General features: G+C 39.7%; 1 protein-coding gene and 1 long non-coding RNA gene across 4 annotated transcripts; one reads left to right on the top strand and one right to left on the bottom strand.

The window, feature by feature from the left end:
- Nucleotides 1–26,640: 26,640 nt before the first annotated feature.
- LOC108039520 lies at nucleotides 26,641–27,444 on the bottom strand. The gene is made up of 2 exons (XR_001769018.2): nucleotides 27,215–27,444; nucleotides 26,641–27,124 (listed from the first exon to the last, which is right to left on the bottom strand). It is a non-coding gene; the product is annotated as an uncharacterized LOC108039520 (long non-coding RNA).
- On the top strand, nucleotides 27,087–44,375 carry LOC108037264 (phenoloxidase-activating factor 2). Of its 3 annotated transcripts, none has more exons than XM_044457065.1 (2): nucleotides 27,087–27,103; nucleotides 43,048–44,375. In XM_044457065.1, the coding sequence occupies exon 2, from the start codon at nucleotides 43,054–43,056 to the stop codon at nucleotides 44,320–44,322; it is 1,269 nt and encodes a 422-aa protein (XP_044313000.1). In that variant the 5' UTR covers nucleotides 27,087–27,103; nucleotides 43,048–43,053; the 3' UTR covers nucleotides 44,323–44,375. The 3 variants fall into 3 exon arrangements, with proteins under 3 accessions (XP_044313000.1, XP_044312998.1, XP_044312999.1); XM_044457063.1 differs by lacking the exon at nucleotides 27,087–27,103 and adding an exon at nucleotides 27,482–27,612; XM_044457064.1 differs by lacking the exon at nucleotides 27,087–27,103 and adding an exon at nucleotides 27,482–27,616.
- The last annotated feature ends 27,714 nt before the right edge of the window (nucleotides 44,376–72,089 follow it).

Here is a 72,089-nt window from a genome sequence, read left to right as displayed (position 1 = left end):
TCTTTGTGAGCATGTTTACCCTCATCAGTGCCGACGTCCAGCACAGCGATCTTGGCTACGGGCCTTCGAAGCGTTCCCTTGGTAGTCCTTGCGGATACCTGCCTAACCTGGCCGTCCTTCGCCAAAGTTGTTTCTTCGATGATGCCTTTGGGCCAACTGTTTCGTGGCAGGTTCTCGTCCACGATAAGGACGACGTCACCGATGGTTATGGGTGGTCGCTTCATAAACCATTTCCCTCTTCGAGCTAGATCTGGGACGTATTCACGGACCCAGCGTCTCCAGAAACGGTCAGCAAATAGTTGGGTAGACTGCCACATATGCCGCACATTGTTTTTTCGATTCGAAGACTGGCTTGTGGCCACTCGCTGATCCCAGTAGGAGGTGATTCGGCGTTAAAGCATCGTCGTCTCTTGAATCGAGTGACACGAAGGTAAGTGGACGGGCGTTGACGATGAATTCCACCTCGCATAAGGCGCTTCGAAGTCCTTCATCCGTGAATTTCATCGTGGGGCAGATAGCGTGCAGCCCCTTTTTTAATGAGCGGACGAGCCGATCCCAAGCTCCCCCCATATGAGAGGCCGCTGGTGGGTTGAATTTCCATTGGATTTGATCAAACGCTACTCCCACTTCTTCGTAGTCGATTCTCAGGCTTTCTTCGCAGATGATTTTTTCGGCGGCCTTGAAGTTAGTCCCGTTGTCCCGTTAACCATAACACACGAGGCCGTATCAAGGAAATCTTCCAGCTCCAAATGGACTGCCCGAATGGTAAGGCAGGTGAAAATGACTCCCCAACGCTTCTCCCTGCGGCGTCCGACACTGACCAACATCGGGCCGAAATAGTCAATACCCACGTATGTGAACGGGCGTTGGAATGATTTGTGGAACATCTGGTCTGGCGCTCTCTAACCTGCACCGTTGGCAGGACTTGCGCACGTTCTTGTAGAGGACTCGCAATCGTGGAATATAGAAGGTGCCTCGGATTCGGTTTATGGTGTGGTGCATTTCATTGTGATGCCATATCACTATAAGGCGTGTTATAGGGTGTGCGCTCGTCCGCAAATCCGGAGTAGCTTGTGGTGATCTAGAAAAATGTTCAAACTTATTAGTTTGGACTTGCGGTGGATACATTTACCTCGATCCACGCATTGGATATCCGACCCAAACTCGGAAGCCTGTGCGTAGCGCCATAGGATGATTTGTGCCTGTTGCACTAGCTGGCAGGATACGCTTCTCGGCAGTGGTTCCTTGCGCACCTTTGCTCGTAGTCGCTCCATGTAAAGCAAGAAAACGGCTAGAGCACGATACAATCTACGCCAGTCTGAGAAGTAATCTTCGTTAAGGCGTATTGGCGTATTTCCTTTCGCGTTGTGCCGAGTTCGCAGGGGTTTGGCCACTGAGATGGCTGAAACAGCAGAAACTCCGGGCCGTTGAGCCATGTGTTGGCGTTCTTAAGACTGGTAGTTTTCGTTGCGAGATCCGCAGGGTTAACGTGGGTAGGTACACACCGCCATTGGTTCACGTTGGTATGTTCCAGGACTTCACCAACTCTATGCATAAAATTTCCGTGGGTCCATACGCAGCCAGCTTAGGACGGTTTTGGAGTCGGACCAGTACCAGCAAGATTTTATTTGAAGTCCTGAGCTGCTGAGGATCTGCTTGCTGAGTCTTGCTCCGATAACCGCGGCTTGAAGCTCCATCCTGGGAATCGATACTGGACTAAGAGGGGTTACTTTCGCCTTAGATGCCGCACTTGATTTGTGTTTTCCTACTTGATTTGTGTTTTGTATTGAATCCTGAAGGTGTGTTTCTGTCCAGAGTAGCACCACTCACGCAACCTGAAGATCCATATCACCCAACAATCGAACTTTCATTTGATACGGGTAGAGTTATAGAAGAAAAATCAGAAAAATCCAAACGAATACATTGTTTTCGCAAGGCAGACTTTCTGAGGCTTAATAATTTTATTTCTGGCTTTAATTGGTCTGATCTTTACTTATGCAATAATATGTCCGATGCAGTTAATGTTTTTTATACTGCAATAAACTCATTTTTTAATTCCTGTGTTCCGTGGTACTATCCGTCAACTTCCAATAAATCACCTTGGTTTAGCAAAGAGTTGACACACTTAAGAAATGTAAAGTCCAGACTTTTTAGGAAATATAAAAATACCGGTTCTCAATCTGTTTTTACTAGATATCTAAGTGCTCGGTCAAGATTTACCGTGCTTAATGCTCAGTGTTATAATAGTTACTTAAACCGTTGTAAGGTCCAGTTCTCTCAGGACCCGAAACAGTTTTATAATTTTGTTAACACCAAGCGTAAATCTAATTCTTTTCCTTCCTCGCTGTCGTTCGAAAACATGACGGGAACCACAGATCAGGCAATAGCCGATATATTTGCCCAATTTTTTCAAACGACTTACTCTACTTTAGATTATTCATCTCAGCCTTATTCTTACACCATGCCCAAGTCAAACCTCATATTCTGTCCCACTTTAACAGAAAGCTCTCTTCTTTTGGATCTTCTTCGTATTAAGCCTGTTTATTCGCCAGGGCCCGATGGTATTCCTGGGTGCGTGCTTAGGTATTGCGCTAAGGCCCTGTGCAAACCTCTTCACAAGTTGTTTACCTTATCTCTAGAAACGTCCCAATTCCCAAATATTTGGAAGGAATCATTTGTTATTCCTCTTTTCAAAAAAGGTAACAAGTTAGAAGCCAGTAACTACAGAGGTATTTCTAAGTTGTCAGCTATTCCTAAGCTTTTTGAAAAAATTATTACTCCTCATTTGCAGCACTTTTGCAGATCAATTATTTCTCCGTGTCAACACGGATTTATTAAACGTAGATCCACAATTACAAACCTTCTAGAGCTCACTACATTTGTGATAAAAGGCTTCAATAGTAGTTTTCAAACAGATGTCATTTACACTGACTTTAGTAAAGCATTTGACTCTGTAAATCACTTACTTCTTATTCATAAACTTGACCTTTTAGGTTTTCCAGTTGATCTGCTTAAATGGATTTCAAGTTATCTAAATGGCAGGTCTCAAAGGGTCCTTTTTAAAAATTCAATTTCTGAAATTCTCCGTGTTACCTCCGGTGTCCCACAAGGGAGCCATCTGGGTCCGTTACTTTTTACATTATTTATTAACGATCTTCCCTCAATTATAAGTCATTCTCGCGTACTTATGTACGCAGATGATGTTAAGTTGTGCCTGCAGTATAAGGACATTTCCTGCCATTTAGACTTGCAATCCGATCTAGATAATTTTCAAAACTGGTGCCGAGATAATTTACTAAATTTAAACGGCTCCAAGTGCAAGCTGATGACTTTTTATCGGGCCAATCCGATATACGCGACTTACACGTTAAGTGGCAGCTCTTTGGATAGAATAACTCTTGTAAACGATCTTGGCGTTCTCTTGGACCCTAAAATAAAATTTTCTAATCACATTTCGTCCATGGTTAATAAAGCCAGAGGAGTGCTTGGATTTATTAAAAGGTGGTCAAAAGAATTCGATGATCCTTATTTGACTAAAACTTTATTTATTTCGCTAGTCCGTCCGATTCTGGAGTATGGGTCTCCCGTCTGGAGTCCACAATACGGAATACATATTGGTCGTATTGAATCTGTACAAAAAAACTTCCTTCTTTTTGCTTTACGGCGCCTAAACTGGGATGCAAATCTTATCTTACCTTCTTATTCTAGTAGACTTCTTTTGATTAATTTACCATCCCTAGCCAACCGTAGAACGATGCTTGGTACTATCTTTATTTATAACCTTATACATGGTGATATTGACTGCCCCGACTTGTTAAGTCGGCTAAACTTTTCTGTGCCAAGTAGATTAACTAGAAATTATATTCCCCTAATTTTAAATCATTGTAGATCTAACTATGCCTTGCATGAGCCTTTCAGAGCATTATGTTCTGACTATAATAGACTTTTTCCTGTAATATCAAATCTTGACTCTCTGCCGCTCCTAAAACGATTAATACTTGCTTCATTGGCACAAGATTGATCTAACTATTACTTTTTTCCCCGGACCTTTACCTTTATTTTCCTATCTCGCGTCTATCCTATCGCGAATCGTGCCGTACGATACACGGCTGCGCCCCTCGGTCGGTTGGGCGGGTAAGTGGGCCGTGGGACTCCGCGACTCCGTAAAAAAAAAAAAAAAAAAAAAAAAAAAACTTAGGTAAGTTGACTCGCCGAGGCATATGCGCAGATAGCAGACCGCTGCGTAAGCCATTTCGCTGGCGTTGACAAATGTGTGCAGCTGCACATCGCTTACGTGGTCATCTGAATGGAAGTAGCATCTTGGAATTTGTATCGCTGCAATAATCGGCAACGAGCGTTTCCATTGTGCCCATTTGGGTACGAGCTCGAATGGTAGGCGTTCATCACAGTTGATCGAGCTTCGCCATACTTCTTGTAGCAAGATTTTTAGCGCGATTGTGTAGCACGAAATAAAACCCAATGGGTCGTAGATTGACATTAGTACCTGTAGTAACTCGCGCTTTTTTGGGGGCACGTCTTCTCCCAGTACATTGCGTTTCAGCAGAGCGAATTTCAATTTGAAAACGAACTTGTCAGTCTCGGGCATCCAGTACAGACCGAGCACTTTTTCCGTGGCTGAAATTTTCACCTGTAGCGGAGAGTTTGTAGTGGCGTCCAGCTTGCGGAGGACTTCTTCCGAGTTTGATGACCAGTTGCGAATCCGCCGCGTGGATTTCTTTCACTTGGGTGGAGATTGTGGCGACGGCTTCAACGCTGACGTCGCGTGATAATTTTCAATGGCATTCGAGGCCGTTGGGTAGATGCTCTGGAAGCGCTCTGCATTGGCGTCACGGATATAGTGCGCGATAAATGGCCGCAATTAATTCCGAATGTAAGGGCGCTCATAGAGTATATTGAAGGTTGTCCAGCTTTCTCGCCGTGGTCCCACCACAGGAATCTTTGTGCGTGTGCACCCGTGGGTCTGATGGAACATCTCTGATATATCGCCGCAGATTGCGACCTGGCCGACCCTGAACGAAACTAGTAGGTTGAAAAGTCGCAGCAGGTCAGGTCAGGGGAGCAAATAGTCGTTAAGGCATTTCCCGTTGGATTGGGCGGCAGCATCCCAAACTAGGCAAACTCTTCCCGGCTTGTTAGAGTTGATAGTTATAAAGGTGGGCAGATACCACGCCCGATCGTTTTGTTGCAGCTTTGTAGTGTCCATCCTAGCCTTGTTTTCGACGCTATGGGCTGACTCCATGCTCCTTCCCGTATCTTGAGGGGCACAGCCAAATGCCAGTTGTTGGCACCGATGAGAACAGTGGGGCGAGCATTTTGATATGATTCGATTGGGAGTCCTCTTAGATATTGGAATCTTTGGGCGAGCTCGTTCATATCGACTGATTGCGCGGGCAGATTAAGGCGCTCTACGCTGTGTACATCCCTCAGCTTAAGCTTAGATCCGGTGCGAGCGTTGGATATGTTGAGTGAGGCTCGTTCGGATGCGTGGTCGGTGTGCGTAGTATTGTTCGTCCACCTTAGGCAAAGGGATTGCCTGACGCCCTTCACGTTCAGTTGCTCGAAAACCTTTCTGTCGATAAGGGTGACGGAGGAGCCCTCATCTAGAAATGCAAAGGTATGTAGTAATTGTTGATTGTAATGAATATTAATTGGAACAATGCGGAAATTTGTGTTTTCCATATGCCGATGAGTGTGGAGAAGTCCGCTTTGGTGGTGAGGTGATGTCGGACGTTATAGCTGGCCGCAACGCGTCTGGTTGTTGCCTTGATGCCGCACACTTTTCTCAGAAAGCACTGTCGACGATGCCGGTTTAGGCAATTATGGCATAGTTTATTGACGCGTATAACGCGTAGCCTTTCCGCCAGGGCCATAGACTCGAACTCCGGGCAGTTATGGTCCGCGCCTTGGCAAGCTATGCACTTGGCTCTGCTATCTTCGTGATCCGTTTCCTCCGTATGGTAGTGCAGAGTGGCGTTCCTCGTGTTGTAGAACGGCGTCGTAACCTTGCTGGCATACATTGCCCACTGCAGCTTGAGTTGGGAGGGCAGCTTGTCCACGAGCTCTTGTACGAGCATCGGGTTGGTCATGTGGTCCTTAAGTTCGCACGCTTCCATTGTCGAGTAAACGTTATCTACGCCTACAGCGTACTCAATAAGCGGCTCTAGCTTGTCCCTGGGAGGCGGGAGTTGTTTGGCCTTGTTGAGCACAGAGCGGAGAATAAGTTCGGGTCGCCCAAAGCACATTTGCAGAGTTTTTATGATTTCTGGCACCATTGCCGGTAGCATTAACTTGCTCTGGACTACATTCCTGGCTTTTCCGCTTGAGTGTAGCCTGCGCTCTCGGTACTGGTTTGGTAGATACTGAAGAACAGTGTCCAGCTTTCGGGGTTGCCGTCGAAAGTGGGCAACTCTCTAGGGATCGCTTGGCGGGCAGCGATTTGTGCGGCGCTTGGTGCGTTCTGCGCGGAAGGGGTTTTATAAGTTTCAAGGAGGTTTGGAACACACTTGCCTGAACCCTGCCAGTCCCACATGGTCGGTGTGTTTGTCGCCCCGTGCGTCCGCGCGATTGAGGTTATGTTTGCAGACGGTTCTCGATTCTTGTTGAGGTTATACACATGTGTGGTGGCAGCCCCGGGTGGTGCAAGTTGTGTGTGGGGGGTTGCTGTATGGTTTTAAAGCCGTGTCGTTAATTGTAGGCCATTTCGTACATGTCGTGGGAGTCCACTTGCCAGCCATCGTAGTGGTGTTGTCAGGGTGGGAACCATTCCTTGGACTATGCTCACTGTTAAGGTTATGTAACCCAGGTCAACGAGTGAGTTTTGAGCCGCCGGTGACGAGGGCACTTGGCGTTTCGATCGAGGAGGAAGTCTGTTGTAGCTCTGGCAGCATTGTACCATTCGGTCATCATCCTCCAGTTTATATTTTCTGCAGTGAAACGTTCCGCTCGGCGTTTCGGTATCTGGCATCTTCACGTGGTGGTTATCTCACTTATATGTATGTATTATGTCACTAACGATTTTTTACATATAAGTGTTCCTTGGCTAGTAGGGACGTTTTAAAGAATGTTGAATTGCCTGGCTGCGAATACGCTTTTAACAGCGCCCAAATGAATACACGAGGTTAATGTTCAATGATTTACTTTATTTTCACTATTTGGTGCGCTTTAAAACGTTCGCTTTGCATGGCTGTTCGTCGCGGCCTCACATACACCAAAGCTCCGCAAGTAACGGTTCTGTTATGCAGCTGATATGGAGATGGAATACCCTTTAATCGGGCTTATTGGTTTGAGGCAAGATTTCGGCGGCAAAATTCTCCCCCCCGTAACTGCTCTCTTTGTGAGCATGTTTACCCTCATCAGTGCCGACGTCCAGCACAGCGATCTTGGCTACGGGCCTTCGAAGCGTTCCCTTGGTAGTCCTTGCGGATACCTGCCTAACCTGGCCGTCCTTCGCCAAAGTTGTTTCTTCGATGATGCCTTTGGGCCAACTGTTTCGTGGCAGGTTCTCGTCCACGATAAGGACGACGTCACCGATGGTTATGGGTGGTCGCTTCATAAACCATTTCCCTCTTCGAGCTAGATCTGGGACGTATTCACGGAACCAGCGTCTCCAGAAACGGTCAGCAAATAGTTGGGTAGACTGCCACATATGCCGCACATTGTTTTTTCGATTCGAAGACTGGCTTGTGGCCACTCGCTGATCCCAGTAGGAGGTGATTCGGCGTTTAAGCATCGTCGTCTCTTGAATCGAGTGACACGAAGGTAAGTGGACGAGCATTGACGATGAATTCCACCTCGCATAAGGCGCTTCGAAGTCCTTCATCCGTGAATTTCATCGTGGGGCAGATAGCGTGCAGCCCCTTTTATTAATGAGCGGACGAGCCGATCCCAAGCTCCCCCCATATGAGAGGCCGCTGGTGGGTTGAATTTCCATTGGATTTGATCAAACGCTACTCCCACTTCTTCGTAGTCGATTCTTAGGCTTTCTTCGCAGATGATTTTTTCGGCGGCCTTGAAGTTAGTCCCGTTGTCCCGTTAACCATAACACACGAGGCGGTATCAAGGAAATCTTCCAGCTCCAAATGGACTGCCCGAATGGTAAGGCAGGTGAAAATGACTCCCCAACGTTTCTCCCTGCGGCGTCCGACACTGACCAACATCGGGCCGAAATAGTCAATACCCACGTATGGGAACGGGCGTTGGAATGATTTGTGGAACATCTGGTCTGGCGCTCTCTAACCTGCACCGTTGGCAGGACTTGCGCACGTTCTTGTAGAGGACTCGCAATCGTGGAATATAGAAGGTGCCTCGGATTCGGTTTATGCACGCCTCGTGGGATGTGTGGTGCATTTCATTGTGATGCCATATCACTATAAGGCGTGTTATAGGGTGTGCGCTCGTCCGCAAATCCGGAGTAGCTTGTGGTGATCTAGAAAAATGTTCAAACTTATTAGTTTGGACTTGCGGTGGATACATTTACCTCGATCCACGCATTGGATATCCGACCCAAACTCGGAAGCCTGTGCGTAGCGCCATAGGATGATTTGTGCCTGTTGCACTAGCTGGCAGGATACGCTTCTCGGCAGTGGTTCCTTGCGCACCTTTGCTCGTAGTCGCTCCATGTAAAGCAAGAAAACGGCTAGAGCACGATACAATCTACGCCAGTCTGAGAAGTAATCTTCGTTAAGGCGTATTGGCGTATTTCCTTTTGCGTTGTGCCGAGTTCGCAGGGGTTTGGCCACTGAGATGGCTGAAACAGCAGAAACTCCGGGCCGTTGAGCCATGTGTTGGCGTTCTTAAGACTGGTAGTTTTCGTTGCGAGATCCGCAGGGTTAACGTGGGTAGGTACACACCGCCATTGGTTCACGTTGGTATGTTCCAGGACTTCACCAACTCTATGCATAAAATTTCCGTGGGTCCATACGCAGCCAGCTTAGGACGGTTTTGGAGTCGGACCAGTACCAGCAAGATTTTATTTGAAGTTCTGAGCTGCTGAGGATCTGCTTGCTGAGTCTTGCTCCGATAACCGCGGCTTGAAGCTCCATCCTGGGAATCGATACTGGACTAAGAGGGGTTACTTTCGCCTTAGATGCCGCAAAACTTAGGTAAGTTGACTCGCCGTGGCATATGCGCAGATAGCAGACCGCTGCGTAAGCCATTTCGCTGGCGTTGACAAATGTGTGCAGCTGCACATCGCTTACGTGGTCATCTGAATGGATGTAGCATCTTGGAATTTGTATCGCTGCAATAATCGGCAACGAGCGTTTCCATTGTGCCCATTTGGGTACGAGCTCGAATGGTAGGCGTTCATCACAGTTGATCGAGCTTCGCCATACTTCTTGTAGCAAGATTTTTAGCGCGATTGTGTAGCACGAAATAAATCCCAATGGGTCGTAGATTGACATTAGTACCTGTAGTAACTCGCGCTTTGTTGGGGCACGTCTTCTCCCAGTACATTGCGTTTCAGCAGAGCAAATTTCAAGTTGAAAACGAACTTGTCAGTCTCGGGCATCCAGTACAGACCGAGCACTTTTTCCGTGGCTGAAATTTTCACTTGTAGCGGAGAGTTTGTAGTGGCGTCCAGCTTGCGGAGGACTTCTTCCGAGTTTGATGACCAGTTGCGAGTCCGCCGCGTGGATTTCTTTAACTTGGGTGGAGATTGTGGCGACGGTTTCAACGCTGACGTCGCTGTATAGGAAATCGTCCACGTAGTGATAATTTTCAATGGCATTCGAGGCCGTTGGGTAGATGCTCTGGAAGCGCTCTGCATTGGCGTCACGGATATAGTGCGCGATAAATGGGCCGCAATTAATTCCGAATGTAAGGGCGCTCATAGAGTATATTGAAGGTTGTCCAGCTTTCTCGCCGTGGTCCCACCACAGGAATCTTTGTGCGTGTGCACCCGTGGGTCTGATGGAACATCTCTGATATATCGCCGCAGATAGCGACCTGGTATATTGAAGGTTGTCCAGCTTTCTCGCCGTGGTCCCACCACAGGAATCTTTGTGCGTGTGCACCCGTGGGTCTGATGGAACATCTCTGATATATCGCCGCAGATTGCGACCTGGCCGACCCTGAACGAAACTAGTAGGTTGAAAAGTGGTCGCAGCAGGTCAGGTCAGGGGAGCAAATAGTCGTTAAGGCATTTCCCGTTGGATTGGGCGGCGGCATCCCAAACTAGGCGAACTCTTCCCGGCTTTTTAGAGTTGATAGTTATAAAGGTGGGCAGATACCACGCCCGATCGTTTTGTTGCAGCTTTGTAGTGTCCATCCTAGCCTTGTTTTCGACGCTATGGGCTGACTCCATGCTCCTTCCCGTATCTTGAGGGGCACAGCCAAATGCCAGTTGTTGGCACCGATGAGAACAGTGGGGCGAGCATTTTGATATGATTCGATTGGGAGTCCTCTTAGATATTGGAATCTTTGGGCGAGCTCGCTCATATCGACTGATTGCGCGGGCAGATTAAGGCGCTCTACGCTGTGTACATCCCTCAGCTTAAGCTTAGATCCGGTGCGAGCGTAGGATAGGCTCGTTCGGATGCGTGGTCGGTGTGCGTTCGTCCACCTTAGGCAAAGGGATTGCCTGACGCCCTTCACGTTCAGTTGCTCGAAGACCTTTCTGTCGATAAGGGTGACGGAGGAGCCCTCATCTAGAAATGCAAAGGTATGTAGTAATTGTTGATTGTAATGAATATTAATTGGAACAATGCGGAAATTTGTGTTTTCCATATGCCGATGAGTGTGGAGAAGTCCGTTTTGGTGGTGAGGTGATGTCGGACGTTATAGCTGGCCGCAACGCGTCTGGTTGTAGCCTTGATGCCGCACACTTTTCTCAGGAAGCACTGTCGACGAAGCCGGCTTAGGCAATTATGGCATAGTTTATTGACGCGTATAACGCGTAGCCTTTCCTCCAGGGCCACAGACTCGAAGTCCGGGCAGTTATGGTCCGCGCTTTGGCAAGCTATGCACTTGGCTCTGCTATCTTCGTGATCCGTTTCCTCCGTATGGTAGTGCAGAGTGGCGTTCCTCGTGTTGTAGAACGGCGTCGTAACCTTGCTGGCATACATTGCCCACTGCAGCTTGAGTTGGGAGGGCAGCTTGTCCACGAGCTCTTGTACGAGCATCGGGTTGGTCATGTGGTCCTTAAGTTCGCACGCTTCCATTGTCGAGTAAGCGTTATCTACGCCTACAGCGTACTCAATAAGCGGCTCTAGCTTGTCCCTGGGAGGCGGGAGTTGTTTGGCCTTGTTGAGCACAGAGCGGAGAATAAGTTCGGGTCGCCCAAAGCACATTTGCAGAGTTTTTATGATTTCTGGCACCATTGCCGGTAGCATTAACTTGCTCTGGACTACATTCCTGGCTTTTCCGCTTGAGTGTAGCCTGCGCTCTCGGTACTGGTTTGGTAGATACTGAAGAACAGTGTCCAGCTTTCGGGGTTGCCGTCGAAAGTGGGCAACTCTCTAGGGATCGCTTGGCGGGCAGCGATTTGTGCGGCGCTTGGTGCGTTCTGCGCGGACGGGGTTTTATAAGTTTCAAGGAGGTTTGGAACACACTTGCCTGAACCCTGCCAGTCCCACATGGTCGGTGTGTTTGTCGCCCCGTGCGTCCGCGCGATTGAGGTTATGTTTGCAGACGGTTCTCGATTCGCACTCACTACACTTGTTGAGGTTATACACATGTGTGGTGGCAGCCCCGGGTGGTGCAAGTTGTGTGTGGGGGGTTGCTGTATGGTTTTAAAGCCGTGTCGTTAATTGGCCATTTCTTACATGTCGTGGGAGTCCACTTGCCAGCCATCGTAGTGGTGTTGTCAGGGTGGGAACCATTCCTTGGACTATGCTCACTGTTAAGGTTATGTAACGCAGGTCAACGAGTGAGTTTTGAGCCGCCGGTGACGAGGGCACTTGGGGTTTCGATCGAGGAGGAAGTCTGTTGTAGCTCTGGCAGATGTTGTATCATGCAGCTTGTTACTGCAATCGCAGCTCCAGCTAACGCCGGTGCCAGCGTTGTTTTCGCCGACGCACGCAAAATGATACCATGAGCTGCAGCGGCAGCATTGTACCATTCGGTCATCATCCTCCAGTTTATATTTTCTGCAGTGAAACGTTCCGCTCGGCGTTTCGGTATCTGGCATCTTCACGTGGTGGTTATCTCACTTATATGTATGTATTATGTCACTAACGATTTTTTACATATAAGTGTTCCTTGGCTAGTTGGGACGTTTTAAAGAATGTTGAATTGCCTGGCTGCGAATACGCTTTTAACAGCGCCCAAATGAATACACGAGGTTAATGTGCAATGATTTACTTTATTTTCACTATTTGGTGCGCTTTAAATCGTCGTCTCCGAATATCAGCAGCAAACTGTCGCTCGCTTTGCATGGCTGTACGTCGCGGCCTCACGTTCACCAAAGCTCCGCAAGTAACGGTTCTGTTATGCAGCTGATTTGGAGATGGAATACCCTTTAATCGGGCTTATTGGTTTGAGGCAAGATTCGGGCGGCAACAGGGGGCTTAGTACAACTCGCAAGCCCTTGCTACTTTTTAGTTGGTACGTGTAGTAGTTTTTCTTAGCTTCTTCCAGGTATTTAGTCACAGCTCGGAAATATTCTTCGGATTTGGTCTGAAGTTTGGTATCGTGATCGGAACAACATGAAAATCCATCCCCGACCAGCGCAACAATTTTGTTGACCAGGGCGATCGAGCTTTTCTCCCTAATGTAAATTGGTGGGGGCTTTGGTTTCGGTTTGGTCTCTTTAACCAGTTCTGGTTGAGTTTCTGCTAGGAGAGCAAATCTGTTGTTATTGGATCTCCCGGGTAATTCGTTGTCTCTTTGGACACGGTTTATTTTCGGCTTATTACCCACCGCGGTGTTAATTTGGATGTAGCTATCCATGCCGGTCTGTATGGCCGGTCCGGGACCGGCGGTCCCGCTTGTTGAATATTGTTTGGGTTTTTGTTTTGCTGTCATATTTTTTAGTAGATGTTGTATTCGTCAGTCGATTTCGCGATAAGAACCGTTGCTGCGGGAGTTGTTGGTTTTGCTGCCGTTGCTGTAGCTGTTGCTGTTACTTTTAGTGCGATTGCAGAAGTTTTACCGGCGCCAAGGGTCGATTCTGATGGGTCGATGAGAACTCCACGTTGGAGTGGGAGTAACAGTGAGAAGGGAGGCTGACAACGATCGTGCTCTTTGGGTATCGACTGACAGTAGAGCCGGGTGGGTCGTTGTAGACGTTTTTTGCACTTCGCTATCGCGCGTAGAGATATACGAGAACTACCTGTCTCTTCGGCTCACCGAGCTTATGCGCTCTTTATTTGGTTCGTCATTAAACTTTTAGCGTGGCACTATTAAAAAATAATTTGCACTTGATTTAATTATATCACTGATTTTTTTTGTTTTAGCGTCTTTTCGCCTATTTTTTAATACACCAATTTAGTTTTATAAATTTTATTTGGCTTTAATACATCCACTTCTTCAACTTTTCCCGGAGCTCGCGCGAAGAACGTCCGCTCTCTTCGGGGTTTATTTTTGACATATTTGTCAATTGTGTTAACTCAAAGTGCATATCGTCGAAAATATCGAGTGGCCACCGAGATCCCCCGATTAAACTCCTCCAGACTTCTTTCTGTGGGGTTATTTAAATAGCAAAGTTTATGCCTGTAATCCTCAAACCCTCGACGAGCTAAAGGACAGCATCCGTGCCAAAATGAGAGCCATACTGACCGATATGCTCGAGAGAGTGATGAAAAATGCGGCAAAAAGAGCAGAATTTGCCGTGGCTAATAAAGGTGGCAATTTAATTGATATTGTTTTTAAATTGGTCCAAATGAATTGTATCTATCGATATTCAATGATACTAACTCAAAAATTTATTCGTTTTGTTTTTCTTTTAGGTTATTCAATGTTTAAAACGGGCCATAAAATATGGCACACCCTGTATATTTTTATTGATTATATTATTGTGGATCCTGTGTTTATAATACATTTGTCTGTGCAATCTTTGTATGCTATTTCTATGTATTGCTGTTATCCGGGGCTGCTAACCGAAAATTTTCGTTTGGTTCTAAGCTATTTTGATTTCGTTCATCTTTATTTTGGATGGATTGTACCTGTTGTTGACCTTTATTAATCAAACCATGGTATTAATTGTGGTCATAATACTTATGTTCATAATAATTGGCTTGTAATTCTGCGTATTCGTGTGATTCTTGAGATCTCAATTCGTCAATAGACATTTTGGTTTGCACACTGTCTGATGGTCTTAATCGTTTGGTAACCGGCAAGTTAGTATTTTGTGTGGTTGTTGTAGTTGAGGGTAAATATGCGGTTTGAGGATATTGAATTTTATTGGAATGCTGTGGAAAAGGATATTTGTGAGTAATTGGTTGTGTGTTCATATATCGGTTGGGTCTGAAATGATTTGGTACGTGCCACATAGCTTGGTTGTTAGGCATCTGCCGAGTATATCGTTGAATGGTTGAGAATATTGTCTGTAAAGTGGTCGATATTGGGTTTGGGTATTTTTATTGAATTTGTATGATTTAGAATTCTGATTAAGGTTTGCGTTTTCATTAGAATTTTCTGTATTTTTATTCAATTCAAAATTAATATGTTCTTCATATATTTCATCATTTTGTGCGTTAGCAATAAAAGATTTTAAGTCTGTAATATCATGATGAACCAAAATAGGGAATAATTGTATTGGTAATATTCTGATCAGTATTTTAATGCAATCTTTAATCGCCTGAACATAAAAAAGAAAATCTGGTTGGTTACCTTCCAGGTGCAATTTCGAAATCAGCAGTCGACGTCGTCTTTCAGCTTCTTCGCAGAATGCTCTCAGATTTCCTTTGTTAGGTGTCTCACCGAAGTAGTTTGTAGTTCGGTATTTGGGGCTTAAATTCTGCAACTAGTCTCGATCTAAGGGTAGACCAATCTTCGATGTTCGGAAGGCCCAATGTTTATTTCGATGGCTCCAAGTAGAATCCTCAGTAGTCGCACATCATTATTAGTTTGGTAGAGTGAAATTACATAGTCCACTGTGCTGACGAATGAGTAACAATTTTCTGGATCACCCTTAAATGGCACATACGATTGGCACTCGTATTTTAGCTGCCGACGATTTGTGGTGCGGCGATAATTGGTTGCGCCATTATTATTGTAAAGTTGTAATTTTGCTGTTACAGTAAAAATAAAACTTTTGTTTTATTTTTATTTTGATTTTAACTTAATTTTCTTAAACATTTATGTGTTGTTTAACTGTTAGTTGCCTTTGGACTTATTGTTTTTATACCCGTTACTCGTAGAGTAAAAGGGTATATTGTATTCGTGCAAAAGTATGTAGCAGGTAGAAGGAAGCGTTTCCAACCCTATAAAGTATATATATTCTTGTTCAGGATCACTAACCGAGTCGATCTAGCCATGTCCGTCTGTCCGTCTGTCTGTCTGTCCGTATGAACGCTGAGATCTCGGAAACTATAAAAGCTAGAAGATTGGCATTTTGCATGTAGATTTTAGGAGTTCCTACGCAGCGCAAGTTTGTTTCAAAATGGTGCCACGCCCCCTCTGACGCCCACAAGCCACAAGCTGTGGCCACAGTTTTGATGCTATTATAAAAATTTTAATTGATATGTATTTGTTTCGTCAATACCTATCGATTGGCCTAATAAAAGTTAGCCACGCCCACTCTAACGCCCAAAAACCCATTAAACGCTTAAGCCTGGCTAGCGCCTACATTTACGCCCGTGGTACAATAGCGCCATCTAACGGATGAATTTGAAACAGCTGGCCAAGGTGCTAATTTGAGCGGCGAAAAACATACAAGAAGGCATATTTATATTAAGTTATTTAGCTGAGTAACGGGTATCTAATAGTCGAGGCACTCGACTATAGCGTTCTCTCTTGTTTTTTATTTATTCTTCCACTTTTTGTTGGATAACGAAATTAGAATTATAATCCAAGTTAAAGGTTTTGGAAATGTGTTGGGTAATTATTTATCGAGAACTGAATTATAAAATTTGATTTATTTTCCACAGGAGGTTTTTTTTTTTGTATCCTACCGACTGCGCCAGTGAATTATATGTATATGATTTATTAATTGAGTCGAACTAATGCCCCGTCAATTGACTAAGGGCAACGCCAAGGAGAATAAATAAACGTAGTTTTAGTTTTACGTCTTTACACGATTGATTTCAGCTTAAGACTTAATTATTGTGACAAAAATCTTACTTGTGCTGCTTTACTTGTGTTCGGGTGACCCAGCTTAAACATGTATTTGTTTCACGGCTTGCCCCAGACCTCTCATCACTGGATATTACGGCTTATATCCGTAACAAAATCCAAGTTGATGATTTGAATGTCGAACAATTTAAATTATCTTATGCTAGGAAAGTATCATCATTTAAGATTGGTATTCCTTGTGTTCTTTTTGCATCTGTGTGCTCCACCAGTTTCTGGCCCGAGGGCGTATTTGTAAAAGAGTACGAAGCTAAGAGGAAAAAGAATAGTTCAGGAGAAATGGAACCATCCCCAGCGCCCTTCACATCCTCTTCTATCCCAAAAAACTAGCCTTCTCTTTTCTTCTTTGCTATCAGAATACAAGAGGCTTACTTAGTAAGCTGACTAAATTGTACTCGGATAGTTTTTCATTCCCATTTAATATTATGGTATGTACAGAGACCTGGTTAAGGCCGAATATTCTTAGCTCCGAAATTCTCCAGGGTAAGTACACAATTTACAGGCTTAATCGTCAGTCCAGACGGGGAGGTGGAGTCCTGATTGCTGTCGACCCCACCTTTTCTTCTGAATTACTAACTTTCGAAGAATTTAATGACATCGAATTCCTCGGTATAAAATTATCGTTTCCCGGTAGTTTTGTATATATTACTTTCTTATATATCCCAGCATCATCTTAGTTCCCTATTTACGCAAAACACCTTTCCGTTATTCAGTCTATATCCAAAAAACTGTCAGATCGAGATCAGTAGTATTAGGTGATTTTAATATACCTAGTGCGACATGGTCCCCTGACGAAAACTCTAATATTTTACTTCCTTTAAAGCAGCATGACTTTATTGACGGCTTGCTTGACATTGCGCTATCCCATGTAAACCATGTTATAAACTCTTTAGGATGTTTACTGGACTTGTGTTTTGTTTCAAATTCAGAAGGCGTTTCTCTATTAAGAACATCACCACTTACACAACCGGAAGATCCTTATCATCCAATTTTAGAGCTAACTGTAGATGCAAGAACAGAGCTGAATAAAAAATCCGAAAAGTCGGTTAAACGAATCCGCTGCTTTCGTAAGGCAACTTTCATAAATACTTTTATATCCGGGCATGACTGGTCCGAATTTTATTCATGCACTAACATTGCTGAGGCCGTTAATATCTTTTATAAAGCATTGAATTTCTTCTTTTATCTGTGTGTTCCGTTATACTATCCGTCAATTTCAAATAAACCTCCGTGGTGTAATAAGGAGTTGTCAGGAGTTGTCAGCCTGTTACCCAGCATCGCTATCATTTGAAAATTCTACGGCAAATTCTGATCAGGCAATTGCCGATCTATCTGCCCAGTTTTTCCAGACAACATATTCTGTTTCATCCCGTCCAAATCCGTCTTATTCAAATGCTATATCCAAGTCGAACTTGATTTTTTGTCCGAGGTTAAGCGAAAGCTCCCTTCTTTTGGATCCCCCTAAATTTAAGCCAGTCTATTCACCGGGTCCGGACGGAGATCCAGGCTGCGTGCGTAAATACTGTGCTGAAACTCTGTGTAGACCTCTGTACAAATTGTTTACCTTTTCATTGAAAACATCTCATTTCCCACTTATTTGGAAGGAGTCATTTGTTATTCCCCTTCATAAGAAAGAAAATAAATGCAATACAAGTAATTACAGAGGCAAATCAAAATTATCCGCCATCCCAAAGCTTTTCGAAAAAAACTATTACACCCCATTTGCAACATCTTTGTAGATCGATTATATCTCCATGTCAACATGGATTTATAAGGCGAAGATCTACGACGACAAGCCTCTTGGAGCTAACGTCTTTTGTAATAATGGCTTTAGAAAGAACATGCAGACTGACGTAGTTTACACTGATTTTAGTAAAGCTTTTGATTCAGTAAATCACTCGCTTCTTGTATTAAATCTAGACTTATTGGGGTTTCCATGTGATCTTCTAACATGGATCTCAAGCTATCTGAGTGGTAGGACTCAACGAGTCCTCTTTAAAAACTCGATCTCTGATTTGATCCGAGTTACTAACTGCTTTTCAAACATGGTGTTGTGAAAATCTTTTGGATTTAAATAGCGCTAAGTGCAATGTAATGACATTTTTTCGGGTGAACCCACAATATGCAACGTATACGCTGGGTGGTTGTGCGTTGTCTAGAATTACGCATGTTGATGACCTTGGCGTCCTTCTTAACCCAAAACTTAAGTTTTGTGACCTTATTACTTCTATGGGGAATAAAGCCAGGGGAGTACTTGGATTTATTAAAAGGTGGTCAAAGGAATTCGATGATCCCTATGTTACAAAGACATTGTTCGTTTTACTAGTCGGTCCAATTCTGGAGTACTGTTCAGCAGTTTGGAGTCCTCAGTAAGGTGTACATATAGACCGCATGGAGTCTGTGCAAAAGAACTTTTTATTATTTGCTTTACGGGTCCTTAACTGGAATGCAAGCCTTATTTTACCATCCTACTCTAGTAGACTTCTCCTAATTAATCTACCATCTTTATTAAACCGTAGAACGATGCTTGGCACAACTTTTATTTATAAACTTATTCACGGGGATGTGGAGAGTCCCGAGTTACTGGGTCGCATAAGCTTCTCCGTGCCTAATAAAATAACCAGAAACTATGTACTGCTTACTTTAAATATTTGTAGATCTAACTACGATTTGCATAAACCGTTTAGAGTACTTTGTAACGACTATAATAGACTATACCATATTATTTCTACTACCGACTCTTTGCCAAGCCTAAAAGCATTAATTTGATCTTACTTAGCACAAAATTAATATTAGTATTAGTCTCGTACGTATTTCTAACATAGTCTGTCCGCTTCTATATTGTACTTCTCGCTATCTCGTTTTTACGCCTATTAGGCTCCGCGCGTAACAATCACTGCTCGGTGTCGTAAGCGCCACTTGCTTGCGCTGATCATAGTGCATCAACGTCTTAAGATTTCGATTCTTTTTCAAGGCGCTTTGTAACTAAGAAGATTTTACCAGCTTATACTGGCAAAGAGTTTTCAAGGTCATCCTGAGGTCAAATCATCCCTGAAACTTCTTGCTCTTCTCAAAATCAAGTACATACTGTTGTCATGCACATCAATGACATATTGGAGAATGTTGCTCCTCTTTTATTGATTTAATAAATTAAAAATGGGGTACGTGGTGCAAGTACACTTGGTCCCTTCTCTGACCTTCCTATAAACCCAGATTTTATTAGTCAAAATGTTGCGGTTTATGTTAAGCGTGGGGAATAGGAAGCTGACTATAAAAAATATATCTTCAGTGTTTCTAAGTTTGGCCCGATTTTTAAGCGATTTTGTGATGATGAATTTTAAGACGCTTTTCCTAATGAGCCTATGGACACTCTGGATTCATATCTGCTCGTAGCTATCTAAGACTTCGTAGAAAAATTATGTTGTTTTCCCTTGCGTCCTATTTGCTTTGTAATATTATAAAGGCCGCTACAACCAAGCTACGTTTACGACCCTCTAAAGTTTGGACATCTCCCGCTGTCTCCCTAACAAGAAAGTTTAAAATCTTGTACGGGCCAATAATATCCCGTTCCATTTTTGGCAATAAAAAACTGATCGATCTTTCAGCATGGATCCTGAAGTCTATAACATTACAATTTTGGACTATCGGTCAGTTAATATAATCTCTCCTGAACGCCGAGATGACGCCGTTACGTATTTTTATTGCTAAAATTCTGAATACACTAAAAACACATGACAGAAATTACCAAAAAGCGAACATAAAGTAAATTTGTACCTTGGGAACCAGCCATGTCCTCTCAGTATCTTGGTTCCAAATAGCAAACGACTAATACTGGCTTATCTGGATCATATGCATTTCAAGATAACCATTTTAATTTATCACAGCACACACCCCAGAGTCTTTAGCTTGGTCGTTAACATTTTAAAATAGTTGGCTTTACCTGTTTACAGACAGTCATCTGTCTGACCGTCAAGGAGGCGACGCTTGGCATTTTATTCTCGTCCCATCTTTAATATTCTTCCTACAGAGCAACCTCAAATGCGAAATTTCAGGCTGCTGCAATTATTTTAAGCATTGACCTATCCTCCATCGTTTTCTTGGTTTGCTCAGGACTTCAGGCAACTTTTCAGTAAATTTTCCAACCGATTTATCATAGCTGGTTATAGCAATGTTCACAATCAATTTTAGGTTTGGCACCGCGGTTTTAACTATGGAAATGCTTTTGCAGCATATTGTGGCTGCCTGTGCTTTCACTGGGCAAAAAGTTCAGAAGACACCATCGTCTTGGGGAATCCTTGATAAAACTAATTTAATCAAACCAAGACAAAAGTTTAGGACATGATAATCGCCTCTTACTATACACACAACTCCACTCTTTTCGAGATCGAAAATTAATCCTGTCTGCACATCTTTCACTAATATTGCCACACGTTACAAAACAAGTTTTTTCTCGTATTCAAACTAACTTGCCATGACACTCTTCTACAGATCTATAAAGAGAAGAACACAGAAAAGATTGTCCCTATCTGAATATTAGATTCTTGGACAGCCCGTAAGCTGGATACTCATTTCTGGCACAGACTCATTTTTTATACCCTTGCAGAGGGTATTATAATTTTGGTCAAAAGTGTGCAACGCAGTGAAGAAGACGTCTCCGACCCTATAAAGTATATATCAGGTTGTCAAATATCTCCCTTCCGATTTTTTTTTGGTTTTTGAATTTGGCGGCTTTGTGCAAAGCGCTACATATCGGTATCGGGCAATAATATATATCGATTGAAAGGTCTTGACATAACCTACAATACGACGCTATTCATAACAAGGTTATTGGTTTTTATACATGTGTAAACATGGAGTTCGCTAACGCCGAAATTCGCGCTGTTTTAAAGTATGCATTCATAAAAGGTAAATCCTCTAGAGAAACATTCCGTGAGATTAATGGTGTTTTAGGGTATGGTTCTCTATCACGTCGAACCGCGGAGGAATGTTTTCGACGATTCAGAGCCAGTGAAAACGACACCATGGATAAGCCAGCCGGCGGAAGAACTGTGACGACGAATACCGATCAAATCATGGAAAACATCGAGCTAGACCGGCATGTGACATCTCGTGACATCGCCGAGGAGATAGGAGTTAGTCACCAAACCGTTTTAAGCCATCTGCAGTAGGCTGGATACAAAAAAAAGCTGGATGTTTGGGTGCCGCATTTGACACAAAAAGACATGTTAGTCAGAATCAACGCCTGCGATATGCTGTTGAAACGGAATGAACTCGACCCATTTTTGAAGCGGATGGTAACTGGCGCGAAAAATGGATCACATATGACAATATCAAGCGGAAAAGTTTTGCTTTGTTTTTGGTGGGATTGGAGGGGAATCATACTCTATGAGCTGCTCCCATATGGCCAGACGCTTATTTCTACCATCTACTACGAAGAACTGGACCACTTGAAGCTGGCGATCGACCAGAAGCGACCAGAATTGGCCAACAGGAAGGGTGTAGTGATTCACCAGGAGATCGCCAGACCACACATTTCTTTGACGACTTGTCAGAAGCTACGGGAGCTCGGATGGGAGATTTTATCCCTTCCACCATATAGCCCGGACATAGCGCCAAGTGAGTACCACCTGTTCCTTTCCATGGCGAATGCCCTTACTGGTGTAAAGTTGGGCTCAAGAGAGGGTTGTGAAAAGTGGCTGTCAGAGTTTTTCGCAAACAAGGAGGGAAGTTTCTACGAGGGGGGTATTATGAAGTTGCCGTCTAAATGGGAACACATTATCGAACAAAACGGCAGATATTTTAGCTAAAGCTGTTCACTCTATCAATTTTTATAAAGCATTGAATAACAAGCAAAAGAGCGGAAGGGACTTATTTGACAACCTAGTATATTCTAGATCAGGATCGCGTCCTGAGTTGATATAAGCATGTCCGTCTGTCTGTCCGTCTGTCTGTTTCTACGCGATCTAGTCTCTCAGTTTTAAAGATATCGAATTGAAACTTTGCACACACCCTTCGTTCCTTTGCACGCAGTATATATGTCGGAACGGCCGGGATCGGCCGACTATATCCTATAGCCGCCATATAACTGATTGATCGGAAACGCCACAACTTTGATGTTTGTAAAGTTAGGATGTTAAGATTTTCTTTGGGTGTTATTTTTGGCCAATCATTCCGACCTAACAAATTTCATAAGGATCAGCTAACTATATGTTATAAATTGGTTTATAGCTGGCATATAACTAATTGATCGAAAATGCCATAGCTTTGGTGAAAGATGGGACTGGCTATATCATATAGCTGCTATATACATGAACGATCAGAAACGAGATAACTTTGGCGTGTTCTTCAGACTTAACTTTAAACCTAATTATACCCTTGCAGGGGGTATTATAATTTCAGTCAATGTTAAGCGAGGGGAATCGGAAGCTGACTATAAAAAATATATCTTGACTGATTCTAAGTTTGGGCCGATTTTTAAGCGATTTTGTGATGATGAATTTTAAGACGCTTTTTCTACTGAGCCTATGGACACTCTGTATTCATATCTGCTCGTAGCTACATATCTAAGACTTCGAAGACAAATTATTTTGTTTTCCCTTGCGTCCTTTTTGCTTTGTAATATTATAAAGGCAGCTACAACCAAGCTACGTTTACGACCCTCTAAAGTTTGGACATCTCCCGCTGTCTCCCTAACAAGAAAGTTTAAAATCTTTTATGGGCCAATAATATCCCGTTTCATTCTTGGCAATAAAAAACTGATCGATCTTTCAGCACGGATCCTGAAGTCTATAACACTACAACTTTGGACTATCAGTTAGTTAATATAGTGTCTCCTGAACGCCGAGATGACACCGATACGTATTTTTATACCCTTGCAGAGGGTATTATTATTTTGGTCAAAAGTGTGCAACGCAGTGAAGGAGACATCTCCGACCCTATAAAGTATATATATTCTTGATCAGGATCACCTCCTGAGTTGATATAGCCATGTCCGTCTGTCCGTCTGTCTGTTTCTACGCAAACTAGTCTCTCAGTTTTTAAGCTATCAAATTGAAACTTTGCACACATCCTTCTTTCCTTTGCACGCAGTATATAAGTCGGAACGGCCGGGATCGGCCGACTATATCCTATAGCTTGATCGAAACCGATTGATCGAAAATGCCATAACGTTGTTGTTTGTAAAGTTAGGAAGCTGGGATTTTCTATGGGTTTTATATTTGACCAATCAATCCGACCTACCAAATGTCATGAGGATCGCCCGACTATATCCTGTACCCGCCATATAACTGATTGATCGGAAATGCCATAACTTTGGTGTTTTCTGGCCAATCAATCCGAACTATCAAATTTCATACGGATCGGCCGACTATATCCTATAGCTGCCATATAACTGAACGATTGGAAATGGCATAACTTTGGTGTTTTTAAAGTTGGGAATATGAATAATTTTGGAGAATATAATTTACAGAGTATTCTGCAAGGGTATATCAACTTCGGCTCCGCCCGAATCTAGCTTTCCTTTCTTGTTATTGCTAAGATTCTGAATTAACTAAAAACACATGACTGAAATTACCAAAAAGTGAACATAAAGTAAATCAGCCATGTCCTCACAGTACCTTGGCTTGAAACAGCAAACGACTAATACTGGCTTCTCTGGATCATATGCATTTCAAGATAACCATTTTAATTTATCACAGCACACACTCCAGACTCTTTAGCCTGGTCGTTAACATTTTAAAATATAATAGTTGGCCTTACCTGTTTACAGACAGTCATCTGTCTGACCGTCAACGAGGCGACACTGCCAAATTTCATAAGGATCGTCCGACTATATCCTATAGCCATATAACTGAATGATTTTAAATGCCATAACTTTGCTGTTTTTAAAGTAAGGAAGCTGGGATTTTTTATGGGTTTTATTTTTGGCCAACCAATATAGTTTACAGAATATTCTGCAAGGGCGGATGTAATTTTCTGGTATTTTTTCGTCGTCCTGAGTACCGTGGTTCAGAAAAAGACTCTGACGAAAAGTGTTCGCCAGCTGTTTGATCTCGCTCCATAGCTGACGAACAGATTTCGTTATACTTTTTATAATTTTTTCCGATTGTTTCTATGGGAGCTATAAGATATAGACGTCCGATTCGGTTCGTTCCGACTTATATACTACCTGCAATAGAAAGACAACTTTTGGGAAGTTTCAAGAAGATAGCTTTGAAGTTAAAGGACTAGTTTGCGTAGAAACGGACAGACGGACGGACGGACAGACAGACGAACATGGCTAGATCGACACTCCTGGTGATGCTGATCAAGAATATACAGTGACAAACTTTATTATTGGCACAGCAAGCATGTTAAACTTTAAGGCTATTTTTCTTCTTCTAATATGCTGATATTAAAATATAACAAAATAATTTTAGATAGAATCATTAATTTATTGTTAAATACAAGTGACTTTATTAATTTATCTTTTATAAATAATTTATTTAAAATAAAAAACCAAAGAATGGCCCAATTTCCCTGAACAAAATTATTGGCACACTTGGGTTTTAATTAACTATTTTGTTAAAGCTTTATCGATTTGGCCACTTTTTTTAAATGATCATATTTGCCTCTATAATCTTAATGGTATAAAGATATATTTTATTGCTAAAATTGTTTTAGTGCCTTAAAATAAAGGAAAAGTTGTTTGACTTTACAAGGTAAAAATAAAATCAACCATATGTGTCCAAAAATTAAAATTTAATAAGCAGGATCAATGCAAATCCAATGCTAACATTTGGGAAAGGATGCCCAAAAGCCATTTTTCCCATTCGGAGTCCTTTGCGACATTTTAAAGGACTTACGCAGTTGCAAAATGCAGGGCACACTGGCAAATCCATGGCTTTGAGTGGCCAGGAAAGCGTAAGGATCGTATAAAAGGACAATGTCAACCCCCAGATCTCCTCAACACGTATCAAAGTTAATGATAAGAAGGACTTTGGTAAGGATATTCACCCAACAGCCTTTTTACAGGCCCTGCATAATGGTTTCTACAAACGAATTGAAGTATGTACAGCTGTGTTCACAGAAATAGCAGTGCGACAGAAGAACAACTATAAAACGGTTTTTTGGAATATTCCTTTTTGTTAGTTGATCTATTGCACATTGATTTTGTAAAATGGAACATAGAGATAAGAAATAGGCAAAAGTTTCGTTAGATTCGCTTTATTTTTGTGTTATTTTGATATTTTTTCAAACGTACCAATAGTTTTGGCTATTCACTGAAATAGCAGTTTTTGATTTTGTTTCGCGAAAAGTGCAGAAATTGTTTGTCATGTTGTGAAAAGGGAGTTTAATTGAGTTCATTATTATAGTTAATACGACAATATACTTTTACATTGCAAAAAATTTCACTTTAGTGGGTTAAGGACCTCAATGCTCCAAGCGAGAAAGGGAAAAGATCATTCGGCTTAGAAAGGAGGGCAGAACATATAAAATTATTCTAAGCCTATTGAAATGTTTTGCCAAGATGTTGTCCGATGCCATAAAATATGAACCGAAACCAAAAAAACGAGGTGGGATTCGCAAAATCACAATTGGAGAGGACCGACGCATAGTACGCTTCAGCAAAGCTAATCCTTTTGCTTCCTCTAGGGATATAAAAGCGAATATTGGCTTGGGGATCAGTGATGTGACCATTCGCCGGCGACTTCTTGAGAAAAATTTGAATGAGCGAAGTTCACGGAAGGTGCCATTACTTGGTAAAAGGCATATAAAAGCCAGGTTGGAGTTCGCCAAAAGCCACTTGAACTGACCACTATCCAAATGGCGTATTATTTTTTGGACAGATGAGCCCAAACTGGTTTTATTTGGTGGAAAAGGATCAAGACAATATTATCGTCGACCTCCAAATACAGAGAACCACCCAAACCATACACTGAAGACAGTAGAGCACGGTGACCTTAAAATCATGGTATGGGCATGCTTTTCATACAACGGTGTAGGTCCCATACATATGATCGATGGGATCATGGAGTAATATACATATGCACAAATACTTAAAACTGTCATGCAGTCGTATGCTGAGAAAGATTTGCCTTTAATTTGGACATTTCAGCAAGACAATGATCCTAAACATACCAGTAAGGTGGCCAGGGAGTGGTTTATTAAAGAAAAAGTTTATGAAATGCAATGGCCAGCACAGTCCCCGGATTTAAATCCTATTGAAAACTTGTTGGGTGACATCGAGCGCTACGCATCGAAGAAGTCCCCGACTTCTAAGCTGCAGCTTTGGCAATTTGTGCAGGAGGCATGGAGATAGATTCCCCTCAAGCGTTGTCAAGGATTGGTGGACTCCGTGCCACGTAGGTTTGAGGCTGTGATAGCTAGTAAAGGCTATTCAACAAAATATTAGATCATAGACAAATTGTATTTCAGTAGGATTAGGTTATTTATAAGATATTTTGAAGTTGATTACATTTTTGTTAATTGTTTACTTTGACTGCTATTTCAATGAACAGCATAATATATACTTTTTTTTGTTGTTATTAGCTATATCTTCTAAAGTGTTTAAGTTACCCAAATGAAATAATTGTTTTATTATTAATAATTAAATACAATAAGACTTTATGAAAAATCTTGTTAACAAAGTAGTGTTTGTAATAGTATTTTTTAATCTTAAACGTGCAGGTCGTAAGCACTGCTATTTCGGTGAACACAGCTGTACATACATATGTATGTATATACTTTATTAGGTCGGAAATGTCTCCTTCACTGCGTTGCAATCTCTTGGCTGAAATTAGAATACCCTCTGCAAGAGTATACATAAAAACAATCCCGAAAACAAAGAAAGACTTCTGAGGCACAATAGAAGGTCATTATTTTGTTTTCATAGCTATTTTGTTAAAAATGAAAAATTAAATTAATTTATACATGTATGTACATATGTAAGTATGTAAATACTTAAAAATATGTAAATACATACCAAAATAACCAGTTTGTCAAGAAATACATTTTCTTGTATACCTAACACTATATTTGTTATTTGCAATTAACTTTCTTCATATACATTTTTGAGTTATGTCGCTAAAATTAGCTATGAACTCCATTTTCAAGTTCTTATCACTAAACGCTTCATGCCTAAAATACGTTTTGAACTTAGTGACATTGGATGAAAGCTTTGAGCTCGTCTTTTCATATGTATGCATGGGCACATCAAAACACATATGTACATGTATGTAATTATTTCATTTGCTTTGCGCTCTCGTTAACAAAAGTCACGAAGCTTTTTCCGTGTTCAGATCAACTGAAAAGGAACGATCCACATTTATTGAACAATAATTAGTAATAATCTGATTTAATTTCTCCGTAAATAAGAAGTCGGTAGGTAAATTAAAAAAAAAATTAATTAATTTTAATTTTTAACGAGTCAAAAAAAGCCAACCAAACGTTTCTACAAGAACCATTATAGTTAAAAGTTAAATGAAAGGAGATATTTATAAAGTAACCATCGGGTTAACAAGTGTTATTTATAAAATTAGTGTAATATTATTTTAAAGTTTTTTTTTAATATTACCATATATATTAATTACCAGTTTTTCATTGACCTTTTCAACGGCGCATATGTACATACATACATATATGTATTCATATAATGTGCATATGTACACATATTAAACTTTAAAAATGACATGCGTGTATTCCGAGCCCCTCAAAATACATACATTTGTATGTTTGCTAGTATATACATACATATATAACTAAATGAAGAAATTCTTTAAAAAAAAATGGTGCAGTTATAATTCCTATATAAGGCTAAGTAAAAGGATGGAGCATAGGAACTGTAAAAGTTGGGGGCATATTTTTTTTCTCAAGCCGAACGCAGAAAATTGTAAATATCTTCGAAAAAGTTTGTATTAAATATGTATGTACAGTATCTCAAGTAATTGTTTGCAAAATAAAAAATGTCATTCCGGTCAATTCAAGCTTAAATCGAAAATTTATTAACAAAAACAAGATTTATCACATTTATCGCCTAGTACTCAGATCGACAAACGAGTACGCTAGCGTAAAAACTTTAATCTTTCAAGTGTGACCAAAATTTCGAGAGTTCATCAGAATTAAGCGTGCTACGGTCGTATTGTCAATCAGCTGGGTTTGTTTTTTTAATTTACTGATAATTATTTGCTATTTTAAAGTTCCTAGCAGCACTTTTATTGTGTTTTTTCGTACATTTTTGACCTAAGAAACACTTTGCTCTGACAAGAGGCACCCCAGATAGTATTAATATTATTTTGTCCTCACATGTAAACTTCTGCAATCGACTTTTACTGGTTTTTTGATTTTTTCCGTCTATTTTTATTCTTTTCGCTAGGATTTACCCAAAGTTCATTTCAGCAGACTGGCAACGCCTAGAAATTTTCTGGTATTTTTTCGTCGATCTGAGTACCGAGGTGAAAAAAGCCTCACGAAAAGTGAACGCCAGCTGTTTGCCTCTCGCTCTCTCTCTTGAGTGGCGGACAGTTTTCGTCGATCTGAGTACTAGGCTTTAAAATTCGAATATCGTGTTAGCGGGAAAGAGCCGTTAAAATATATTATCAACTACCTTGGCCAGACAAGTCTGCCGCTGTACAAAGAAATTAAAAAACAATACAAATCAAATTTAGCAGTTGTTTTTTAATTTACTGATAATTATTTGTACTGATTCAATACGAACAATATGTATTCCGTATTCTAGACTCCAGAAGGGAGACCCATACTCCAGAATCGAACGGACTAGCGAAATAAATAAAGTTTTAGTGACATAAGGCTCATCGAATTCTTTTGACCACTTTTTAATAAGTCCAAGCACTCCTCTGGCTTTATTAACCATGGACGAAATGTGGTTTGAAAATTTTAGTTTAGGGTCCAAGAGAACGCCAAGATCGTTTACAAGAGATCCATTTAAGGAGATCAACTGGAAAAGCTAACAGGTCAAGTTTTTGAACAAGAAGTAAGTGATTTACAGAGTCAAATGCTTTACTAAAGTCAGTGTAAATGACGTCTGTTTGAAAACTACTATTGAAGCCTTTTATCACATACTAGCAGGGTGCCCGCAGCTTCGCTTGCGATGTCTTATGTTTGCATTATATCTGTCTCCATACAGGAAGCTCTTAAATATTAAGACAATATTTTTTAAATAGAGCAATTTATGCAATGTTTATATCGAATAATAAGATTAAAAACTACAAAAACGCATTTATATATGTACAAAATGCAATTATGCAAATTGGTATATCACAACTGCACATAATTAATAAATAACCAAATATTCATTTAAATGTAAATCATTTATGACTTTACTAATTAAGAATAGTAAAAAACAATACTAACTGGCATAACTCACCAAATTTTTAAGTTAACATCAGAGATATCAACAAATTTGCACATTCTATAGAAAAAATTAAAATTCCGAGAAAGGCGAACTAAAATAATAATATTATTGCTCACATACGGTTATACACCAAAATACACGGTTATGCAAATAAATTTTCCTATTAATTAGGCGAAGAGTAGGCTTTGATTAGAAGATAGCTAGAGCTTTGGTGAAACCATCAAATGAATCGTTAAAGCTTAAGGAAAAACTTTACCGAAGGAATTTTTGATACTCTGTTTAGAAGCGCCATGTTTCGACGTTTGAAGATATTTTTGGCTAAATTGTAATTTTAGAACGGGTGTTAAAAATAGTAAAAAGCCTTAAATCTAAGCGGTCAAATTTTTTAAACATTTATAATGTTTTAAGCTACTTTTTGGCGAAAACACGGATTCGATTGGTTAAACGGTTTAGAAAAGAAAATTTACCTTTTTTCCAATTGGAAGCAATTGGGGCCACTTGGGGAGCCCCAATAAATCTTAGCAAATCAGCTTAAAGTTATTAGAATGTAATAAAAATGCATATATATATCTTTAGCCAGTGGTTTTGGCTCTGCGTGGGTTCCCAGTTTTCTTACTGATAGCTTTATATATAGAGATGTAGTGAGCTCTAGAAGGTTTGTGATTGTGGATCTACGTTTAATAAATCCGTGTTGACACGGAGAAATGATTGATCTGCAAAGGTGCTGCAAATGAGGAGTAATGATTTTTTCAAAAAGCTTAGGAATAGCTGACAACTTAGAAATACCTCTGTAGTTACTGGCTTCTAACTTGTCACCCTTTTTGAAAAGAGGAATAACAAATGATTCCTTCCAAATATTTGGGAATTGTGAAGTTTCTAGTGATAAGGTAAACAACTTGTGAAGAGGATTGCACAGGGCCTTAGCGCAATACCTAAGCACGCAATAAACAGGCTTAATACGAAGAAGATCTAAAAGAAGAGAGTTTTCTGTTAAAGTGGGACAGAATATGAGGTTTGACTTGGATGTGGTGTAAGAATAAGGCTGTGATGAATCATCTAAAGTAGAGTAAGTCATTTGAAAAAATTGGGCAAATAAATCGGCTATTGCCTGATCTGTGGTTGCCGTCGTGTTTTCGCTTGGTGTTAACCAAGTTATAAAACTGTTTCGGGTCTTGAGAGAACTGGACCTTACAACGCTATAAGTAACTATTATAACACTGAGCATTAAGCCGCACTTAAATATCTAGTAAAAACAGATTGAGAACCGGTATTTTTATATTTCCTAAAAAGTTTGGACTTTACATTTCTTAAGTGTGTCAACACTTTGCTAAACCAAGGTAATGTATTGAAAATTGAAGGATAGTACCACGGAACACAGGAATTGAAAAATGAGTTTATTGCAGTGTAAAAAACATTAACTGCATCGGACATATTATTGCATAAGTAAAGATCAGACCAATTAAAGCCAGAAATAAAATTATTTAGCCTCAGAAAGTCTGCCTTGCGAAAACAATGTATTCGTTTGGATGATTTTTCTGATTTTTCTTCTATAACTCTACCCGTATCAAATGAAAGTTCGATTGTAGGGTGGTATGGATCTTCAGGTTGCGTGAGTGGTGCTACTCTGGACAGAAACACACCTTCAGGATTTGATACAAAACACAAATCAAGTGGCGACCTAAAGAATTTCGAACATGGTTTACTTGAGATAAAGATACGTCAAGCAGGCCGTCAATAAAATCATGCTGTGCTATAGATAGTAAGACATTCGATCTATCCTCAGTGGACCAGGTAACTCCAGGTATATCAAAATCACCTTGAAACACCAACTGATCCCTATCGGAAAGCTTATTTGCAACAGACTTAATAACGAAAAGGTGATTTAAATAATCAGGAAGTTCAGACAACGTCGGAATATATGATCAAGTTATGTATATAGAGCTACCAGGAAGCGATAACTTTACACAAACAAATTCAATGGTATTGAATTCATATAAAAATAACTCCTCAGGCGTGAGGTTTGAATCAACTCCAATTAAGACTCCATCACCCCGTCTAGAGGGACGGTCATACCTATATATTGTGTACTTACCTGGAAAAACAATAATATAAGATGCAAAGGAAAGGGTATCGGAATACAATTTAGTAAGCTTGATACGCAAACCTCTTGCATTCTGATAGGAAAGAAGGAGGTTAGAAGTTAGTTTTTTGATATTGGTACACTGGTTTGGCCTCGACTAGGAAGTTTTACTCTCACTTTTACAATCATATTATCCGGCCAAAAGTCGCCCGAGAATATGTCTTCAAACACAGTTATCTTTTCCACCTTTACACTAATACTGTCAGCTATAGTTTTGTCTTGTATATAAGACAATACATCAGAAGATGTTTGATCAGAGGAAAGCCGAGAAACAAAAATTTGTTTCTTTAGTGGAACCACTGAATGGGATTTTGGTGGAGCAGACATTGTTTCTGCAAAACCAACTTGAGCCGGATGTCCGGACTCAGTGGTCCCTTGTGGCGGTGTAGCTACATTTTGAGAGATAGGTGGATCCACTAATTGTGAAACCACTGCGGAAAAAGTCGTAATTCTTAGAAGTCCCTGGTTGCCTGCATTCTACTACGGATTGTTCGGATACCGATTTTTTTTAGCTGCTGATCTTAGCAACATTTAAGGGTTTGCTGCAATCAGCTGCTGATCCGCCAGAACGCACCGTTGTTCTTTTGATTGCGGTTACGGGGTTTTCCAGTTTTGCTGCTTACCACCAGCGGCTTTTCTGAGCTTAGGGGATAGCTTCCGACTATTAAACTGCGAATCCAGCGCAGAGAGGAGCCCCCTTTAGTTTGGTGCATGAACGATTTCATCTCGTTCGCAACCTCGACACAAGCATCACAACAGAAATGCAAATTGGGCCCCTTTGAGAGGTCGTAACTTGTCCGGCCAGTAAAACCGACGGATAAAATGAATATTGATCGATTAATTGAAAATTTCTATTTCAAATGAAAAATAAAATGTTTATAATAATGACTTATTTTAGTTCTTACAAGTTCTTATTTATCTTCGAAAACATCGTTTTGTGCCATTGTCGCTACTAAAATCGTATGGTGTCACCAAACAACATTGATTATATATTTTTGAGTTTAGACTGTCCAAATATTTGACACGCATTTTCTTGGAAGGTTATAATTTTTTATTTCACAAGAAAATATTTTAGTAATTATATAATTTGTAATAAATTGGAACTTTCAATAAGAAGTAAAACTTTTTTAAACATAATTTTACATATAAACACACATATAAAAAATGAGCAAATAAAATTAGGCCCTACGGATATAAAATGGTTTTTGTTTTTCTTAAATATATAATTTGTTGTTCATTTTTGGATCTTTTTTCTTTAATTAAGAAAAAATAAAGTTAAAATTTTGGGGTTTATTTTTTTTTTTGAGCGCAAATTTCTGTTCTCATTTGGTTTTGGATCAGGATTATAATGTAACTTAACATGGATTTTAATCTTCCAGGATCGGATCATAGTCTCTAGAATTATCCAGGAATTAGCCATACGTTTTTCTATTACTTTCATTACATATGGTCTCACTTTTATTGCTAGTCACGGCTTTGGAAAACTTAGACTTTGCCTCTTTTATGTGTTTGTGAAATTTTTCTTTATTAAAAAAAAGTTTCCATGTCTTTCCATGATTTATTTATGTCATGACTTGTGGGCAATGTTTTTAACAATTATTTTACAACTAAGATGTAATTCTATAAAAGTACCAAGTTACTTTATGGGATACAATGAGTAATTTGTGTTCTAAAATTTGCACAACTTTGATAATGTGGAATTTTCTCACTCTTAAATTACTGTCCGGTTAACGCCTGTTGATATCGTAAAAACTAGAAAAATAACAAGTTTTCTAACAAACAAAAAAAGCTGTCTTTTACAGAACTTAATGAAAAAATATTTTTATTATGAATTTTTAAAATTAGACAGGAATAAAAATTACAGTATTGGGAAAGTACTCTTGCAATTGTTACTAAAACTCAATATTTGACTGAAAATATAATACACTCTGTAAGGGTATATAAATAATAAAAAGTAAAATAATGTTGCATGAAATCGATATATAGTCGTTTGGTAAATTATATAATAATAATAATGAATATAAGGAGAATAGAATTTCTAGTTATTCTACTTGGCACATAAAGTAAAAGTCCTACCAAGCATCGTTGTACGGTTGGCTATGGAAAGTAAATTATTTTACTGTAGTAGACATTTTTATACCCGTTACTCGTAGAGTAAAAGGGTATATTGTATTCGTGCAAAAGTATGTAACAGGTAGAAGGAAGCGTTTCCGACCCTATAAAGTATATATATTCTTGTTCAGGATCACTAGCCGAGTCGATCTAGCCATGTCCGTCTGTCCGTCTCTCCGTCTGTCCGTCTCTCCGTCTGTCCGTCTGTCTTTCTGTCCGTATGAACGCTGAGATCTCGGAAACTATAAAAGCTACAAGATTGGCATTTTGCATGTAGATTTTGGGAGTTCCTACGCAGCGCAAGTTTGTTTCAAAATGGTGCCACGCCCCCTCTGACGCCCACAAGCCACATGCTGTGGCCACAGTTTTGATGCTATTATGAAAATTTTAATTGATATGTATTTGTTTCGTCAATACCTATCGATTGGCCTAATAAAAGTTAGCCACGCCCACTCTAACGCCCAAAAACCCATTAAACGCTTAGGCCTGGCTAGCGCCTACATTTGCAATAGCGCCATCTAACGGATGACTTTGGAACAGCTGAGTAACGGGTATCTAATAGTCGAGACACTTGACTATAGCGTTCTCTCTTGTTTGTACTGTTTCAATGCAATCAATATTCCGTACAATAAACCTCAGTCGGAAGACAAAGAGTTGCCATTTAGGGTATATGTCCCATATTTCAAATTGGCACGTTGCAATGTAATCCTAGCCGTTTAAATTTGGTACTTTATCCCGGTACCAGTTTGTATTGTAAGTCTATATATATATAAGCACTGGTAAATGACTTACAACTAAAGACAGACGTTAATAAATGAAGTAACATGAAGCGGACGAAGATGATTTATTTGTAAAACCGGGCTGTGTTAATAAATAAAATCTGTTTTTACTTGTAGCTTTCGCTTAAACTCGGACAAAAAATTAAGTTTGACTTGGATATGGCGTATGAATTAGACGAATTTGGAAGGAATGAAAAAGAATATGGGAAAACTGGGCAATAGATCGATAATGGCCGTAGAATAGCATCAAGTGATAGAATTGCTGGCTAATTTACGCTTAGTGCTTACAAATTTATAAAACTGTTTTGAATTTTATGAAAACTGGACCCTACAACGTGACATATAGCTTTTATAACAACGGGCGTTGAGCACGGTATAATTTGACCGAGCCCTTAGGTATCGAGAAAAGTCAGATTCTATCCCCAAATTTGAATTTATTGAAAAGTCTGAACCTAACATTTAGGTGGGACAACTCCTTATTAAACCGTGGAACTTAATTGAAAATAGACGGATAAATAACGAATAACAGAACACACAGATGAAAAAAGGAGTTTAATGCATTATAAAAGATATTAACGGCCTTAGCCATGTAAGTGCTTGAATAAAGTTCGGACTAGTCATAGCTGCTTATAAGAGTATTTAAACAAATAAAGTTTGCCTTACAAAAGCAGCGAATTCGTTTAACAGACTGTTTGGATTTTTTACTTAGCTCTGTAATTCTGCATCTACAGTTAGCTCTAGAGTTAGGGCAAAGACCAATATAAAATCTAAGATGCGTAACGCCCATACATTGGTTTTGCAATATGCAGTTCGTTTTTTGGTGGCGACGAAAATTCCGCTCTCTCCGCTCGCACAAAGTCGAAAGCGTAAAAATCTAAAAATAGAATTACACGAATAAGGAAGTGCGTATGTGTGCGTATTTGTTCGAGAAGACTATTTTCGTCCAGAAATCATTTCTGGACTAAGAAACTAATTGTGTGTCAAAAGAACTTCTATGATTGAACAGGATGATTATTTAAATTGCATTTATGTATATATGGCAATGAAGCTTGATGTAAAACTTTTTTATATACCTTAAAAATTAATATCTGCATATTAAATTCATAGTTTCGTTTTACATATTTAAATTAAAGCTAAAAACAAAACTTTTAAATCAAAACGTATAAAACTGCTTTATTAAATTAAAAAATTTTTCAATAAAGTTTAATAGATTTGAATATAATATGATTGTTAAACAAAAACAAAACGAACTATATTTAAATTGAATATATTTAAAGGATATTTAATTAAATATATTTCACTTTATTTTTTAATCCATGGCTAACTTTAAAATGGAAATATTAAATTTAATTTTTATTCAAATATGTTGGAAAAATAACCACGTGGTATAGTGGATTATCCCAGGCAAAGAATAACGCAGCGGCTTTGTAGTTAATAGTTTAATCGTTATAATAGAACTGAACTCGTGATTGTACGAGTATACACACTTAAGAACAAGAGCAGGCAGCGAGAGGAAAAAACATATGTTTTGAAGCTCGCTGTTCGATAACATACATTCTTGTTACGTATAAAGATATGGTTATCGAACAGATTATGTTGTGCTTACTGTTAAATACAATTTCAACACTTTTGCTTAAGCCATACATTATCTGCTCTATCGGAATCAACTAGTCCAAGGGCTCTAACAAATTTACAATGCTTTTGCTCACATAAACCTTTTGTTAACAAATCTGCAACATTTTCTTCTGTAAATACATGTTTTAAATTGATTTAATTGCTCTCAACTTTCTCTTACATAATGAAACTTTATGTCTATGTGTTTGGTACGCTTATGATGGATCGGGTTTCTTGCAATATGATGTACGCTGATGTTATCTCCGAAGATAGTAATTGGCTCCACGTTTGGCCAACCCATATCCCCCAGTAATCTTCTAAGGTATATCGCCTCTCTAGCTGCAGTTGAAAGGGCAATATATTCTGCTTCTGTGCTGCTTAAAGCAATGACGCTCTGCTTGGTTGAAGACCATGAGAACGCAGCGCCAGCCGGGAAGAAAGCGTATCCAGAGTAGGACTTCCGGTCCAGTTGGTCGTTCGCCCTATCCGCGTCTGCAAATCCTATTACTGATCCTCCAGACTTCTTGTAGACATTACTCAAGTTTAATGTCCCGGCTAAATATCGGAACAAGTGTTTAGCTGCAGTCTCGTGTTCGATATGCGGATCAGTGTTACGTTAGGATAGCTTGCTAGGGCATGTACGATATCAGGTCGGCTCAGAACGGCTAAATACATGAGAGAACCGATTAATGATTGGTACTTAGGGATATTTACCTTAACGCAGTTCTTATCCTTGCAGCTGATATGGAATCCAGTGTCTAGCGGTGTTGCAGCCGGTCGGCATGCTGTCATGCCATACTGATTCAACAAGCAGTGAATGTATATCTGTTGGGGATATGGGTTGGCCAAACGTGGAGCCAATTACTATCTTCGGAGATATATTTGAGGACTATAATTTTTCTTGGCAAACTCACCTTCAAAAAATTTGACATCTCGTCGCTCAATTATACTTCTGGTCCCTGGATCATACAGCCGGTAGGCTTTTGCTGAATGAGAATATCCAACGAAAATGTACTCTTTTCCTTTTGGTTTGAATTTTCCTCGTGACGTTTTGTCCAGGGCAAATGCTCGTGAGCCGAAAATCCTGAGATGAAGGTAAACGCTTGTTCCACATCTCGAATGGTGTTTTTCCTATTCCTTAAATAGGCAGCTGTTTAAACGGCTTCAGCCCACAAAAATTCATCTAGATTTGCATGAATTAGCAAACTTTTTGCCATCTCTACGATGGTGCGGTTAGCCCGTTCAGCGACACCGTTTTGCTGGGGTGTATAGGGTACTGCCAATTGCCGTTTAATTCCGCCAGAGTTAAGAAATTCTGTGAATTCATCATTGACGTACTCCTTGCCATTATCGCTCCTCAACTGTTTGATTTTTCTTTCTTTTCGACATTCCACGTAGTTCTTGAACAGCTTAAACTTCTGCAGTACCTCATTTTTTGCATGCATGAAGTAAACATGGATTTTTCTAGAATGATCATCTATGAATGTAACGAAGTAGCGGTTCCCGGCCAATGATTTCACATTCATGGGCCCGCAGACATCTGAGTGAATTAATTCCAACACGCTTGTTGAAATCATGTCTGATCTTTGTGGGTGTGGTAGCGCACATATCTTCGAAATGTTACATGTATCGCAGCTAATGTTTGTTGGCACATGTTGAATATTAATCCCTTTCACTAGATTCTGAGCTGCTATTTGTTTTAAACTCTGAAAGTTTAAGTAGCGGAACCGATCGTGCCATTTCGTTACTAATGTATTTTCTTTTGCCATACAAACAATATTTCTGTGCGAACTCATTTCGAATAAATACAAATTATTCCGCTGCTTAGCTTGTAGAATAATGTTGCCTTTTTCATCTTTGATAACAGCTTTGTATTTATCGAATACTGTGAATTTACCGTAAGCAGCGGCTTGGCTTACTGACAAAAAATTCATGTGCAACGTTGGAACGAACAACACCTCCTCCAACTGTATGTTTACGTTTTCTGCGCAGAACATAACTGTGCCAAAACCCGAAGATTCTATATACTCTTCCGTCGCAAGCATTATCTGTGATTTCTTTTCTATAAATGTACTAAATAAGTTTTTATTGCAGCACATATGAGACGTCGCACCAGAATCAAGACACCATACAAATTCGTTTTGTTTACACACACTGATATGCAATCTCTGGCGCGATGGCCGATTTTTCTGCACTTGTAACATTTTCCATTAAACTGAATTTTTTCGTACTGCTTTTCGTCTTTGCTGTCTTTTCCGCGACTTTTGAAAACTGTACTCTTACTTTGTAAGTTTCTGTGTGCATATACCGCTTGATCAGTACGTTCTCTCCTATCTCTCTCTTCTTTTCTCGCTCCTTCTTCTAAAAGCTTTACCTTAACTGTGTCGAAGCAAGGTAACTTGTCCCGAGTTTCGATTGCTACGACGAAACTCTCCCAATTACTTGGCAAATTGGACAATATCATGATGACCTTCAAATCATCTTGGATACGTATATCAAGTTCGGCGAACTTATCGGTAGTTTCCGTAAATGCGTTTATATAACTGTTGACACTATGCAGATTTAGACCCAAGAGTTTTTGATAGAGCTGTACCTTTTTGGCTGGACTGCCAGATGCATGAATCTCTCGAAGTTTCCTCCATTCCGTGTATGCACTTGAGCAGTGCTTAATATGCATCAACTGTGTCGGCTTCACGTTTAGGATCAGGGACGCCAGCACCTTCTGGTCAATAATTTCCCAAGTGGCACACTCCGCCTTGTCTAGGGGCTTGGTAATGCCTCCACTTGCAACACTCCACAAATCCTGGGTGACTAGTAAGCTCCGCATCGATATCGACCATACGTCATAGTTGTCTTCTCCAAATTTTTCTATTTGAGCAGACACACTCATTTTGTTAACGAACCACACTTCACAATTTATTGGCGTTTAACAAAAATGTACAGTTTTTTGAGTTCTCGAGATGACTTTGTCGAATCTCTGTATTTAAACTATTATATATTGCCGGTTTTCTGGGCCCATAATCTTTGTTGGAAAAATAACCACGTGGTATAGTGGATTATCCCAGGCAAAGAATAACGCAGCGGCTTTGTAGTTAATAGTTTAATCGTTATAGTAGAACTGAACTCGTGATTGTACGAGTATACACACTTAAGAACAAGAGTAGGCAGCGAGAGGAAAAAACATTTGTTTTGAAGCTCGCTGTTTGATAACATACATTCTTGTTACGTATAAAGATATGGTTACCGAACAGATTATGTTATGCTTACTGTTAAATACAATTTCAACAAAATATATTAAACTTTGATTTAATGACTTAAAATATTTTAAGTAAATATGAATAACATCATATCTAATATTATCAATCTGCATTTAAATCTATTCTTATTTAGTCAAGCAGTTTTATTTGTTTTGTGTTAAAAGGTATGTTTTTATAATTAATTTAAATATTTAAAACGAAACATTTAATTTGATACGCAGATATTAATTTTTTTTTATCCATCGTTTTTTTTGTATACCTAATAAATATTTAAAGCTAATATTATTATTTTATAATATGTTAAACTATTTATAATAACACGAATTGAATGCTTAATTATAAAACTAAGCTACAGGATATATATGTTATATTTTTTAGAATGTTTTTTCGGTGCCATTTTTTTTTATTTTTCCCCTTTGGGTTTCTCTTTTTTCTAAATAATTAAAATAGTTAATTTACAAATATTTATATAAATTTAATTTATATTATGATAATAATTTTATATAATGTTATTATAATACGTATAATATAAAAATAGCACATATTTTTTAATCCATATATTTAAAATACCATAAATATAAAAATTCTAAAAATCGTTCACACGTCGCATGCTGAATTCCCTAATGACAATTATTCCAATGTGAAGTCATGTATGAAATAAATTATGTTTTTTTTTATACTTAGATATATTTGGTCATTACTAAAAAATATACATTCGAATAATTAGTAAATACATAAAATAAATATAAAGGCAATACAAAATAAGTATTATTAATAATATTATAATTTTAAAATAAATAGTATATTTCGACAGCGCGCTGCAGCGAATTTCTTCGCTTGTGAATACATGTGCACACATACATTCGTCGGCTGTCGCAGTATGCGTGCAGAAGAGCGGCTGGCTTTAGAGCGCTCTCTCGCTGGCTTTTGGGCAGAGAGCGAAAAGCCAGTTGAAAAGCCAGCACAAAAAATTCGTGTGCAAAAAAATCGTATGGCGTTACGCATCTTAGAGTTTATATTGGTCTTTGGTTAGGGGATAGGGATCCTCCGTGTGACGTGTTAGTGCTCCAAAGTTCTTTAATGATATTTTCAATTTCCCCTGAACTATTCTTTTTCTCTTAGCTTCGTGCTCTTTTACGAATATGCCCTCGAGCCAGAAACTGACGGAACACACTGATGCAAAATGAGAACAAGGAATACCAATCTTAAATGATGATGAAAATTTAAATTGTTGAACCTTCAAGTCATTAACTTGGACTTTGTTACCGAAATATGATGCACTCATTGAAGTAGTAGCCACTCCTCTTATCGATGACATCGCGAACAAGGCATTTTGCATGATAAATTTTATCACATGTATGGCAGGGAATACTCTGCTATCCAGCCAAGATAACTTTTCTGCAGTTTTCAACGAACAGAATACCATTATGACAACATAGAGTAAGAATGTATATAGAGGTTTCATTTGCTCTGCCCGCACCTCTATTGCTGGACTGGTTGCTCTTATTGCTAAGGATTGGTGCGAGAATTCCATATACTTACCCATGCCCATGCTTGTACTTCGCACATGTTACGGGTGGTGAGAAACCGAAGTTAGCTTAGAACATGGCTCTCAGCAGAGCTTTGGCAGAGGTGCGGCAGAGCAAATGAAACCCCTATATAGATTCTTACTCTATGTCTATACAGATTCTTACTCTATGCCCGCACTGTGGCCAACAAAAAGTGAGGTGTATAAGAACAAAAACATGCGGAACTAAGGATGGGAAATACTATTAAATAAATATTAATATTATATTATTAATATAATACTATTAAAAAAATGGATTAAGTATAATCCGCTGACATGCTTAATCTGAAAATTGTTTGTCAATGAATGTTCGCCAAAAAGTTCGCGCTCATTGGTGGGCAAATGAAATTCTTGTGCGACGAAAAGTTGGACGAACAAAATCGTCTGTGGATGGTCGGCTTTAACTCCGATATTAGACATCTCTGAACGGGATAGACAATAAATGTGTGTTGCCGTACCAACAACTCCGTAACGATGTTCTACTCCTCAGAGATAAATTCAGAGAGGTAGAGAGAGAGAGATGTTACCGTTGGAGTGAAAAGTCGTTCCAACAGCGTCCGACGACGAAGATAAAAAACTTAAAAGGGAGGCAATAGAAAAAAAATACGACAAACCAGCACCGAAATATTGTTTAAAACGTTAAACAGTCACGTGTATAGTCTATGCTTATGTATGGGTTTCGGTTATAACTTTTTATACTAAGTTTTTGTTTATTTCTGTGTTCAATAAGTAGATAAGAACTTTGAGGAAGTACACACGAATTTATAAAAAATTGTATTAACACCAAACGTCGTTTTGGTTTAAACCTTCTTGTTCGACAAAGATGTCCTAAAGACGCCAAAGAAGTCGTGGCTAACGGTATCGAACTCATAGCTAGATAGTTGGAACGAATAAGTCTGGACTGTGTATTCCCTTGTGCTGGTATATGCATATCTTGAGGGAGGGTGGGTCCACTAATTGTGAAAACACAGCGGATTAAACTGAATTTTTAAAAGTCACAAGTTGCACACACTCCGCAGGGGGATACCTAATCTTTTTTAGCTGCTGATCGTAGCAACATTTGAGGAGATTCCGCCACCATCGCTTTTTTTAGCGCTTAGGAGACTCATCAAAAAGCTTACGGCCATTAAACTGCGAGTCCAGCGCAGAGAGGAGGTCATCAGCTAAGCGTTTTTAGAGCTACTCTATATTTGTTCACAACCAACAAGCCATGTTTGACTAGTCTGGCCTGATTACCACACTGCATTTTTGCAGTAACAGACCAAATTATTATTAAAAATTTTATTCGGATCAGCGAGCAATTGTTAGTACCACAAGAGCGCAGACACTGCACGCTTAGAACTTTTTACTTAGTGGGGAGACAGAAGGAGCGAGATATCGGGAACGTAATGCAGTTAATGTTCGCGAACCGAACCAAATATTAAAGTTATACAATATGTGACCGATTTTATACAAATTAAGATATGCCCACCAATGGGTTAATACGAAAGACACGACCGTTCACAAAGTCATCGAAGATCAATTATTTTATTTTTTGATAATTTTTTATTATGCTTAAAGAAAAAAATCTTTTAACTTTCTTCTAAACTTAAAATGTTTTTAAAATTTTAAGAAATAGTAAAAATGTTGTTTTTGCTAAAAAGTCTTGAATTTGAATTTAAATTAATATCACAAGAAAATTTATTTAAAAACAATTTTAACAATTTGAAGACTTAAAAACTACTATACTATAGAAACAAAAAAAATCTGTACTAGGAGTTAACAGTATTTAATCTAGGGTCAAGTTAATAATTACTGCGAGCCTTACGAAATTCATAAATGCGAATCGTTTTTTGTTAATTTGGTTTCAAATTGAATTAATTATATTTGACACCGGCATCTTTTGGAAAATTAATGAAAACGTATTCAAAGTTTAAAAACATTTTAACAATGAAAACTTACAAAGAAATTAACTATTTCGTTGTTTTATTTTGCAGATTGCCATGACTGGCCTTACAAATTATTGGCTCGCAATATGTACGATTTTAACATTGAGTCCATGCACCCCTGTTCCTCAGCAGAACTTGAACGCACAGAAACACATTGAAGAAATATTTAGCACTAATCCCAGTAGTCGTCCTGAGAAACAAAATAGCGGAATCGGATTGGTTGTTACACCTGATCCTATAGATCCTTTAAGTATACAGTCAAATTTTAACTCCATAAGTGGCAAAACTGCACAGTGCAATTGCGTGCCCTATTACAAATGCGACCCATCAACGACTAGTGTGACAGAAGACGGTTCGTTTGACGGATTCGGCGAAATAGATATTCGTTTTGACGCTGATGATCCGATCTGTCCTTCATCTGTAGACGTGTGTTGTGCTGATAATAGGACGCGTAATGAGACCTTAAATCCCAAGCCTTTGGATCAAAGACCGAACCAACCAAAAGGTTGCGGTGTTCGCAACACGGGTGGACTAGATTTTACTCTATCGGGAGTCACGCAAAATGAAGCTGGATTTGGCGAGTTTCCATGGACGGTTGCGTTATTGCATTCTGGAAATTTAAGCTATTTTTGTGCTGGATCGCTTATACATCAACAGGTGGTTTTGACAGCCGTGCACTGTGTTGAGAGTCACACATCAGGAACCTTTACGGTCCGTGCTGGGGAGTGGGACTCACAAACAACGAAAGAGCGTCTACCTTATCAAGAAAGAACGGTGCAAAGAGTAATCAACCATCCACAATTTAAAAGCAGAAACGTAGCTTACGATTTTGCACTTGTTATTCTAAGTCAAGCACTTAACTTAGATGATCACATTAATGTTATATGTTTACCACAACAAGAAGCTGTTCCGGCACCCGCCATCACATGCTTTTCCACTGGCTGGGGAAAGGATGTATTTGGTTCTTTAGGAAAATATAGCGTCATAATGAAACGTGTGCCTTTGCCCGTTGTGGACTTTAATTCTTGTCAAGCCCGACTTAGAAGCACTCGACTTGGACCTAAGTTTGCATTGGATAGGTCTTTTATATGCGCGGGAGGTCAGCGTGGCATTGATACTTGTCAAGGCGATGGTGGAGCCCCTCTAGCTTGTCCTATTGGAATATCATCTAACAATCGATATCAGCAGAGTGGTATTGTTGCTTGGGGGATTGGATGCAACGATGAAGTGCCAGCAGCTTATGCTAACGTAGCCTTGGTACGGGATTGGATTGACCAGCAAATGTTAGCCAATGGTTTCGAAACTAGTGTCTATACTGCTTAACTTGTGCCCAACCAATAACAAATAATAAAAGAAATATACATAAAGATGCAAAATGTTTGTTTGAATAAATATTATAAATATATTTAAATAATTAGTTTATTCCCTGGTGTTGTTTTATTAATACTATTATTATAAACATTTAAGAGATTTTATAATGGGGCAAAGCATTCATAATTGTTACTAATACATTTTTGCTTCAAAGGTGACGTTTTTGATGTTTTCAAAAGTCAATAGAACATGGGCCAGGAAAGGGGCTTACTGATGGTAAGACTCTGTACAGATATAGCTTAGTTAACAAAACCCTAATGTACCAGGGCTTTGTACATGCACTTTAAGATCCAGTGGGAATGGCTAGTTACTTATTTGTTTGAGCTACTGGAATGGGTGACTAAGTAAAGTCTACTCTTAAACAACAAAAAAAAAACACACGAGCATAATTTTGTTTTTAAAATGTTCGTGTGTTTTCTTATGTTGCAGCAACCATCACAAAACGCTTATGGCGGTAAATCGCCTTGTATTACTTGAACCTGTATATGCATGACTCTTTTTGTCTCTATTTAGGTTACAAACGTTTTATTTGCTTTTTATTTTTATTGAAAACTAAAGACAAGATGAATAAGCTTTACCGAGCCTTAACAGTTGCCTGTCTATACCAGCAGCACCGTAAATTAAAGTCTGTTTGCATTTGAAATGAGTATTCTGGTTTTTCTAGTAAAGTAAAATGAATTTGAGTTTTTCCCAGATTATTTTTTTTAACTTTATTTAATTATAATTTTTTTTTGTACCGTTTATTGTTTAGGGTAAAAATAAGTGCCTTTGCTCAAAGTTTATGGGAAGCCTACGGAATTACGTTAAAAATGTTTAACCCATTTATTAAGTTTAAATTAGTTTTAAAGAATACTTTTATAATATTTACGTAAAATAAGTAGGTCTCGCTAGTAGGTAAGGGATAATATTCATTTATTTTAAATGGAAACGTATGGCCAAGGATGGGTTTCTCGAAAAGTTTGTGAATATAATGTATGACAGTCTCTGAAAAATTAGATAGTTTTCTAATTTACAAAAGACCGAAAACTTATAGTGGCTTAAATTTTTAATTGCAAAAAAACGAACGAAAGCGAAAAGAATAAAGTCTCTACGGCTCAATTCAATTTCAACAATTATTTAGACAAATTACTTAGAGCCTAGCTAAACGAAGGTTGGCGAAGACGGGGCAACTTCGCCGAGAGCGAGAGAGAACTTTATTGTGCTCCCGCCTTCGCCCTAAACTAACTTACACTATGCTTCAATTTTTAACAATTTCATGAAAACTTCATAACTTGAGCCAACACCGGCCCCGTTGAACACCCATCGGGCTTCAACAGACTGGAAGCGGCGCTAACTTGTGAATGGCTCCCGAAAAATGCCTTCTCCGCTAAACCTGACGTCGACGATCCTGAACATGCCGTCCTCCCCTGCGTGCTTGGTGACTATTCTCCCGAGGAGCCATTGTTGGGTCGGCAGGTTGTCCTCGGCCACGATGACGAGGTCTCCCTCGAGGATGTTCGGCTGCTGCTGGTGCCCCTTGCCCCGAATTTGCAGGCCCAGGACATATTCCCGGGACCATCGTCGCCAGAACGTTTGCCTGACGAGACAAGCTGCTATCGCCGCAAGCAACTGAGACCCTTCTGGTCCGGGGTCCGGAGTGCTGGTGTGCTGGTGTGGCGAGCAGTGGCCCGCCTGTCAGGAGTCAGCTCCTCTCCGTCGCTTGGGTCTGTGTTGATCGTTCCGAGCGGACGGGAGTTCATCACGGCCTCGATTCCCCCGAGGACTGTCCCCAGGTCTTCTGCGCTTAGGAGCGCGCTGCTCACCGCCCGTAGGAGTATGTACTTGGCAGTTTGCGGAGCCCGTGGACAGAAGTTCGCATCCGCTTTCTGACGCGAATTCGTGTATCTCGTCGGCTTTCTCCTCTATTCTATCTCGAAGGGCCTGGAAGTGGCGACTCATTGTCGCAATGGACATCCTCGGCGCCCAACGAACCTTTGATAAGCCAATCTGAAACAACTTCTAGCTGAACCGCTTTGGACGCAAAACAAACGAAGAGCGCAATGTAGGACTTTACGGAGGCCTACTACGAATTTTCAATGTCGTATAGACAGGGCCACAAAAATCGACGCCACATATAGCAAATGGGCGGAGAGCACGGAGACGATCTGCGGGTAAATTTCCCATAATTTGTGTCATTAGTCGAGGCTTACACTTAAAGCAGCGTATGCATGATCGAACTATCTGACTGCAGACCTCCTGAGCGTTTACGATCCAAATACGCTGTCGAAGGAGACTCACAAGGGCTCGTGGAGCAACATGAAAATTGGAATGGTGATGATGCCGAACATAGCTCTGCACAAATTGGGAGCGTTTTGTCAACAACAATGGAAACTTGGCATCGTATGATATAGGAGCATTAGCTAGTCGCCCCCCAACTCGCAACAAAGAAAAGTGACACCAAGTCCCCTTGTCTTCATGGATGAATGGATTCAATCGCTGAAGACTTGGGCCAACTCTGGAATAAACAAATACCCGGAGCAGTTTAAGGTGTGACGAAAATCCCTCGATGACTTCTACCAAATCCAAATTTCTTACACCAGCGGTCAGTCTGACCGCAGTCTTCCTCGATTCATGTAGGTCAATCTAGGTCAAAGTGTGCATTTTGGGGCCAGTTTGCATCTTCCTCTTTCAAATACGCAGGGCCAGTAAACCTTTTAGACTTTTCGTCTACATCACAACCTCTTGATACAATATCTGCTGGGTTCTGTTACGTTGGAACATGCCGCCAAGTAGCTTCACCTGACCACTCTTGAATCTCCGCAACTCCATTCGATACGAATGTGGACAATGAAGATGGATGAGACCGGATCCAATGAATCGTAACTTCAGAATCCGACCAATAAACAATTCGTTCGATAGGTACCTTTAATAGGGGTTTGATTTTGTGGCAGAGATCTGCGAGAAGGTGAGCGGCACATTACTCAAGACTTGGGAGTGTCTTAGTCTTGAGCAGCGCTACTTTAGACTTTGAAGTCAACAACCTTTTATAACCTTCTGCAGTTTTGCTACGAATGTATACGCAAGCTCCATAAGCTCTTAAGGATGCGTCGGCAACGGTGGACCGGTGACATTGGATCGGTATGCACAAACGGGGGAATAGATTTATCTTCTAGTTTAGACAGTGTCATTTCCAAATGAATAGGAATCGACTCATCCCAATCTAACTTATTTAGCTACATCAAAATATCGTTTAGAGACTTCTTAACTTGGTTGACGTACTTTGGGGTCTCAAAACACATTGATGTGGGATAACAAAATGTGGAGCAGAATGAATTTTATCTGTAGGAGGCATATGACCTAAGGACAGGTACTCCTCCATAAATTCTAAGTACATATTCTTCATCTCAGGGTCTCGAGACAACCTTCTTTCAAGCGAAAAAAAACAGCCGTTTTGCAACTTCAAAAGAGTTGCCTAACCCATTTGGATCAGATTTAAACGGCAGTCTTACTTCAAACCGACCTGATGGCAAAACTTGTGTACTCTTCCGGTAGTGTTCTTTACATAACTTTTGTCCTTCACAACCTGTCCAATGATGTCGCATGCAGAACATGTGACGTGGAAGGCTGATCTTAATTTAAAGAGGGAGAAAGAATCTCTTGGGGTTGTGGCAAAGCTAAACTATTTTCGGTCACTCTTTATCTACGGAGGAAAAGATGCTCCCATCACGAACACTACATTTATTAAATTTGCATTTATAAACAGTGTGACCCATGTGACGCTCCAAAGCGTACAATATAAGTAAATTAACATTAGGAAATATAGACTATAATAATAAGCCTAGGTTAAGAGAAAAACATGAAGTTTAGATAATAAAAGCATGAAGCGGAAGTCAAATAATCAGGCCAGCGCGCCAAAAGGAAGAGCTGGGCACACTGACCACCGACCACAGGGCCACACGCGCTAAGTCCCATGGCACGGTCACACTAATCGGGGCCTACGGGTATAAAAAGGGCACCAAATTGTTGAAACGAACACCTGGCCACCGTTGAACTATCTCAGCACAGCAGGATCTTTACACCCTTTCGCATACAATTGATGTATAAGGAATTTCAACGAATGACATTCTATATTTAGACAAATTAACGAAGGTTGGCGAAAACGGGGCGACTTCGCCGAGAGCGAGAGAGAACTTTATTGTGCTCCCGCCTTCGCCCTAAACTACTACTTCTTCAATTTTTAACAATTTCATGAAAACTTCATAACTTGAGCCAACAGTCTCTTTGGTAAAAGTCCGTAAATACCTCCATTCACTCTCTGTCCGGTAGATGATGGTTGTTAATATTATTACGAATAATACTACTATACATATTGCTTATCTTATAACTTTAATTATCGAAAACCTATCTCGGATTTTATTTTTCATCTTTCACCGGTTCCTCGTCAGAATTAGTATTGCAGGAAACTTAGCTTTCTTTTGACCACGTTTACTTAGATATACATAGTTTTCATTTATTTCTATTTTGTCTTTTCTATTGTTTTCTAATCAAACGCTTTGAATTCTGGTTGCTTAACATTCTAGTGGAACAGCACCACCGCTGACAGGCTGTAAAGGAAACAAGTTTTTTGTTTATTATTTATAATTATTTTGCGACTCAATTGCGCATAGGAAACAAGAGATCTATTTGTCATTAGAATGTGTTCGCCCCACAAATTGTTTGCTTGTTCCTATTTATTATACCCGTTACTCGTAGAGTAAAAGGGTATATTGTATTCGTGCAAAAGTATGTAACAGGTAGAAGGAAGCGTTTCCGACCCTATAAAGTATATATATTCTTGTTCAGGATCACTAGCCGAGTCGATCTAGCCATGTCCGTCTGTCCGTCTGTCTGTCCGTCTGTCTGTCCGTCTGTCTGTCCGTCTGTCTGTCCGTCTGTCTGTCCGTCTGTCTGTCTGTCTGTCCGTATGAACGCTGAGATCTCGGAAACTATAAAAGCTAGAAGATTGCCATTTTGCATGTAGATTTTAGGAGTTCCCATGCAGCGCAAGTTTGTTTCAAAATGATGCCACGCCCCCTCTGACGCCCACAAGCCACAAGCTGTGGCCACAGTTTTGATGCTATTATGAAAATTTTAATTGATATGTATTTGTTTCGTCAATACCTATCGATTGGCCTAATAAAAGTTTGCCACGCCCATTCTAACGCCCAAAAACCCATTAAACGCTTAAGCCTGGCTAGCGCCTACATTTCCGCCTTTCATGGCGCCATCTAACGGACTTTGGAACAGCTGGCCAAGGTGCTCAACAGAGTCAACGTTAATTCTCGATAAGGATTTCTATTAAAGGAAATTGGGATGGTTTTCATTTGTCAATACCGAACTATATCCCAAGAACTATGCAAATCAAATCAAGTCAGCCAATTTGGAGGTCTGAGTCAAACAATGGCGTATGTGTGTATGTATGTAAGCATATACAGATGTATGTATTTACATTGTACACAGTTGTTTAGCTGAGTAACGGGTATCTAATAGTCTAGGCACTCGACTATAGAGTTCTTTCTTGTTTTTATACCCTTGCAGAGGGTATTATAATTTTGGTCAAAAGTGTGCAACGTAGTGAAGGAGACATCTCCGACCCTATAAAGTATATATATTCTTGATCAGGATCACCTCCTGAGTTGATATAGCCATGTCCGTCTGTCTGTCCGTCTGTCTGTTTCTACGCGAACTAGTCTCTCAGTTTTAAAAATATCGAATTCAAACTTTGCACACACCCTTCTTTCCTTTGCACGCAGTATATAAGTCGGAACGGCCGGGATCGGCCGACTATATCCTATAGCTGCCATATAACTGATTAATCGGGAATGCCATAACTCTGCTGTTTGTTAAGTTAGAAAGTTGGGATTTTTTATGAGTATTAAGAATGCATCATATGAATAATTTTGGAGAATATAATTTGCAGAATATTCTGCAAGGGTATTTCAACTTCGGCTCCGCCCGAAGTTAGCTTTCCTTTCTTGTTCTATATATTATTTTATTTATGCGTTGTTAAAACCGGCAATTGTTAGGCAGGTTCTGCAGGGAACTGTTGTGATTTTAAATTCCATGGTTTCATTGTAGCTATTGGATTATTGAAGGTCATATAACTGAACGATTGGAAATGCCATAACTTTGGTGTTTTTAAAGTTAGGAAGTTGGGATTTTTTATGAGTATTAAGAATGCATCATATGAATAATTTTGGAGAATATAATTTGCAGAATATTCTGCAAGGGTATTTTAACTTCGGCTCCGCCCGAAGTTAGCTTTCCTTTCTTGTTCTATATATTATTTTATTTATGCGTTGTTAAAACCGGCAATTGTTAGGCAGGCTCTGCAGGGAACTGTTGTGATTTTAAATTCCAAGGTTTCATTGTAGCTATTGGATTATTGAAGGTCATACGTTGGTTATATTTTAATTTCTTTTATAACACAACGATGCCTTCCATGATTTCATTTAGTTAATTTAGTTAGGCACTCAACTTTTTTTAATGGAATTTGTCAATAAAAATTGTTAATTGTTAAAGAAGAGGAAAAGGTTTAATGGGCTTGGGTAGATCGCCACAGAATGCAGCTTATTTAACTCTGATGTAGGCTCTGTGAAAATTTTTAAAACAATTTGTAAGCAAGTGTTTCATAATAATAATAACACATTTTATAGTAAAAACCACTTGTGCGATCTGCAAGAGAGTACAGCAGCAGATTGACAAGTTTGGACTTACTCCAAAGGAGTAAGCAAATATCTGAGCAGTATGAAGTGGAAGAGGGCGATGCCTCAAATTTTTCAGAAAAAGAAATACAGGACGAAATTGGTGATTTTTTTTCTAGTTCGATGGAACTCGCATCAGGTGGAGGCTAAGATAATTGAGGGAGTCGATTAAATTTATAAAAAGCTTTAAGAAAACAAAATAGAGATTATAGACCCTATATGGAAGTATAGCTTCTTGAAAAGAAGCAGGTTTGCTTGATACAGGAGCTGCAAAGGCGGAAAATTGGTAAATTAACATATATGCCAAAGCAAACCTTTTAAAGAATTCTGTCGAATGCGTGCACAGCAGATGGAGTTAATCAGAAATCAGTTGGTAAATTTTGGACTAATGTAGAATATAATGGAAAAAAAAAACTGCACTTATATAAAATCTTATTGTTAAGCCAAGACCTTTAATTAAGAATAGACTTTTGGAGTGGTTTTAATCTTCCACATCCAACTTTAGCCGAGTCTGAGATATCAATCGGCTTAGCCAAAAATTACTGTTGTAAGTGGTTGTCAAGAGTTTTCCGCCATTTGCGTTGTCAGGCAAGACATCCGTGTTGGCTCATTCAATAGAAAGTGGAAGCTTATTAAGGAGCGTCGCTTTCCAGTTTTACCGGGAATTAAAAAATTGTTGTATGCGGAACTAGTTGCAACTAGGAGTAATAGAGAAGTCTCAGGGTCCTTGGTCTTCAATTTCAATTTCAATTTATTTTAAAATGCTTTCCTAACGCTACAAGTTGATAACTTATAATTAGTGCGATGGTCACGTAGGACAAATTACTTATAAATACAGATTTGACATAGTTATTTGGAAGTTTAAATGGAATTCTTAAAAATACGCTTAAACATAAAAGGTTAAAGAAAAGAAAAGGGTCGCTTTGTTGTTTTTTTTTTTTTTTTTTATTGTGCTAGTAGAATACAGAAACCGTCGTCGCATGCAGACGTGTATTTATTGTGCTCCGGGAAAAAGTATTCAATAAAATCACAAAAGTGCAGTGATCGATTTAATAAATCTACTATAACGCGAAAAGACGCTTTCTGCGATGAAATCGCGAATGTTTATATTGATTGGTCATTTAATTAATATAAAACTTAACACTTAAAACTCTAATTAACTTTACCACGAATACAATGAGTCTGAACGACGTTCGCACACAACGTCAACGTGAGCAAGACGAGAGACGGCTCTCAGTACAAAGAAATAACGCGTACTTCTCTTTTAAAGCAACCGAAAATAATGCAAGTTCTGATCAAGCGCGGGCAATTACCCCCAACTTATCGAGCGAGAGAGCGCGTTCTTGCTCCCCCTCGCTACCATCGACGTCTCTGCGGCCAAAGAGCGCTGAAAGTGCTCCAATGCAGGTATGCAATAACCTAAGCTCATCAGCAGTAACTAGCACCGCAATTTCTTTAACAACGTCAACTGTAACTACAACAACAACTGCAACCGTATCGACTGCGCGTTTAATGACATCATCAGCTAGCAGCGCAAATATTAATACGTCTGCCGCTGCGCTGCCCGAAAAACAGAACAAAACCACTGAATGTGCTAAGCCGGCTGTGCAGACTGGCATGGATCGCTACATCCAAATCAAAAGGAAGCTGAGCCCTCTAAATTCTTAACGCAAAATAACCCGTAACAATGCTAGCCTAGCTGGAATAGAAACGCCCACGAACTCAAACCGATTTAAAATCTTGGAAGACGCCTATGACGTTGAGGCGGCCGAATCCACTGAAGCCGAGAAAAGGAAGCCAAAACCTCCGCCTATTTATATTCGAGAAAAAAGTTCCAATGTTCTTGTCAACAAAATTATCGAGCTTATTGGAAAGGATAACTTCCACATAATACCTCTAGTAAAGGGCAACATCCAGGAAACAAAGGTTCAAATGAAGTCTGAAGATAATTACAGAGTATTATCGAAATATCTTTCCGAAAATAAAAAGAACTTTTACACGTATCAGCTAAAAAGTAGCAAGGGCCTGCAAGTCGTACTTAAGGGCATAGAGTCCGACGTAACGCCTGCAGAGATAACAAAGGCGCTTCAAGAGAAGGGATTTAACGCTAAGATAGTCTTCAACATCCTTAACAGGGATAGAAAGCCGCAGCCACTCTTTAAGGTTGAGCTCGAACCAGAAAGTAAGCCCCTAAAGAAATACGAAGTGCACCCCATTTACAATCTTCAGTTCCTGCTGCACCGCAGAATTACAGTTGAGGAACCGCACAAACGCAATGGACCGGTACAATGTGCGAACTGCCAAGAATATGGCCATACAAGGTCATACTGTAAACTGCGCCCGGTGTGTGTAGTTTGTGGAGATCTTCATGACTCCGCACACTGCCCAGCGAGCAAAGATGACTGCAACTCGAAAAAGTGCGGCAACTGCGGTGGCAATCACACTGCTAACTACAGAGGCTGCCCTGTTTATAAGGAGCTGAAAAGTCGCATCCACCAGAGAGGAACTGCCGCCCGCACCCAAGATAAACAGATGACAGCTTCCAGATCAAACCCTGAAGTCTTCTTCTCGACTGCAGCCAGATCCTCACTAGGACCCTTAAACTCTGATAAAAATGTGACTTACGCAAGCGCTTTAAAATCAGGACTGGCTAACCCTGTCTCAAAAAGTTCATTTCTGCAATCAGCATACCAAGAACCGAACACGGCTCAGCAGCAACAACTGCCGGAGCAGTCAAAAAGCAACTTTGAAGATATGATATACAGCCTGCAGCAAAGCCGTTTATGTCGTTTATGCGCACAACTATGCAAGATTTAATGCGAAACCAAAATCTATTGATTCAAATGCTGGTTTCACAACAATCCAAATAATGACTGAATAACGCTAACGGCGTCTCACAGCATAAACTTGAGTTAGCTCAATTCCTACTCGACAACCATATCGACGTAATGCTGCTTTCAGAAACACACCTTACAAACAAATACAATTTTCAACTACGAGGTTATTCATTCTACGGAACAAATCATCCAGATGGTAAAGCACATGGTGGGACTGGAATTTTAATCAGAAGCCGTATTAAGCACCACTATCATAACAAATTTGCTAAAAATTACCTACAGGCCACATCTATAAATATACAAACAAATACTGGCAACCAACTTACACTAGCCGCCGTATACTGCCCCCCTCGCTTCACCATAGCTGAAGATGAGTTTATGCAGTTTTTCAACTCACTAGGAGACCACTTCATAGCAGCAGGGGACTACAACGCCAAGCCCACACACTGGGGATCACGTCTCGTGACTCCAAAAGGAAAACAGCTCTATAATGCAGTTATAAAAGCCAAGAACAAGCTGGACCATGTTTCTCCTGGCAGACCAACATACTGGCCGGCAGACCCAAGGAAACTACCCGATTTAATAGACTTTGCAATTACCAAAAACATTCCTAAAAATCTGATAAACGCCGAATGCCTCTCGGATCTTTCATCGGATCACTCGCCCGTCCTGTTTATTCTACTCCGACATCCAGGCGCATTGGAGCAATCGTTTAAATTGACATCTCAGAAAACCAATTGGGTTAAGTACAAGAAATTCATTAGCTCACACATTGAGCTAAGTCCTCATCTCAACGATGAAGCCGACGTAGACAGATTTGTTAATACACTGGAGTCTGTACTCGTCTCTGCAGCTCGAGTTTCAACACCCCAAACTACAAGTACACAAAGCAACCAAAAGAAGACAAATCTACAAATAGAACAGCTCGTCCTCGAAAAGCGACGCTTACGTCGAGAGTGGCAACTCCACAGATCACCATCTGCTAGGCAAAGCTTAAAATATGCCTCACGTCAACTCTCAAAAGCTTTACAGCAAGAAGAAGCACAGGTCCACCGACGCTACATAGAGCAATTGTCAACATCTAGTACAAAACACTCACTATGGAGAGCTCACCCTACTCTAAGCTCACCGAAAGTAACCGTGATGCCTATTAGAAATCCCACAGGCGGCTGGGCGCGCAGCGATGCAGACAGAGCCAGCACGTTTGCCAACCACCTTAAAAATGTCTTCCAACCAAATCCTGCCACTAGTGCGTTCACCTTGCCGACTTTACCACATGAGCCTCAGCTTCAACATGAACCAATTGAGTTTCGCCCAAAAGAAATCGTTAGCATCATCAAAAATCAGCTGAATCCGAAAAAAATCCCCGGGCTGCGACCTCATAACTCCCAAAATGATTATTGAGCTCCCATATTGCGCCGTTTGCACTATCACCCAGCTTTTTAATGCCATCGCAAAACTTGGCCACTTTCCAGTGAGATGGAAAAAGTCGATTATAATAATGATAGCAAAGCCAGAAAAAGACCACACAATTCCCACGTCGTATAGACCTATAAGCCTACTCTCATGCTTATCTAAACTCTTTGAAAAATGCGTATTGACTCGGATAAACACATACCTAAGAATCCAGGAAGGAATTCCGTCACATCAATTTGGGTTTCGTGAAAAGCACGGAACAATTGAGCAGGTAAACCGGACAACATCAGAAATTCGGAACGCGTTCGAAAAACGAGAGTACTGTACTGCCATATTTTTAGACGTCTCTCAAGCATTTGAAAGAGTTTGGCTAAAAGGTCTAATGTACAAGATCAAGACAATGCTCCCCTACAACACCCATAAGCTTTTAGAGTCTTACCTCTACGACAGAAAATTTGCTGTTCGATGCAACACTGCTATAACTTCACTATTGGAGCTGGAGTTCATCAAGGAAGCGTGCTCGGGCCAACATTATATGTTCTCTACACAGCAGACATCCCAACAAGCACACGACTAACAACATCTACGTTTGCTGATGATACAGCCATTCTCAGCCGCTCAAAATGCCCGATGCAAGCAACTGCGCAGCTCGCTCTTCATCTGGTCGATGTAGAAAAGTGGCTTTCAGATTGGCGAATTAAAGTGAACGAACAAAAATGCAAGCACGTTACGTTCACCCTGAACAGGCAAAACTGCCCGCCGCTCATGTTAAACCATACTCTACTCCCGCAAGCAAACGAAGTGACATATCTAGGAGTACACCTCGACAGAAGACTCGCATGGCGCCGGCACATTGAAGTCAAAAGAACACACCTAAAGCTAAAAGCCAGTAGCCTTCATTGGCTTATCAACGCTCGGTCTCCCCTTAGTCTTGAATATAAAGTCCTGCTGTATAACTCGGTACTAAAACCTATATGGATGTACGGCTCTCAGTTATGGGGGAATGCCAGCAATAGCAATATTGACATAGTCCAGCGAGCTCAGTCGAAGATCTTGAGAACAATCACCGGGGCACCGTGGTACGTTCGCAACGAAAACATACATCGCGACTTAAACATTCTACCAGTCAAAGAAGTGATCGCAGAACAGAAGGAAATGTACTTTACCAAGCTACCCTAACCACCTGGCGAGAGGTCTTACAAGGTTGATCAACCAATCACGCCTTCGTCGCAATGACTTACCCACCCAGCGACCGACTTGAGGCACGCGCAACCAGAATGCAGTCTTATTATACTGTTAGTTAAATTTTAATGTTAAGATTCGTAAACTTATTGTTAGTCTCACAATTAAGAGAAGATTCAATAAATAAAATCAAAGTTAAATAAAAAAAAAAAAAAAAAAAATATTGTGCTAGTATCTTGTAGGTGTAATGTGAGTTAGACTTAGACTGCGTGGCGCTACTAATATTTTTTAAAGGGGTTGGGAGCTGGTTCCATAGCCTTATTGCGTGTACGAAAAACTGCCTTTCAGAAAGTAGGGATCTGTGTATTATTTGAATGAGGTTATTTGCTCTTCTTGAGGAAGTGAATCTTAATGCTTCAAAGAGATAAGTTGGTTCCCTCGTGTAAATTATTTTGTGCAGATATATTAAAACTCTTAGTTTCATCCAATCGGTCAAAATAAGTTCAAATATTCTATATGCATAGCTTGTAACATAGTCAAATCGACGTAGATTGAATATAAATATTGCTATATTATTATATGCAACTTTTATTTTTTGATGGCTGGCTGCATCGCAATTTGAAAAAATTTCTATCCCATAAAAAAGTGTAGGGATTAAACAGGTCTTGGCAATTAACATACGAACATTTATGGGTAACAGACTTTTAACCGGACAGAGAGATCTTAGTAAACCGTACGTTTTCCCTACAGCCTTATTTATATGGTCTTTCCAACTAAGTTTATTATTGAATATGATACCCAAGTTTGTAGCATTTTCAACATATTTAATGGGCCCAGCTGCTAACTTTACCAAGCTCTCGATTGCACACTCGTTAATTCTACTAATGGGACGGCTAACATACATCTGGACATCATCTGCGTACATGTGAACATCACTATTTGACAACACACAGGGAAGATCATTGATATACAGAGTAAACAGTAAAGGTCCAAGAACTGAGCCTTGAGGCACACCACGTTTAAGGACTACAAGAGAAGACGAAACATTTGATATTACTACAGACTGCCGACGATTTTTTAGGTACGAGGTCATAAGTTAGACAGAAGTTGTTGAAAAATTGAACTGAGTTTTCAATATTGAACACAGAACTTCATGATTAAGCTTTACTATAGTCAAGAAGTACTAGAAGCGTCACGTTGGATTTGTCTGCATGTTTACGTATATTTTCCGAGATTTTTAGGATTGCCGAGGTGCAGCTACGTTTTATCCTGAATCCCGATTGGTTGTTGTTAAGTAGAGCATTATCACCTATATAAGCGTTTATTTGGTCTGCCATAATGTTCTCAAAGGCTTTAGATAAGAACGGTAGAATTGATATAGGTCTATAATCCTTGTTGGCTTTCATAATTGGGATAATTTTTGCGATTTTCCAACAGTCAGGAAATGCGGATGTTGTAAATGCAGTGTTAAAAATGTGAGTAATGTATGTAGGAATTTTAGGAAGTATTATTTTAATGAATTTAGGATTTATTTTGTCTAGTCCGATTGCGTCTGATTTAATTTTAAGAATATTGACGAGAACTTCATACTGATTAACACAAACAAATCTAAAACTATTATCACAGAAATGTTCAGGTACTGAATTCAGGTACAAATTGTTATCGTCGATTTCAGGTACATTGCATTCTGAGAGTTGTTGGTTTAGCTCTTCGACATTAACATCCTTTCCCGGCTTTGATTTTTGTTTTCCTATCCCTAGTGACTTGATTTCTTTCCAGGTTTGTCTAGACGATGTTGAGTTTTTGAATTTTCGAAAATAGAATTTTGACTTTGCGGTGTCAATAAGTTTAGTGACTGTGTGTCTCAATGATTTAAATTGGGCATAATGTGGCGGAGTCTTATACCTCTTCTACTTTTGATATGCAAAGTTTCGCTTTTGTATTGCTGACTTAATTTCATTATTAAACCACGGTTTAATAAAATGTTTAATGGGTTTACTTTTGATTGGAACGAAACGATTGTACAAGTAACTAATATTACGTTGAAGTTGTTCGTCTACATCTGGAAGACAGTAAATGTCATTCCAATTGCATTTTTCGAGTTCGGTATTAAGAAGGTTATAGTCTATATTATTAAAATCCCTAAATACTATTTTTTCGTCATTATACTGAAGGTCAAAATTATAGGTCAAGTATATAAGGTCATGTTTTGAAAACGACGGCACAATGAGTTGGTCATACAAACATATTTTTTCAACATCACTAACAAAAAAAACATCGAACAGTGTGCTGCATGTTCTGCTGAAATGAGTCGGGTAAGTGGAGTTTACAAGATTCACGCCTAGTGATTCCATGTTAATTTTAAGGTGCTCTTCCCGAAGTATGTTGCTGTTGAGATCACCCGCTAAAAGTATATCTTCATAATTTATTGTGATGTCTGATAGCTTATTTAGAATATCGTCATAGTTAATGCTACTACGTGGGCGGTATATGCAACCCAGCAGAATTTTTTTTTGTGAGGACTGATTTTTAATTTCAAGGAACAAGTATTCTATTGGGCTGCAATCGGGATGTTTACATATAAACTTGGACATTAATTTTGTACTAACATAAATTGCTACACCACCTCCATGACTGACACGGTCCGCTCGGTAGACATTATAGCCATCACACGAAATTATAACATCACAAACATTAACGACAAGCCATGTTTCAGAGACACATACAATATATAGACCAGAATTTACAAATAAATATTTAAACTCATCAACTTTTCTCGGCAAACTTTGAGCATTAATGTGACAAACTTTAAGTCCAGCTCTCTGCTTTGTGAGTATGCGCAATAGGGTGTGGCTATTTCCTTCATTTAGGTCTTCCATTTCCAAAATTTAAATAAAATTATTAGCTGCTCACGCACTAGAAATGAAAAATTGAATTGATAAAACATCACGGAGAACATTAAGTAAACAAAGCGACCTACAATAATTTTTAATCTAACAAATACTAAAACTATGGATCTGCGTTTAAAACTAATCTCGAAATGAACTATTTCTCGACGGGCCTCCCAAATTGTTGGTCAACTCAGAAAGCTCGTGCAAGCTCCGCACGTTGTGAGCTTCCACTCCGTCGATCATCTTTACAAAGACATCTCCACGGCGTGTAAAGACAGCTGTGAGGCGCTTGTGCTTTTTGAGATGCATTGCTCTCTTGAAGACCTCGTAATTATGCTTTGTCAGCTGTTCATTTATGTAGATCAGTGCTGGCGACTCCAGACCAATTAGATGTAAGCTCAGTTGTGTTTTTGTAGTTCGCCGCTATGCCCCTTGCTTCACCTGATCAACCAAACCTCCAGCAGTGTTTGGTGCCGCCAATTTGCCGGTCAAGTCGTGGACCTGCTGCTTCAGCTCAGCTACCACCTTTACCTCATTCTCCAGCTGGCTCACACGTTGAGTGAGAGTATGGATCTCTTCGGTCATCGCCTGGAACTTCTCCTGGAGAGAGCTGAGGAAACGTGCCTCACTCTCTCGAAACTCCTGGCCCAAGATTTTCTTCTGCTCATCAAATCTGGCATCCATCAGTTGGAGCATCTTGACGGATGTTGCATCAGACAAGCGGGTCGCCCTCTGATCAGGGCTTGTTGCAACCCGCACACGCTTATTCGCCGACATGTTGTGGTTTTTATTTTGTTATGTGTTTATTTCGTGAGAGTTGAGTGATTTTTTGTTTGTTTCTGAGTGGTTTTATTCTGTTTCTATTGCGTTTGACTGTATTACGGTTATTTATTCTGTTTGTAAGTGGTTCGTTTGAGTGAGTGTTGCAATTTAATTCACTGCACTTTTTTGCCTCTAGAAAATGTATGTTAATTTGTTTATTTGAAGTACAATTGTTTTATGTGCACTGAATCGGTGTATCGCGCAGGCTTACGCGGTTGTTGTTAAAAATTTGATGGTTTATTAGGCGTATTTCTTGTGTTTTAAGCCGAAATTCCGAGGAGCTCTAGAATTTGCGACTTTCTCTCTTTCGAATATTATTATTACTGATAACAACTGGTCTTCGCCAGTTGTACTAGTTCGGAAATCGGGAAAAGGCAGATTATGTTTGGATAACAGAAAGGCAAATGATGTTAGAGAAAAAGATGCATACCCCCTTCCCAAATCGATGGCATTCTGGTTACGTTCAGTCTGCCAGAACGCGTCTTTTAAATCCAAGTCGGTTATGAAACCTTAGACTTAAAAGACAGATTTCTGCCAGATTCGATAAGATACGTCGTTGAGAGGAAAAACTGCCTTTACCGTTCCGGGGCGGCCCATATATAATTTCAAAGTCAAGCCGTTTGGCGAACGGTCGTGTTTTTATTGGTGGGTTTTGGCGAATCATTTTTACATTTAGTTTATTTAAATATACATTTAAATTCCGTTCGCTTCGCGAGTAAACTAATTAATTTTGTGCACAAACTTAAAAAATAACAAAACTGTTTAAATTTGGTATTTCTGTTTTCGGTTCTTGTAACTCCACGGCTTTTCTTTTGTGCATTATCCGTTGTGTCGTAGTGCTGTTTTAAGTGTTGCTTTTGCATGTACCTTAACTAAATTACGCTCCCGCTCTCTGGCTCTCTTTGTTTTAAAAGTACTTGGCGTGCAGTTTCTACGCTCTTGCGGTACTTGTAACTGCTCGCTTTAAAATTTCATCTTTCAAGAAAAATCATCCAAACGAATACATTGTTTTCGCAAGGCAGACTTTCTGAGGCTAAATAATTTTATTTCTGGCTTTAATTGGTCTGATCTTTACTTATGCAATAATATGTCCGATGCAGTTAATGTTTTTTACACTGCAATAAACTCATTTTTCAATTCCTGTGTTCCGTGGTACCATCCTTCAATTTCCAATAAATTACCTTGGTTTAGCAAAGTGTTGACACACTTAAGAAATGTAAAGTCCAGACTTTTTTGGAAATATACAAATACCGGTTATCGGTTTTTTCTAGATATTTAAGTGCTCGGTCAAGATTCACCGTTCTTAATGCTCAGTATTATAATAGTTACTTAAACCGTTGAATGGTATAGTTCTTTCAGGATCCGAAATAGTTTTATAACTTCGTAAACACCAAGTGTAAATCTAATTCTTAATTCTTGGTCGTTTAAAAAGAATATGACGACAGCCACAGATCAGGCCATAGATGATTCATTTGACAAATTTTTTGAAGTAACTTACTCTTCTTTAGATCATTTAACAAAGCCTTATTTTTACAACATGTCCAAGTCGAACTTCATATTTTGTCCCACTGTAACAGAAGGCTCTCTTCTTTTGGATCTTCTTCGTGTTAAGCATGTTTATTCGCCAGGGCCCGATGGTATTCCTGGGTGCATGCTAAGGTATTGCGCTGAGGCCCTGTGCAAACCTCTTCAAAAATTGTTCTCAAGAATTCCCAATTCTCACATATTTGGAAGGAATCATTTGTTATTCCTCTTTACAAAAAAGGTAACAAGTTAGAGGCCAGTAACTAGAGAGGTATGTATAAGTTGTCAGCTGTTCCTAAGCTTTTTGAAAAATTATTACTTCTAATTTGCAGCACCTTTGTAGATCAAATGTTTCTCCGTGCCAACACGGATTTATTAAACTTAGATCCATAATCACTAACCTTTTGGAGCTTACTACATTTGTTATAAAGGGCTTTTATATTAGTTTTCAAACATAGGTTATTTTCACTGACTCTGTAAATCACTTACTTCTTGTTGGGAAACTTGACCTGTTAGATTTTCCAGTTAATCTCCTTATATGGATCTCAAGTTACCTGAATGACAGATCACATTAAATATTATATTTCTTTAATTCTCCGTCTTTCCTCCGGTGTCCCACAAGGGCCGCTTCTTTTTACACTCTGCCTCAAAGACCATAATTCCATAAGTCAGCAGATTCCCATGCCTTGACTGCACATATACTACTAGTACATACGACCTCTCTCGAGCTAGCCGCTGTCAGCAGCGAGCAGCATATTTATATACATATAAGAAATACATAAATGCGGCCGCTCCGCTGCCGGCATTCCCGGCAGCGCAGTTGCGCGGTCTTAGCTTTAAAGTACATTGTTAGATAAAAGCCAATTAAAATGAATAAAGAAGGCTCAAAACAACACATCTGCAAAATGTTTTAATTAATACAACCCTCGAACAAAACATGGCGACCGTGACAGTTGTTGTGAAAGAAACTTGTGAAAGAAAATCGATCGCAGATTTTTCGATGTGAAAAAGGGGCATAAAATATAAAGTGCCGAGGAATTTATCGAAAACAAATGAATTCCGTAAAAATAAAACTGAAATACAAAACTAATAGACAAAAAAATAATTTTCAACAAAAACAACAACAGAAAAAAAACGAGAAGAAAAGGAAGTAGAGTTCAATTTAATTTTCGTGGGAAACCTGTACGATGACCGGCACCGGTACCGCCTGAGCCCATAGGCCCCGGACAGCAGCAGCAGAGAATCAACAAGTGTGAAAGGCATGGCAAATCCTTCTACACCATCGAGGGAAACAAAGTGTGGTAGGCAAACTGCAGACTGCACCAACGCGGGAGATATATGAGTGCAAAAGGCAATCCGCCCTCTTCACCGTCATGGGAGGTATCTGCTCCTGTTAAGCAAAGGGACGCGCCGACCCTACAAGAAGCCCTGCAGTTGTGTCCCAACGATGAACCTCGCCCCCTCACAATAGCTGAGTACAGGGCACGACAGAAGCGAAACAACCCGATCAAAAAGAGGAAGAGGAGCGGAAAAAGGATAAAGCTCCTCCAGGGTAATAAAGGACTATAAAAAATAGCCAAGAACCCGCAGGAGATGGAAGCCCACGAGGAAAATATAAAAATCATAGACAAGGAACTTTGCAAACGAGCAAAGTAACGCAACAAGGGCTGCTTTAAGCCAATGCCTAAGTTGCCTTTAATTTTAAACAACCTCTAACTCAAACCGATGCGCGAAGGCGCTTCTTGAAAAATACCAACCACTGATAGGCTGTATACTAAAAACATGTAATTGATTTATATAGAGCAAACTATTGTAAATCAGTTACATGTAAAACAATAACAACCCTTTAAAAAATTTTTTTTCATTTGAAAAAAAGAACAAACAAATTTATGCGATTATATTACCAGAATTCGAAATTTAATGTTCATATTTTTTTTTATTTTTAAAAAATTCCATAAATATGTTTCTTATATAATGATATAGAATTTGAACTGCCTAAAAATTGGTTGGTTCGGCTCAGATGATAGCCAAACCAAAGACAATACGGCCAATGTGGTCAATAACGTAAAAATCGTAGATCTCGCCGAAAAACTCGAATTCATAACGTTACTGTTCCTAATATTGACGAGAGTTACAGTAGTTCAATTTCTCTTTACCTTGTATGTGAAACACAACAAGATAATTAAGAAGAGATATATTAGCAGAGCAGACAATTTGGAACGACTCGATTAAATGCGTAAAATAATAATTTAAAATTTAATACCATTATATTTATTTTCTCTTTCATGTCTATAATAGCCATTATGAGTACCCAGAAGATAATTCAGAAAGTTTATCAGAGGGATCCTTTTTTTGGGGAACTTGTCCAAACATTTATCTCCACCGTTCCAATTAGCATTTACGAATTAGAAAATACATATATGGACACTTTTAATGTGGACATTTCACCCCGATACATTTCTGAGCTACTCAAAAGTCGATTGTATTGGGTGTACAAGTAGAAAACCGCCGTAACTAGCTACAATCTAGTGATTCAAAATATTCCATCGCTGGCCACAACGTGTTCCCATCTTTCCGGCAGCATGTGAATTCCGCGACGAAAAAATTGTTCATCTTTGCACGCGATCCATTCATCTATCAAATTTTTGACCTCTTCGTATGACCGGAAGTGCTGTTAAGCGAGGCCATGCGTCATTGATCGGAACAAGTGGAAATCCGAAGGAGCGATGTCTGGAGAGTAGAGCAGGTGGGGCAGAACGTCCCATTTCTGCGTTTCCAAGTAAGATTCCACGACCTTGGCAACATGAGGCCGGGCGTTGTTGTGTAGGAGTATCACTTTTTCGTGCCTTTCCTTGTATTGTGGCCGTTTTTCCTTCAGCGCTCGGCTCATGCGCATCAACTGGGTCTGGTAGAGTACTCCGGTGATCGTTCTTGTTGTGTCTGGCAAGAATCTTCATCCAGCAGAGCCTCCAAATCCGCGTCTTCAAACTATTTCACGGTACCCGGTCGATCCTTTACTTCCACGTCAAACTCGCCATTCTTAAACTTCGCAAACCATTCTCGACACGTTTTTTCACTGATACACGACTCACCATAAGTTTGAACAATTTGACGTCCTTCAGCTGCCGTTTTTTTCGAATTGAACGCGAAAAGTAAACAACAAAATTATAGACAATGAGAATACTCGAACGAGACAATTTAGAGTTGTTGACCGATACTTTAGCTTGCCATGTGGCGTAGCCGATCAAAATTTCTCACCGATTTGCGAAGATGGCACCACTCTATCAAAGACGGGGGTTTTCTACTTGTACACCCAATAGTAAGCACTATACCGGGCCTTCTGGTGAAATCAGTAATAGAGGAACACGCCACATAGGGTAGGAACCTAGTAATGGTAGAATACAGAAAATAATTCATATCCATACATTAATGGAATGGAGTGAATTATATAAAGAATTAAATATCATAAAAAGTGACTTCAAAAAATCGTATAAGTCGCTAACACAAAATCGCCCAATACAACGAGCCACATTAAATAAACACGCTGAAATAAAAGTGACCCGCGCGCACGCTAATATACGGCAACAGAGAAAAATTAGATAAAGACCATTGGACTCAAGTATCTAAGTTCCTAAACACACAGCGATCGAGTTTAATAACAATAAAGCAAAGGTACAACTTAACAATTTCTGTACCGACCATCCTAAATTCTCCGGCGACCCTAGAATCTGAAGACGATCCAGCAGAGACAGAAGATTTTGAAGCTGCAAGTCAAGAAATAGAAGAGAAAGACATAAATAACCTCACCGTCCCCGCTGTTCTCATTCAATCTGAATCATCAGATCAAGAACAGTCAGATTCTGAAACCATTAACAGTGAAATAGAGCAAAAGCCCTACATCATGGCCGACGAATCAGCTGCCCAGAGGGCATATATAAAAGAAATTGCCTGAATTTGACGGAATAAAAATAAATGAACATGACTAAAGGACAATACGAACAATTTGCTGTGGAGGTTATTTAATTAAAAATAAGTGGATCAACCCTACACAAAGCGAGTAATGATGCTATTATCAGAAAGTTAAAAGAATACTATTGTAGGTGAAACCTTTGATGTAATAAAAGCAACAATGGCGAATGTTTACTAAAACGGTAAAACGGACACACAATTTACAACAGACATTGACAATGTCTCGCCAATGTGCTTTCGCCAAGTATGCCGTCTATCAAGGTGGTCTCCAAGATATGTTACTTCAGTTGTTTGTGGAATATGAATTTTGTTCAGAGATAGTGGGGATAGGGGGTTGTCGGTTTAGGGTAAAGCTGACGTGTTTACTCTTTTGCTGGTTAACCTCTATGCGCCAATCTGCTAGCCATTTCTCTAGAAGCCTGATATGAGCTGATAACTGTTGCGTTGCTCTTATGGGGCACTTATATCGACTTAGAATGGCTGTATCATCAGCAAATGTTGAGGTTGTTGTAAGACTGGTTGTCGCAAGGTCTGTTGAGTAAATTATATACAGTGTTGGTCCAAGCACGCTACCTTGAGTTACTCCAGCTTCTATTGAATGGTATTCGGAAAGGAAATCTTTACATCGCACTGCGAAACTTCTATGCTCAAGATATGACTTCTGTATTTTATGGGTGTTTTGTGGAAGCAAGGTTTTAATTTTATAAATTAAGCCGTTCAGCCAAACGCGGTCGAAGGCCTGGGCGACATCCAGAAAGACTGCGGAACAATACTCTCGATTTTCAAATGTATTTCGTATCTCGGAGGTTATTCTGTTTACTTGTTCAATGGTTGCGTGTTTCTCGCGAAAACCAAATTGGTGGTTTGGAATGCCATTATGGGACTGTATGTGTTGACTTATACGATTCAGGAGCAACTTTTTAAATATGTTTGATAGGCACGGCAGGAGACTGATTGACCTATATGATGAAGGCTGGGACTTGTCCTTTCCGGCTTTGTGGATCATAGTGATGACAGACTTTTTTCATTGTTGTGGATAATACATAGAACAATTTCATCTTGCTGTTTAATATTGTGGTGAGAAGATTTAGGATTTAGGAGTTAGGATTTCTACCGAAATCTATTTGCTGAAAATATTTTGTTGCGTGCCGCAAGTACAGAACCAGTGGCAAAAGTCGCCGCAATAAGTACCGAACAAATTGGGCTGCGGAGAAGTGAATACGTTAAGATTGCTTTTCGTACTGATTTTATTGAGCCGTACCCATGCTTATATACTTGATTTGGGTTTACAAGGATATTTACTTAGGTCTAGTTTAGATAAACTGGACAACATGGTTAATTATCAGTTTACAGCAATAATAGACTAAATAAGCAATTACATCTACCCGAAGGTCGGGTTAAAATTTCCCAAGGGTTATGACAGATGGTGTGAACGCACGTCCGTCGTCTGGGTGCATATGGTTTATGACCCGTTATCACATGAAGATGTTCACAGACCAGGATATCAGCTACATATTTATTTAGGTCAAAGTAGCTATCAGCAACGAACGAATTTCTGCTAAGTCGAAATCGTACATACTCCCGGCCGTTGAACTGATGTTCAACAATCGTTAATGTTGATCGTGAAGGGCTGGATCGAAGAACCGTCTCTATTTACAGTTGTGGTCGGCATCTGATTCAACTGAAGGTTATTTCTAGGTTTTCCCCATTTCTTTATAAAATGAGTAATGACAATGATTATTATAAAAATATAAATATCAATATGATGATGTTCAATAGTCTCAAGATTATGTGGTAATTTAAAACTATTGGGAGGAAAGAGTTGCGCTGCTCGTTGATACAACTCTTTGTATTTAAAGTTTGGGTCTTCCTTCGAACTTGTAGAGGTAGATCTTGTTGAATTTAGTCGTAGATTTTCAGTGAGTTTATCTTCTCCAAAGCGAGCATACGATGTACGTAATTCGGTTTCGAGCACATCTTGACTTGACATCTTTGCAATCATAAATCCTGAACCCTTTAAATTTATATTAGAGGTTCCGTCTAAACAAACTGCAGATAATGTTAGCGTGGATCTTGTTGTAAAGATCCATTGATTTTTGACATGTGTTCTTAACCAGACCAAGGGTCTTTCTGCCTTTATAAAGTTGCAAGAAGAATCCGTTTTATTATGAAACATTTGCATTTCACAGCTAGTTTTCGAAGAAAACATTTCTTGTTTGTTATAACATATAAAATCATCCTTTGCTCTTTCTGGACAAGTTTTAAAATCAATTTCCGACATCTCAAAGTATTCATCTCGATGACTGTTGATTGCGATATATGGTGTCTTAATTGCAAACATACTGATTCCATCTTCAGTCAAAAATGGAATTGGTGTCAATCTATAGATGTCCAAAATCTGAAAAGACACCAAAGGCAATATTACTTTGATGATAACATGCTCCTTTATGAAGGTTCCCTCAGCTCTCATCATCTGGTATGCCATTAAAATATTATCAGGAGAGACTGGAAGCGTTTGTCCAGACTTCAAATGGTTGCGTATTTGTTCTAACTGATCCTTCAATTGCCTTGGTGACAGCAACATTCGGTTTATTATGTTATGCCGAATATCTGTTAAAACGTTTACGATCTCTGTTTGCATGCGTTGCAGACTAGAAGCTAATAGAGATAGTTGAGTCGCAAGTGTTATATACCATGAAAATTTATTAAATCTACTTGCAGTGCCAGCAGTTTCTGCAATATAATTATACCCGTTACTCGTAGAGTAAAAGGGTATATTGTATATGCAATGAGTTTTTAAAGGAAACCCCAGCAGAACGTCTTCACTGGGTTAAAAAACAAAAATTATGTGTTAAATGTCTTAGTCAAAATCACCCGTCAAGGACATGCACAAAGAGAGATTGCTTTAAGTGCAACAAAAAACATAATACCTTGTTGCATTTAGAAGCAAAACCTGACCCTTTGGATGGCATCACGGCGGCATCTGCGAGTGGAAAACAATCCAGTTATATTCTCCTGGCGACTGCTCGTGTGATTATTCAAGGAAACAATGGTCAAAAAGCAGAATTTAGAGCATTGTTTGACTCTGGATCCCAAATTAATGCCATATCCGAAAGAGCAATCAAAATGCTCGCGCTTAAAACCACAAATTCAATGCTTAAAATAAATGGCATTGGCGGAAAATCACACACTTCCAATGCAAGGATCAATGTGCAGCTAAAATCCAAACAGGGCGATTTTAGTTCACGGCTTGAAGCAATGGTTTTGCCTCACATAGTCGCTGATCAACCTACGTATACAATTTCGACTGATAATTGAAAAATACCTAAAAATATTACATTGGCTGACCCTCAATTTGGAAAACCGGGAAAGGTTGATATTCTTCTTGGAGCCGAGCACTATTTCAATATAATGCAAGCTGAGTGCATGAATTTGAAGAATGGACTCCCCAAACTATAGAATACCAAGCTTGGATGGATTGTAGCCGGTAAAATTTCGGAGAGAGCACCTTCATCATCAGTATGTGCTGTACTTACGGAAGGAGAAAAAGTGGACGAGTGGACGAGTGGAAAGTGCAACGACAAATTCTGGGAACTGGAAAATTTTCAACCAAAATTAAAATGTTATTCACCTGTGGAAAAACAGTGTGAAGAAAACTTTCTGCAAAACATTCAGAAGGCTCAGGACTGCAGATTTGTTGTAAAGCTACCATTTTTGGAGCATACATCAGCGCTGGGGGAGAGTCGTGACATAGCCACGAGACGGTTTTTATCGCTAGAGAAACGATTGCAAAGGGATTAAGCTATCAAAGAAAGTTACATAGAGTTTATGAAGGAGTATGAAACTCTTGGACATATGAAGGAAGTTCCCCAGACACATCTACCGAAGTCTCATTACTTCATACCGCATCATTGTGTGCTTAAATCTCAGTCAGACAACCAAATTAAGAGTTGTTTTCGACGCATCTGCAGTAACATCTTCCGGGAAATCATTAAACGATTTGTTGCACAAAGGTCCTACAGTGCAAAACAGTTTAATGTCAATACTGCTTCGATTTAGAATGCATAAATACGTGTTTACCGCTGAAATTGAAAAAAGGGAAAGGCAAATTTGGATAAATCCAAATGATCAACAATACCAAATGATCGTATGGAGAAATGATCCTTCAGAAAGGCTCAAGTATTGAAAACAGTCACATATGGCACAAAGTCTGCACCATATCTGGCAACGAAATGCTTGGAACATTTAGCAGATAAGCAAATGCAAAAATATCCTATAGGATCTTCTGCATTTAAAAATGATTTCTATGTCGACGACTGCATCTCCGGAGCCGATACAATTCCTGAGGCGCTTCAAATTCAAAAGGAGCTTAACCATATTCTTTTAAGTTCCGGATTCAAATTAAGAAAATGGTTCGCAAATAATAACCATCTTCTTCAAGGATTGTACAAAGATGATATAATTCCTAATGTACAATTTGAAGATGCTGTTTATAAGGACTGCAGTATTAAAACATTAGGAATCACATGGAATCCTACAACAGACAAGCTCTGTGGAAAAACCCAAGCCGTGACCACAGACAAAATAACGAGACGCGATGTAGTTTCGGAAATATTCAAAATATTCGATCCTCTTGGACTATTTTCTCCAGTAGTCATAAAGGCCAAAATATTTATGCAAGGCTTGACAAAAGAAAAATTCGAAAAAATACAACGAAGAATTGCCAACGCATTTACAGTTGGAATGGAAGCAATCCGGGAAAACTTAAAAATGACATTAAAATTGCTCGTCATGTTTTTGATGGAAAAATTCCGGTATCCAAGGAGATACACACTTTTCTCGACGCATCAGAAAATTCATATGCTGCATCCATTTATCTTCGTGCAGGTCACAAGGATAAACGAGTGACTGTACAATTATTATGTGCAAAGTCGCGTTTGACACAGTAAAAGCGATCGCACTCCCGAGATTGGAATTGAAGGCAGCAGTTTTAGGTGCTCAATTAACAGCTACCATAAAGGCGCAATTGTCACTGCAAGGAACTACAACTTATTTTTGGGCTGATTCTAAAATTGTGTTGTCCTGGATAAATAGCCCAAAAAAAATAAAGGACAAATTTGTGGCTACAAGAATCACCACCATCCAAGAATCATCTTTACAAAGGGAATGGCGCCACGTCGCATCGGAAAACACCGCTGCAGATATAGCCTCAAGAGGAATAAGTGGTTCCAAATTTACCAATTTAAGTCTTTGGTTCTATGGTCCATTATTCTTGTATGGTCCATCATCAAAATGGCCACTACCATTTGTTGGGAAATCAGAATAGCATGCAATTCACCACGAATGCTCAGAAATCGTCTTAGCTGCAACGAGAAGTCCGAATAGGATTTAGGGTATAAACCATGGCAATTCGTTCGATAAGCTATTAAGAATTGTAGCCTACATCATGCGCTTTAAAAATAAATCATGTGACGAACACGGTGAAGTGGATACCGACTGGTTGCATACTCTGCCTACGGGGTCGGCCTAGCTCAGGGATGAGGCCAGGGGTTTGGGTTACTTCCTAATCAGCATCACCGCCACACAATAAAATTTTGTAGACAGAGTTGGGAACTTAAGGAGGGGATACAGTCACTTTTAACCAATATGAAAATGAGACAGGAGACCTTGTTATTGAAGAACTGAGGTGGAATTGTTCTTCAGCTTGGCCCGCCCTTCCTGTAAAGACATTCTAATTGTGGTTGCCCTTACCCTTTTACAGTGAAATCGTTCAGCTCAGGTGCCCATAAAATATAACTTTACTTCATTTTAATCGTGCTTCATTTCACACTCAAATTACTTAATTACTGTATAATTCATGTTTCTCTTCTTCTCCTTACATCCAACTTAAGCCTAAGCCCTACTCCTAATCTTTCGTAATCCTAAGTGATTAAAGTTTAATTGACAAATCTAATTACTAATTAAATAATGTGTGAATATCAAAAGAAGCAAAAAGTTAATAAAAGAAATGTAATTAATAAGTGCACTCGGCACTGACAACTAGCAAACTATCGCTTTCATGAAGCTAATGTTCATACGTTTCTTTTTATAGAGGCATAGATTAGCTGATCGAGTTTATACGTGTACTCACGAACCAATCCCTCGAAGTCCGCAGGCCTGTAAACTGGAGTGCTGTAAGATTTGATGATCGTGGAAAAATTCAAATTATATTAGGTGATCTCGATGTACATGAGGCCAATAAATGATTAATGCTCTATGGAAAAAGGAGTATGAGTATTGCTTCGATTCAAAGAAAATTAAAACTAAATTTTATGAATTAAATTCTACTTAATTAAATGTGCTGATACGGGCACTGC

The sequence above is a fragment of the Drosophila rhopaloa genome, unplaced genomic scaffold (assembly GCF_018152115.1).
Source record: "Drosophila rhopaloa isolate 14029-0021.01 unplaced genomic scaffold, ASM1815211v1 contig_155, whole genome shotgun sequence".
Taxonomy (NCBI): Eukaryota; Metazoa; Arthropoda; class Insecta; order Diptera; family Drosophilidae; genus Drosophila; species Drosophila rhopaloa.
This window is presented reverse-complemented; position numbering and strand designations above follow the sequence as displayed.

Coding starts and splice junctions, on each gene's coding strand:
- LOC108037264 (XM_044457065.1), top strand. CDS start 43,054: ATGACTGGCCTTACAAATTATTGGCTCGCAATATGTACGATTTTAACA.